This window comes from Peromyscus maniculatus, chromosome 6 (genome assembly GCF_049852395.1).
Source record: "Peromyscus maniculatus bairdii isolate BWxNUB_F1_BW_parent chromosome 6, HU_Pman_BW_mat_3.1, whole genome shotgun sequence".
In the NCBI taxonomy this organism is placed as follows: Eukaryota; Metazoa; Chordata; class Mammalia; order Rodentia; family Cricetidae; genus Peromyscus; species Peromyscus maniculatus.
In genome coordinates, this window is record NC_134857.1 from 129,802,813 (window position 1) to 129,874,901 (window position 72,089).

The window sequence follows — 72,089 nt, forward strand, 5'->3', positions numbered from 1 at the left end:
AAGACCTTGTTGATTCCATTTAGTGGAATTCGTTTTTCATCTTATATCACCCTAGCAGTGCCTTCTAATAACCTTGATGATATTTTGATGTGTGCCCAATTATGTTTTCAAGATGAAAAGCAATGCTTTGTAATGTCAAGTTTCCAGTGGGCAAAAATGTCTCTGGTCTTTCTTGATTTAATGTTATAACTCACACTCTCCCTTTTTTCTCCCCAGAGATAATTTGCTTAAACTTAGTAAAAGTTAATTATTTCTTCATTCTCACTAACATAGTGTGAAAATAAAGGGAATTTTTATCTTGCGAATTCATTATCCTTAAAATCTTTGTTAGTGCCCATCTGGGTTTCAGTGATATTCATTAAATATCATATATTCAAACATAAGATTATTTTATATATAGATGAATTGAAATTCAACCTTTTTAAGATTTATATATATGCTCAATTCATCCAATATAACAATCATTAGTATCTTATTTTTTTTTTGAAAATTGGAAATATTGTGACAAAAATAAGGTTACAGGGATTTATGTGAGTGTTAGATGACCTCTCTGTTGAATTAGTTATTTGCCCTGTATACCTCATTTAGTTTTCATTATTTTATCTGACATATATATGTATATATATATACATATATACATATATATATATATATATCATAAAAGAAAGATGGTTGATAAAATAAATCAGAGAGGAAATCTGGCCAAAGATATTTTTGTAGCAATTAAGGATCATGAGCTACACAACAGGGACAAAAATTATCGTCTTCATAGAATGAGTTTTGACATTCAGAGAAGAAAATGGATAATTTGAGACTAAGTCAAAATCCATAGCTTAGTATGGAGATAATTGCATGGTTTCCAGTTTTCTTTGGCTGTTTTGTTTAAAATGAAGTTGGTAATAGCCAGGGAATTTGGTTTTCTGTCAAATATTGAATTACTTTATTGCATTATAGCAAGAACCATGGATGTTATGAATGGCTCCCTTACTTTCCACCTGTAAGATGAAAAGCACTTCCTGGGTATGTGCTACATAGTTGCCCATCCTCAACTGGACAGTCATAGCTAGAACTCATGGGACTCAGATTATGTTTTTTCTCAAGATGGTACATTTTGCTAAAGTTTATAAAATAAAACACCATACAATCTCTGTTTTTCTTCACATGAGAATCTGTGTATCACTTAGGAATAAGTTGGTTTCTTTTAAAGACTATTACTTAAAAATCATCCTGACATTCCAAATGATATGCCAGATTGAATTCTGCCAAGAAATGTTTATCAAGACAGGTTAAGTTCTGAAAACACATTGTGGTCTAGAGTGTTTTTACAGTCTACTAGATTTAGTGTTATTCACAAATTATTTTTAAATTTTATTATTGGTTAGAAGACAGTGTGTTTGGAAAGGAGACTGATATCTACTTGGCTTTCAGAAGACTTCCATAAAAGAAAGTTGCAAGCTCACAGTCAATATGTAACTAATTCAGAAAGTATCAAACCTCTTCCTATTTTTGCCCTTTCCACAAAGGAGAATATCAGTTATACTCAATTACCTTGTTTGTCAGTCTAACTCAGTGTAAGTTTTCCCTATAAACTAATGAGGAAGAATGCCCTTCTAGGACAGGCTTTTAAAGGAAGTTTTAATCAGCAGCCTCCTAATTGAGGGAGGTCTTATAGAAGAAAGATTCCTAGACTAAAGATTGTGAAAGGAAGAAAAAAATAATTGAAAACCCATTCTCTTACTTCATCATAAACATGTGGGAATTTTGCTAACCAACTTCACAGGATTTTTAGAAAAAATTTTTTATAACAAAGGGAATGAGAGTTAAACCTGCTCAGTTCATTATATTAGTCATTCCTCTTTTGACCCAATGCTACTAAGGCTCTGAACATTTATGTGCTAATATTTTTCTGGTTCCTAGAAAAATGACATCAGAGAACTTCACAGGAATCATTTCCATCTACCTCATAGCGGTGTTGTGAAAATATCCATTAACATTTATGGAGTTCCTTGAATTTCTCAAATGAAAGACATTACATAAGAACAAAATAAATACTTTTAAAAGCAACATTTGAATAATTTAGCTATAAATGAATCAAACACATCTGCACTGGATTTATGCAAACACAGCCTGGAACCAAACATTGAAGTTCTTGCATAATACTGCTTTAGGTTTTATGAACTGGAAATACTTTAAACAAGGTTGATATATTTCATCTTTACCAGTCTTTGATAGTACAAGTAAATATTACTTATGGATATTCAAAAGATTTATTAAAGAATTATTCATATTTCTAATAATGATCTCACAAATTCTCAGGAGAAACTCATGTTGTTAACAAGATTTACTTCAAATCAAAATAAATTATTGGTTTCATTAAAGACTAATTGCATATAACATTTTTTATTTTCTATTCATTCAAATAACATCTAATTACAGATAATTTTAGACTTTATTATACCTATTAGAATGCAACAAATATTTATTGAAAAATGTCTTTGGAGTATAAAATACTGAAATAAGAAATTAGAAATTGGCTCCAACATCAGTGAAGTTGACCTCTAGTCTTGGAACCTCAAACATAACATTTTATGGGCCACAGAAGGCTGAGGACACAGACAAAACAGTCATTCAAGTGTTGTCACAGAAGCATCCATTAATGAACCTTATATGGAGACCAAATTGATGCTACCAGGTCATTAGACATTTTCCGTTAAAATGACTTTCTTTATAAACAGAACATATTTTGCCAGTCAGAAAAAGTCCAATGCTCTGTATTCTCTGTTATTTCCTTTATCACCACTGAAAAATATGTGCTTACAATTGAGAAACGCAACCAATGGAAAATTAAGATTCCTGTTCTAAATTCAAAGCCAAGCTGGATTCCAGTTAATGTTTGCTAGTTTCACTGCGTCTTTGTTGTGGAGTATTATTGCTCAGGTGGTTAGATTGTCAAATGTGGTCGCTTGTCTTTGAAAGTATTTCTCACATGTAGTCCTATATAACGAACCATACCTAGAGCTAGAGACAAAGGTGGCAAAAGAAAATCATCAAGAACCAGCCATATCCTAAGTCCTAAGCTTCACCTCATTAAATTGCAAAGACTGCACAAGGCAACATCACTGCCTGGGGATTTGAGGGCCTTGCTGATGATGAGGCAGTCATCACGAGACAAGTGTTCAAGCTCTGCTGCTCCAAGTCCTCTCCTAGCCACGCTGACTACTTTTCCATCAGAATGATCCCTCTGATGGCTTTTCATGGTAATGAGCTCAGATACAAAGAGCCTCTGGAAGCTATTACTTTGGTAGTAGCTGAAGAACTCTGGGTGTTAGATGTCATGCATTCACTTTGTAGCATGAAGAACCCACTTCCACATGTTCACTGATTGAACTGTTGAAAACTAGGAGCAATTTAACTTCAACCTCAACAGGGAGAGAGACATTTGTATGTGGTTTTCTCAGATTTTAGGTTTTTGGATTTTATCATCTTTGCAATAGGTTTGCTTATTTTTTTCATTCAATGCTAGAAACAATAGATAGTGATGATAAAGGTAATTAATAAAAATACAAATTATGTATAATGAAATTGACACAGAAAAGCAATAAGAATGTGTGGGTCCTTAGGACAGGAAAAAAAAAACAGCTAAAATCTGGTGTTTCTAACATAGTCTAAATGGATATTTACTCTAGTCTGCCTTCAAGATGGAAAGGAAAATCAAGAGGGAAACTTCAGCACAGCCAGGCTCTTCTTACTAGATAGAGGTTTTAGAGTAAATGGTGAATAAATGCATGTAACATTGGACTGGCTAGTGTTCTAAAATCAATTCTTTGTTTTATTTCTGTGGAGACTTCCATATAGAAGCTGAGTTAATATTATCCTCCAAATATATCAACAAAGAACCTCACTTAAAGCTAAGTAAATATTAGAAGGCAGATTTCAAGGTATTTCTGCATTTCTGATAATCACTACAAGGCCATGTAGTCTGAGGTCACATTGCCTCTATCTCTGCCTTTTTTCTTTTTCAAATGTCCAAATAACTTCAGGCTTTACACTGTCTAATATAATCAGACTACATTCCTAATATCTGGTTTGAACTCTGTAGTTCAGAACAAATGACTGTTCCAGAAGGAAAATAAAATCATTCAAGAGTTACCTTATAAATAACAATTATTCTTAAAGCATAAAATTTTGTACTTTTCTCACACTGAAGACAATGTTTCCTCATAGAAGCACAGGAAAGGTTTTCTGAAGAGTCTCAATTTTGCTATTTTAAGGTTCTACTTCTTTATGAAATGTGAGGTTTTGTGAACTTGCTTTGGATGTAACTTCTTGCAAAGGCTAAGGAGAAATTCTAAATGCTTTTGTGTGTGTGTGATATATTCTTGTTCCCATCAGTGACCTCTTCATTGAGAAGAGAGAGAGGAAGGAAGAAAGAAAGTGAGATTTTTCTCTGATGACAAGTCAGTTTAAGAGAAACCTCTGATCAATGAGCATGCTCTGCAAAGGCAAGAGGTTTCTGGTTTCTTTTATAGAAAAAAAATAATGCTAACATATTGTTGATGGCTTGTAGTCTTTTGAAAGTGTGGGTACATGTTCTCAATAAGACATCAGAAAGTTCAGCTTGATTTTGCATAAGGACTTCATTTGTGGATTACAAAAATATCCTCAGTTAAGTTAATAGCTGGGAAAGAGGAAGTGAAATTCAAATGGAATGTTTTACTTGAAAAAATTCATTTAAAAAGACATGTTAACAAACACTGTCTTACTAGACAAGAGTTGATTTTCTTAAATGGCCAAGCATTTAAGAACATATATGACATTATTAATATCTTTATTGGATCAACAGAGGTACTGATGTTGAAATTATGGTGAGTTAAATTTTATAATGCTAGAGCCTCTCCTGACTTAAGAAGTCACACTGTGAAAGATATGTCATTTTCAAGTATAATATGTTTGCAAGTTATAAAATGCTAATGGTAAGTATAAGTCATTTTTCACTAAAAATTTCTAGTTACCCGTCAGAGTCGATATAACACTAGGTGTGCAAACACATCAACTAATGTTCTGTCTCTTTCAGTGACATGTTTGTGAAGCAGAAATTGTTGACTCTGATGAATTTGGCTATGTTAATGATTTCCAGCATCTCTTATGTAGCATGAAATGAGCTCATTCTGCCCTTTGGTCACAGTGTTTTACAAGCAGCTAACTGAATAACAGTAATAATTATCTTTAATATAGTTCTCATCAAAGTATCTTAAAGCACTTTTGCAAAGAATTAAACTGTACAGATTTCCGTAATGCATCGGCTCTGCTGTTACTTACAGGGGTGAAGTGAAGCTATAAGAGCGTAAGTGATTCTCCCCAGATATATGCAAAAACCAGTCAAAGATTCATGAGTTCATTGTAGGAATCCTGGCTCCGACTTCATTGATCCAAAGCTGGACCTCTTATTTATTAGAGAGACATATTTGCGTTTCAGAACTAACCAGAGGCATGTATTTCTTATAGCTCTACCCCAGCTTCATAATGAATAATAAAAAAGAATTGCCAGGGAATGAGGAAGTTGAACTGATAGATGTGTAATGTGGTTGGCCATTTTTTTCCTCAAATATGCTTGGCAGAAATGATCTCTTTTGCATCCATGTCTCTTTTTCTTGTCTTATTTTTAATCTTCTTTGTTTATAGAGATATTTGCCCACTAATGAATGAAAGAGCAAGCATTCTTTTTCCTATCCAAAAATTTAAAATTAGATTTTAATTAATTTTTTTTTTTTTAGTAAATGGACAATGTTGAATAATTCTACAGCAAAAAAAGGAAAACTCTGGACTTTTCTTCTGTTTGTTCTTGTCTCATGTAGAAATTGAATAGGTTTGCCATTTAAGAAAGAAATAGAAAGTAAAGCCTTCACAGAAATACATGTCTCCTTAGTAGGAGGCATAGACACAGACACAAATACATATACACTCACAGAGAGAAAGAGAGAGAGAGAGACAGACAGATAGACAGACAGACAAAGACAGACACAGAAAGAAAAAAGAAAGAAAGAAAGAAAGAAAGAAAGAAAGGAAGGAAGGAAGGAAGGAAGGAAGGAAGGAAGGAAGGAAGGAAGACACAGAGAAACAGAGACAAGCTGAGACAGAGAAACAGAATATTATTTTTGATTGTTTTCATGGAAATTATTCTTTTCAATTTTGTTATTAATGCAAATATTTTATCTGAATAGTATTGTTTACTTATGAGAATAATAATCATCCTTTTAAATAATCTGCTTTATTAAGTCTAGAAGACTTTAAAGATCTATAACATTTATTTTCTTGGAGCAGTCTGGATATGAAGTCTAAATAATACCTCATGCTGTGCTAAACATCTGTTGGGTAAGTGCTGAAAACTCAGTGGGACTGATGGCCCTTTTAAATTTTTTGACGTTTTTGTTTGGAGACAACAGCAAAGAAGATACTACATTGACTAAGATGAATTTTCTCTCTCCTTTCCTTCCTCCATTGCTCCCTTTCTTTCTTTCCATCATTTAATGGTGAGCTCAAGGTTCAGGGGGTCCTTATTCCAGGGGCACAAGGTAGAAAGTGATAAAACAGGACACGGATTTGCCCTTCTGTGTTTCATGTGTGCAATGAGCAAATGTATCTAGACATGGTGAGTACAACACACTTAGTTGACACCAAATGCTGTTTCAGAAGAGAATTAGATGAGGTCACTGGATACCAGCCAAAACACAAGTAGTGAGTCCTAACTGTGGATCAGTTGTGTTGGTTGCTTAATATTTTTGAATGATTCAGGTAGCTTAAAGGTTTGTTTGATAAACTAAATCACAAGAAGTTAGATAAAATCCTTCCACCATAAGAGAAATGATGATATTCATAAGGGTCAGAAGGATTTGCTGTAAGAACATTCTTTCATGGTGCTTCCAATTAAATCACCCATTCATGTTATATTTATAACATTAGAATTAAAGCCTTGAATTTAACAGAGAATGCACACACTTTGATATGCTTTTTAAAAAGGATGCCATCTTATCTTACCTTAATCTTCATGCAGTGTGTGGAACAGGCATCTGTTTCTATTTTAGGTTTTTATTATGACAGTGCAATTTCTTTTAGAAAACAGGACAGGTTTCAGATAAAAATTCCATTCTTTTTTTTTTTTAAAAAAAGAAAATTATTGAGTTTCAAACAAAATTGAGATTGCTTTAAGTATCCCACTTTTATAGTACCAAACAATATTCCGATTGATTGGGAAAGGGTTTAATCATGGCAACAACATGAATCAGTGTAATGCTTCTCCTCCTCCTCATTCATCTTGGAATGAGATAATGAAGTAAGACTAGTATAGGAGAGATGTCACTCTTCACTGAAGAATTCATCTGTGAATAGCTGCAGATTGCACAGTCTACAGCAACATTGAAGTATTATTTATGGTTAGAATGAGGTTAAACTTTTGGCAGTATTACACATTTTATAGAAATAAATCAAAAGTATTCATCTTTAAAGGTAATGGAACTCATTGAAATATTATTAACTAAGATATTCTAATTTATTTTTTAAACCCAGATGAATGTTTTCTTTTAGCTCAATGATTTCTCAAGCTACCTCTCTCACCTTATATCTGCTGAGAGGGTGTTCATATGCAGATGTTACCCTATATTCTCTTTTAAACTATAAAGGATTGCCAAGTAACATAAAAATAAATTTACAATTCAGTACATATTCCCAGTTTTAAATGCATTTCTTGCTGTATCACATTTTCATGTGAAGTGTTTAGTCTCCTTTGTAATAAATCATTATATGTAACATGGCAACAGCTATGGCATTTGAGAGCACAAAGTTGAGCTAAACAGGAACCGTATAGAATTAGATGCCCAAAATCCAGCTCATAGAGATTAGAAACAAATGCAGAGACTTTCACAAAGTTTCATTAAATTGCAGCACACACAGAAAAAACTCCATAAATGCCCCCTTTCATTCTTCCACCTCCCTAGAGTCCTGTTCCTCACAGTATGGTAGCTGCCTTGGGTAAATCTGTCTTTTCCTTTCCCTGATTGAAACAGAAAACTAAAACCAAGCAAAAATATGTTCAAGGCCTCTTATACTGGTGTATTATTTACTGAAGAAAGGAAACAGACCGAAGTATCAGCAAGCAGCAAATAGATGTTCTTTGGCTGCTTAGGATCAGAGTCTTCACATTTTAGATATCATTTGTTTGCGAGAAAAATAAACTAACTGAATTAGATTGAGAAGAAAAGTCTCTGTTTTTTTAAAGGACAAAAAATTATTTATCTATACATGCTAATTACATTAGCTGTTAATACTCAAAGTCTGTACTGCATACTGATGACTAAAATAGCCAATAAGTATGATGGACATGAGAATGATGGAATGGTTTTGGAGTGGCAGCTAATTTAAAATGACTGCAAGTTTGTTTTATAAGCATAGAAACAATGAATGTCTGTGGCAAATAAATGCAATGCAATTTCAACTAAATCAGTAATTCTTAAAAATATTGTAAAATAGAAGCAGACCCATGGGTAATCTTTTTCCATATTGCTCTGAGACCTCCTGGTAGGTTCCTGGGAGAGTGGGAAACAGCAACTAACGCCAAGCTCTCTGGAGTAGGAGTTTCCCTGGAGATCCTATGATGGTCTGCTTTGATAACATTCTTGCTCTTTGCTCTCTGTCAGTTGTTCAGATCCCAACTTCCATGAGGTGAAACAAAGGGGATGTGGACCTGCTCACCCTCTTATATGTGTGGTACTCGGCTGGTTTGGGGGACTTATTGTCAGTTTGTAAATGATGGAAAAATAAGATCAGCTAGAGGAACTGAATTATCAGTTTTGACTGGTTTTGATGGTCAGCCCTGGTCAAGTACCTGAAATCCAACTCAGGGTTCTGGTAAATTTAAGCCCTGTGCTCTGGATCCTGGCAGTCATGCTGAGTTCTCAGAGAAATACATTCAAGATGTGCATAGATACGCAATGCTATTTATTGTAAGAAGCTGGCAGACATGATGACAGAGGCTACTGGGAGAAGAGGAAATGAAAATCTCAGGAAAGTAAAGGTGAAGTTCCAGGGAAGTTCTGAGAACCCCTGGGACTGGGATTAGGGGAAGGTGCAGATCCAGCCTCAGGCCTGGCAGGCTGAGCCACAGAAAGTCCTGGGGTGTTGGCTTCAATCAAAGACATGAAGTTGGGAGGAAGCATCATGTGATGATACTGAAGGTGTTTGTGGGGAATTTTGGAGTAGATACAAACATTTTTGTATCTTGTTTTGTTGTATACTTGTATGAAATTCTCACAGATAAGAAAAAGATATTTTTAAAATAAAAGATTTAAACAGAATATCACCACTAAATCCCCTAAAAGAAATACTGAGGGTGGTGGTTGAACACGTGTTTGGGCATCCTGTAGTCCAGTCTTGGTGGCACAGGATGGTGACTTCTGTGCAATTTTTCAAGGTTGAATATGGACCACGCTCCTGGTCACTCTCTTTGCTTGGCCAGTCTTATTCCTTTTTCGTGTAACTTTTCAGAACCTTTAGCCTCTCTGTTCTTGGAAGAATGGTTTTCTTAGTTTGTTTGAAGAAAGGAGCATCCTAGCTTTGTCTTTCCTGACTGCCATTCCTTTCTTGCAGGGTTTTCCTGCTTTGTTTTCTTCATCAGACCCCTGGATCTTAGAAGTGAGTCATTGGTCTGTCTCAAGCCTGTTTCTTGCTCTGCCCTTGATATTTCTCCATGTCTTGAATAATATTTATAACACTGGCTTTGTATGCCATCATAGCCATAGTGTGTAGTCTGTCTCTGCATGATAAAAGGTTTTTATGAGGGATTAAATAAATTAATGTACATAAACATTTTAAACTACAACACTGAGTAAATATTTTATACTGCCTGTTTGTCAATTCATTTCTCAGAATGAATCCCTGTGGGCTTTCTGTTGGTGGCATTAGTTTGGGTTTCCCTTCTATTCTTATTCTTCTTTGGGTTCTTGTTGTCTTTGGTGTGTGTGTGTGTGTGTGTGTGTGTGTGTGTGTGTGTGTGTGTGTGTGTGTGTGTGTGTCTGTCTGTCTGTCTGTCTGTGTGAGTACCTATGTATGTACTATATAATTAATCATAGAAAAAAATCATCCTAATGTGTAGCCTGACACTAATATTCTACACAAACTTCTTTCATTTCAGGAAACCAATTCTGTATTGTCTATTCCTTTGAGAATAATACTGTATAGACTAAAATTTACAACAGAAAGACAAGTAAGTTCTTGATCCAGGAGCAGAGTTACAGCTCTTCAGGTATGATTTATTTGTATTTAGAATGTATTTAAGATTCAGCATATAAGTATGTGAATATTACTCCATTTTTAAGCAATTAGAACAAATGAAGATGAATGTTTTTCATGGAGGAAAAACCCAAAATTGGAGAGTCAACTTGCAGCAATATATTGAGCTTCACTTTTTGGCTACTTTTAAAAAGTACAAATACGAAGTAGTAATTACTATGAACATGCAAACCAAATTCGTTCTCATGTCATTTATAATATTCTTTTGCAGCCATAGAGATTAACTCCAGCTCATTTTAAAGCTTAGCCTAAGTTCAACTGTAATTAACGTCCAAAGAGGTATTAGAAATTCTGCAATTAGGAGAATGTTTCTCTTTCCTATTCTCAAGTAAAAATATATTTAGTTTTAATGAAGGGACATTAAAGCCTCTTAGTCAAAAATAAATTTTGTTTCAAACAACTCTGACTCTATAGTTATGTAAATATTAAAAGGGTTAGAATCTGTTAGGAGCTTCTTAAATTTTTTTGAGCTTCTTAAATTTAAAATAATTATCCCCTGCAGCTTGAAAATTGTTTAACTCTACATATTCAGTGTTCTTTAACTTATCACAAGTTCTAGTAGCTTTCAAAAGTAAAAATACAGAATAGACATGTTACACACAGGCAAGCAAAAACTCTAGTCTTCCATATATATATAGATAGATAGATATAGATATAGGAAGACAAATGGATGTATAGTTCTAGAAATGTCATAACTATCACGTCCATAATCTTAAGGTAGGTACCCAATGACAGGAAGTAATTTAAGTTAACTATATCAACACACATTTATTAATCAGCTAATGTGTATAAGGCATTCATTTTCATTCCTATGGCTTATGACATTGTTTTGAAGATAGCCAGAGAATACTACTATTCCCAGACCATTGACAAGCAATTATTTAAGGCAGGAAGCCTTTATTCTGGCTCAGGTTCAAGGCACTATTTATGAAGTTGGGGATGGTCTGGTACAGAAATGGCTGTTCATAGCAGTGGGATTGTAAAGATGCTTGTTCACATCTACAGTGGACCAAGGAGCTGGGCTCTGAACCAGAAGCCTGAACCTTCAGAGAGCTATTTTCTCCAGTTAGGCCTCACCCCTCAAAATTCCTGCAGTCTCCTGAAATAATGCCATGGGTTGACAACTATGCAGAGGACATTTTACATAGACACCATAACTCTAATTGTCTTCAATCATTGTACTAGATTCCAAGGTTGCTGCTCTGAGACTATTTGTGACTTAAGTGAAGAATAGGTGGATAATATACCATGCATTAAAAAGGCTAAGTGACGTAAGTGAGGTGAGATACTAGTAATGTGTGAATGAGTGGTAATGAGGTTTCCACGCTTCAGAAGGCCATGTGGTAGGGTTCTTGTCTTAGGCTTTGGGATGCCCCTGATACTGTTACTTTTGGGATAGCTCTGCTTAAAGAAAAAGTTCTAAGGCCACCATGCATGCAAAGGAGACCTGGCTAGAGGCATGGGTGTGGTTGGGAGAACTGAGAGCAGAGTCTCAGGCAGGTAAGCAAGCAGTGAATGTGGAGGAGGACAGTGGGGAGACCAGACTCTATGGGCATGGGGCCACAGCAAGAAGTTGGATTATATATATTGTTTATTTATTGTTAGAACTTATTCCTTACAGAAAAAAGGAAAGTACAGTCCAATAAATTCTGGTGTTTGGAAGATGGCAAGGGCTGAGCAGTCAGAGGCAGGAAAATGGAAGGATACTTGAGGTGCCATAAAGGGGACCAGGCAGAGTGGTGCATGTGACTATGTTTGTTATTATAAGAGATCATGCTTAGGATTGATTTTCAGGGGGGCTTTGCTGATATGTGAGATCAGAATGACTAGCAGAGAAAAAGCAATCACAAAAATGCTTGGCTTTGTTTATCCAGGGAGACACTAAACTGAAGGTGCTACTCTTTGCTCAGAGAATGTTTGGAAATAAAAGTACATTCTATATACATATCTATCTACAATGCTTGTACATCAAGTGGCATCTGTTTGAGATATGTGTCGATATATCAGTTTACCCACTGAGTTGAGAGGTAAAGGAAGAAGACAGCTTAGTCAACACATAGAACATCTATCAAGCTGTGAGAATGTATAGCATCACTCACTAGAAATGTGGTACCAGACAGGAGAAAAGGGGGAAAAATGAAACACAGGAATTCAAGTGATTTTGGAAAGGAAGAACATTTAAAGAAATCCATGAAAAGGAGACCAGAAACAAGAGTCAAGTCAGAGAGTAAGAATTAAATCTAGAGAACTTTTCCAAATGGAACTGAGCAGTACATTTTGTCAAGAGATGAGTGACAGTGAGTTGGGTTTATTTACTGGTAATTGGCTTAAGAGCCATTCCGTGGACTGGCTTAATGGTAAATTCATTTTCTGCAGGCACCCTTCTTTCCTAGACTCTTTGAAACTAAAATACTTGGCAGAAGACAGCAATCTCCCAGATGCATCTATACTTCAGTGCATGGCATTTGAAAAGTTGCTTTTTCTTAACAAGTTAAGCATTGAATGCCCACTGTACACTAAACACCCCTCCCCCACGTGCCTGTGATTTGCTGAGTCCAAAGTCCAATGATACATCCTGGGCCATTAAGTAGCTAACAGCCTAATTACTCCTCATTAAGTTGTGGGTTTGACTTACTTTGGGTTTGTGAATTTGTGCATGACCATTCCTGTTACCTATTTTAGGGGGAAAAATACCTTCAGTTCTAAACAGATAAAAATGAGTTCCTTGACACAGTTACTTTAGAATTAAAATTTTAAAGAGCCCATCGGAAACTTACCCTCACATTCAGCTTTGCTGTGAAGAGCATGAAGAACAAAAGCACGTGCGGTCTGTGGAAGTTGGCAGGAATCCTCGTCTGGCACTTTCCAAATTGTTTTAGCATCGTTTGGCAAGAATCTATCACAAATTATGGATGATGATAATTTCGCAGTGTGTAGAAGCAGATGGAGAAGATGAATTGACAGAAAGAATGTTTCTCCCTAGAAAACTGATTGGTAATAATAATTATTTTTAGAAAAGGCAAAAAAAGTCAAGGATGACCTACTGACTACTTTATAGGTATACATATATTAATGGAAAATCTTATTCTAATAGAATAAACTTTTCATCTATGTAAAACTGAAGAAAATACTACCAACAGACTACTCTCCAGTTATAGATGGTGTACAATTAAGGAAGATTCTGAGTTCTGTACAGGAATAATTGTTTATTAAAAAGTCATTTTCCAAGAAAAATAATTAATTCAATTGACAATTTACTGAAGAAAGAGGACATAATGATTGTAGCTTATTTTTTTTTCCTTAGAGGTAAAATTTCCAGCACTTCTATAACAAATGAGAAATGAGGTCAATTTTCAGTCTTCCTTTTCTTCTTCTTCTTCTTCTTCTTCTTCTTCTTCTTCTTCTTCTTCTTCTTCTTCTTCTTCTTCTCCTTCCTTCTTTTTTGAAACCCAATGAATAATCATTTGGAGAAATCATGACAACTGTGTCAAGTGGTAATGTGTCAGAGGAAATAAGTTAAAAAAATTACCAAGATTTATTTTATATTAATTGATAACGTTATCTGGTGGTTTATTACAATGTGATTCTAGGTTTGCAAAGATGGTTGAGGATTTTAGTGTTTCCCTAGCAACTGGAAGATGTCAATCCCTAGAACACATGTAAAGCTGAGTGGGAGTCATGGCCTTCCTGTAACTCCAGCCTTAGGAGGTGAAGAAGGGATCCTTGGAGCTGGTTAACAAGAGTTGGTCTCTTTTGGTTGGGAGATCCTGCCTAAAAGAATACGAGGTAAGAATGGTAGAGGAAAAGGAAGATTCTCTATATCACCAAAGGCCTCCACATGCAGCTACACACATGTGAGCATACATGTATGCATGCAGCTATGCTTGAAAGCATGCATAATGCATACACTCCATACACATAGACACTGGAAAAGAATAAAAATATGATTCTAAGTCATGAGCTCTACATTCAGAATATCTGGGTTTAAATTCTGAAACACTTAATCTATGCTGACAAGAAGACCTGGTGTATATACCTTTTCTCTATGACTTTCGTAGTAGGACACCCAAGGACCCAAGCTTCTCTCTACCTCCACATCTTTCATTGTGTACCATTTGCTTGTGTCTAGTACCTCTTATGTAGATTAGAGAAATTAAGCAGTTCTTAAAAGTAGCATCTCTATAAATATTAAGTCTGATGACTATGATCGTCTAGGCAATTTTTACAGGCTTCTCCTGGTCCCAGGCGTTAGGATGCCCTATTTGCTCTGTCCTTTTCGCATCTCCCTCTGGTCTCAATGTACTTTTCCTGGGCATTGTTTTCTACAAATGCTGATCTCTTCATTGTCCTTGAACATACAGCTCACACGCTGGTCTCCAGAATCTGAATTTGCTGTTCATCTTGCTGAAGCATTCCTCCCTCAGGTCTTCCTCCAGGTAAAGTTCCTTGCCTAGACTCCACGTTGAAACCCCCTCTATCATACTTCCTCCGTTTACACTTTTCCCCCTACAGGAAGTACTGTCATCTACATCTTGTATCTATTTATGTTGTTTCCTTTGCTATAACTGATCAGAATGTGAAGTCTATGAGGATGGCTTCACCTAACAACAACTTTTGTTCTGTGAACCAGAAAACTACAGCTTTATTGTGTATTAGCATTGTGATTGGGATTATGGTCTGGTTGTTAATGCAGACACTCAGCTAAGTTATTATGTTGCCTTAGAGAAAACGTGTAACTGGAAGCCTCAAAATCACTAATGTCTCCACTGTACATGGCACTTTGATGGTTGAGTAGAACATCAATGTGTAGCTGTGTGGCAGATAAAAATAATTAAGGTTCATATAATTTACAACTGAATGAAGAAACAATGATTATATACATACATACACACATATATATACATAGATAGATAAATTGATGGTAGATATAGATAGATGATAGATAGATAGATAGATAGATAGATAGATAGATAGATAGATAGATAGATAGATAGATACATAATAGACAAATAGAAATAGAGACAGACAGACAGGCAGAGACAATAGCATGGGACAAGGGAAGATTATTTCATTTTTTCCTGCCTTGTTCTTAGGGAAAGGAAGCTCTGTGAATTAATTTCCTAGGAATTTTTCTGAGAATCAGAATATTACCCAATAACTTATTTGTACCTAGACTCATTCGTGTCAGTTAGTTATTTTGTTTTGTGTTGTTTTTAGTCTTGAAACATATACTTCAGAGAACAAATGGACATTTTATCAGTGTTATCTCCTGAGAAAAGATTACCAGGGCAACATGTAGAGCCATAGTTAATTTGGTGGCCATTGCAATGAGGTAGACAGAGACATATGTCCTGGGAGCTGTGGGTGTTTGAGGAAAGAGGCATTAGCAGGGTAATTTGGGGGTAATATTAGTAAGGCACTAGAAGGTTAATTTGGGACGTTAATTTTAGGGGAGCATTGAACGAGTGGTCTGGATTCAATGTTGTCAGAGAGCATTGATCAATTCTAATGTCTCCCTACCCTTTTCCTGGGGATGGATGTGGAGTTCAACTGTTGTCTATAAAAGTAGCAGCAGCTGCTTACATCAGATGAACTTACGGCTGCTTGGTATTATTGGGGAGTATGCTTTACAAGATGGTCTGGTTATTGCTTATGCTAAATCGTGAACACTGAGTGTCCTTGTTACTATCTCATATTACAATGATCTTAGAATAACTTCTGAGGCCCTTAATCTGTGAGCTTGTTTATGACAGCAGGAGAATACCATACTGTTTCTCTGAAGACTGAGTAGGCCCACCGCAGCATCCTCATGGACTAACTTCCAGAGTAAGGCTCACTGGAAAATATCATGGGCAGCATGTTCCTTTCTCAGGCTCTGTACTCTGATATGTGCACACTTATTGGAACTTGGCTTTTGTAGTATCAGCACTGTCATTTTCTTTAGCGAGTGATAAGCCATTTAATAAATTTAGTCAAATTTTGATGAATCATTCTTAACATAGATAACTCTTTGGGTAATAAGTGCCTCCATAATTTTATATCTAAACCCATTCTAATCAATTTTTGATATCATTTGGTACAGTTTAATATTTAACAAATAGATATTCTTGTAAATTCCACTTCTTTCCCTTAATGTTGTTATTTGTGAAGTTAAACCACAGTATGGCATATATCTGTGGTTTATGTGCCCAGAGTTGTTTGGTATTCCATTTTATGGATTTTTGTACTACCGACTCTTTCTATTGCGTATGGTTTTTGAGAAACTTTTTTTTATTAAAGGCTATTCCAGCTGGGCAGTGGTGGCACAAACCTTTAATCCCAGCACTCAGGAAGCAGAGGTAGGCAAATCTCTGTGAGTTTGAGTTCAGCCTGCACTACAGAGTGAGTTCCAGGAAAAGTGCAAAGCTACACAGAGAAACCCTGTCTTGAAAAATCAAAACCAAAACCAAAACAAAGCAAAAAATGAATATAGGTATTATTCTGAAAAAAAAACTTGCAAAAAACACTTTCAATATTGTTCATTTAAATCTTATTACATCAGTTTGTTGTCAGGATAAATGGTTCTCATGTCTGTCTATAATCTATGAATCACCTCCATACCATTTTCTATTATGTATATGTGTATATGTGTATATGTGTTTTCTGTATCTCTATCATCTGTCTAGCTAATGATTCATCTCTTTCTGTCATCTATCATCTAACAATCATCAATATATCTATCTTTCACCTATCTATCATCTATCTATCTATCTATCTATCTATCTATCTATCTATCTATCTATCTATCATCTATTTATCTATCATCTATCTTCATCATCATCATCATCACCATTATCATTGTCATCATCACCTATCTACCTTCTATCTATCTATCTCTCACCCATGCAGTTTAGTCTTGATTGTCACCTTTCTAGGATTTAGGGTCATCTAACAGTACCTCTCTGGGTGTGTCTATAATGACATTTCCAGAAAAGGTTAGTTAAGGAGTGTTATCTAATTCTGAATATGGGCAGAACTGTTTTGTGTGCTTGGATTCTGAAAGGAATACAAAGAGAAGGGAAAGCTTTATACTTCCTGCCTGCAGACACAGGGACCAGTTGCACCCACTCCTGCCATAGTGAGTGCCCCTCCACTGCCCTACCTGCCATCCTATGATGGACTGGACCCTCGGAAAATGATTGCAAATATAAGCTTGTGTTAGTTCTCCTCTGTCAGCTCTTCTGCCATACAGATGAGGAAAATTGAGTGACTATGCCCTCTTTCAATACATATAAAATATACAATATATAACACATACATATTACATCCCATACCATCTTGTAACTCTGAATATTCACCAAGCCAAATCCCTTGTCTTATAAGGCAGACATTAAATTATCCTCTAAGACATACAGAAATTGTATCAGGAGCTCATTTTTTTTTTTAAATCAGAGTCAAGCTTTTTTCTCTATGACACTTGTCTCCTCTTTGGGTTAAGTTGAAAATCCCCTGTGGATTTGTCTTTTTTTCCTATAGCAATTTATATAAATTCACCATTTATCATTTGGGAAACTCATGAAGAACAGTGAATAAAATTGTCAAGTTCCTTTTATTCTACCACATTTTTGCTAGCTTTAAAAGGGCTTCCTTGATCATAAAATGATCCAACAAAGGTTAGACATAGGTTATTTTCTATTTTATACCACAGGATGAGAGTTTCAAAAACGATGAACTCTTTTGTTGATAACCCCTAGGCAGCCTATACTTTTTTCTGTTATTTTGCAAATTATTGAATTCTTGCTCAAATTGCCACCTAAATCAAGAATTTTAAAACCTCGCCACACTTTGATTAAAATCCTGGGAGTTTGAAAAACTGAGTGTCTCCATGTATCTCTTATCTTGTGTGGAATACATCTGTGCTTTAATAAAGAATCAGGTGGACGTCCTGGATTTGAAAAATGTCACTCCATGCCTATTTCAGTGTTTATTCGTCAGAATTTGAGGAGATGACTGAAAATGGATTCAGATAGAGTAAGACACATAATCTTTAAAATTCAAAGTTATATTTCAAAATGATTGGCTAATGGAAATTTCAGTCAGAAATCCAAAATAAGAAAAATTCTGATTCATTCACCACAGTAACTTAAAATGTTTTGCATCATTTTTGCTTTGAATAAATGAAGTTTTCAAGAGCCTAAAAGAGGCTCACGAATTTAATTAGAGATTTCATGTGTTCTCCACAAGTCTTGTTTCCTTTCATCACACAAACAGCCCATCCACATGTGTGACACAACTTGCAAAATGAAACACTCAATTATAGAACTATTTGCTGGGTGCCAATTTAGTCAATGTTTTACATTGGTGAAGCCATCCTTACTTAACACCTCATAAAAAGAAAATCTAGCCTCTTAGGAAAGACCATGTTTATTATACACTTGGGTCTGTGCTTAAAGTCTACTGTATGAAGCGGGTTCCACACTACAGATTGGAAGGATGCTGTGTAGCTCCTTAAGAATGCACACTGTGTACACCTTGAAAATACAGATGCAAATCACAAGACAATATCGCCCATATTTGCAGAAAATGCCCAGAAAAAAAAACAACACATCATAATTGTCAATGAGATTAATGGCCAAAGATTTTGTCATACAACAAATCTGCTATTGGGCATTCTATTCTCAATCTCTCTCTCTCTCTCTCTCTCTCTCTCTCTCTCTCTCTCTCTCTCTCTCTCTCTCTCTCTCTCTCTCTCTCTCCTTTCTCCTCTCTGTCTCCCTTCTCTCTCCAACACCACACACACACACACACACACACACACACACACACACACACAAACACACACACTAGGTTGCTAGGTTGCAGCAACATCATCAACCTTAATGATAAAAACCTTCCATAGGCATAATTTTTAAGCCTCAGGAACAAATACCTCTTTGGCACCGAGAGAATATTCCACATACATCATCAATCTGTTTCAAATAACAATTTACAAGCTTTCCTTTTGGTGGACTCGAGCCATTTGTGAGCATACCTAAGGAGCCCACACTGGGATGCTCTTCCACATTGTACTCTAAACATCCAACAGTGTAGCTGAGTGTACTCCTACCAGTTTGGAAGCACGTGCTTGACAAAGACATCACTTACAAGCTGCAGATGCTACATTGTTATGGCATCTTCCCAAACAGCTGCTTAGTGATGCCCAGCTTAGGAAGCAGTAGACAGGAATGGGTATTTCTGTGTGGATCCTGAAGCCAATTCATTCGGTTTCTTCTGCAAATTATTGATGGAATACCGAAGAACCAGGTCATGATGACCTCAGAGCAAACAATAAAGGAGAGGTCCTTGAGAGAAAAAGAAAAAGAATGTGAAGTAATTTGTATGGGAATGTATTTCTGTTAACAAGATCTGTATTTTGCAAATCTCAGTCATATAGGAAATGACATCGTTTTGGATGTTTCCCTCACAGCCTAGAAAGGAGTCTGAGTGCTGCAGCTGAATTCATTTAGTATATGCCTAAACTCACTCTGGCTCCCTGCTCTGAAAACAGATGCACATCCATTATTAATTGTTGACTATTGCAGTCGTCATCGGGGTAGAAAAGCTAGACCCCTACCAGGAAAACAGGCAAACACTGTGATTACTGCGAAACACAGGCAGATAGTTAATATGTCTATATCCAGTAAGATTGTGGTTACTGATTGTGCATCAGTGTTTGTGAAGGGAGCTTTGCAATGCAAATGTTTACTACAGCCAATTGATGCAAACCAGAAGAATCATAAAGTTGAGTCCTTGATAGTGGAGTCAAAATTGTTATTCTCCCTTCCAGAACTTAGCAAATTATGTGCATATATAGGGAGAAGAGAGGAAAGACGGAAATACTGACATGTAACTTCAGTTCGAACTATAAATCTCAGGATTTTTATAGTTGTATATATTACAGAAAATGATGGGACTCAAATCCAATCACTCAGGAAGTCTGATCATGAGCAAACAGATAACAGAAAACACACTTATTAGAATGATTCAACTTCTGTTCATTATGAGGTAAAAGGGTCCATATTTTCATTTTCCTTTTTCCAGGTTTTCATGTGCTCTGTAGTGTAGGCTGGGAAGTTTGAGTTTTTCAATTTCCATTTTAATTTTTTTGAGATTGTATTTACATAATTTCTCCCTTTGCTTTCCTCTCTCAAACACTCCCATATACCTTTCCTTAGTCTTTTTCAAATTCATGACCTCTATTTTTCATCATTACATTCATGTATGTATGTATGTGTGTGTGTGTGCGCGCGCGCATATTGTGTTTTCCTAAATATAACTTCTTAGTCTGTATGTTATTTGTACATATTTTTTTCAGGGATGATCATTTTGTGACAGGCAGCTGATAAGGAGCTTTGCTGTGATACCATGTCTCCTAGTAATGCCTGAGATATACCAATCAAGTCTAGCCAACATGACTACCTAACCATGAGCTAAAAAAGGTTAACACCAATAGACATTCAAAGTGGATGAGGGAGGCCTCAACCCTGCACAGAATTAAAGGCAACTGAAGAATGTTGAGGGTGGGAGAAACAGTGTCCCCAGGAAAGAGCCCACCGTTAGTGATGTAACACGCAATGGTCATATTTGAGTTTTGAGTCTCAATTTAATGAATCAGAATTAACTAAAGGTTTGAAAGGTACATGTTTTTCTGTATACAAGTGGGATTAGAAATTGAAAAATTGTTGGAAGATAATATTGAAATAGGTTTTCACTGTCTTAGAAATGTCCAAATACTTTGAAAGAATAATTGTACTTTTCTAACCGATCTCAAGGACAGTATTTGAAATTCAAATAGATAGTTCTAAGGATACTTTCATTGTCAAATAATCAAACATCAGAGATAAGTATCAATGACAGTAACAGTTGAATAAATGATGGCATGGTTATGCTGTCATAACAGGAAGAAGTGAAGTCATATATGTTGTTTACACATTTATACAATATATAAAGGGTGGTTCATGTTATGATGTTAAACCAGGTAAAATTGAACCACAGTCTTTATAGAACTTATTTTTTTATAAAAAAAAAAGTTATACTTGGAAAAAGATAGAAGAAAACATTAAAATGTTAATGATTTTTCTTACCAATAAATCTAATTTGTTAATTTATGTTTTAATTCTGTACATTTTTAATTAATTTCTAAAGCCTCATTTAGAATTAGTGGATCTAAAATGGAAAAGCACTACATTTATCAGACAAGTCATTTGGGGTGGGGCTGAGGGATCTCCGTGTGTCAAAGTCACGTTGAGCTGATGTTACTGGAACTCATCTTGGTCATTAGAGAGAGGTACTGTGTCACTCCTGTGCAAAGCCACCTCATGTGCACGCTCTATGTTAAGTGTGCAAGTCCCTTTGATTTCTGTATTTAAATTCAGGACTCCATGATGGAAGATTAGCCCAAATCACTTGGCTGTCATTGGAATGTTATTGGACATTTCCTGTCCCAACCACCTGTTCCTCAATACCCAGCAGCCACTTCCCAAATTACCACACAGAGACTTATATTAATTATACATGTTCAGCTAATAGCTCAGGCTTCTTACTAGCTAACTCTTACACTTAAATTAACCCATAATTCTCTTTATGCTTTGCCATGTGTCTCATGGTTTGTTATCTTATTTTTTTATATGTCCTGCTTGCTGGGCTGGTGTCTCTCCTGACTCAGCCCTCCTTAGAATCATTCTCAATTTGGTTTTCCCACCTAACTTCCTGCCCAGATACTGACCTTTTAGCTTTTTATTAATCAATGAGAGTAATACATATTCATAGTGTAGAAAAGGATTGTTCCACAGCATTGGAATAATGGCTATACAGCTAAACTATATCAGTCACAGCAATACCTATAATGGTTGGGTAAGTTGGGCTTATTTATTGTCTCAACATAGTTTGACCTTAGCTGCCTTACTGTGACATGAAGCACATGGCAGTTTCTTTACTTAACATGAAACGACAGGTGGTGAGCAATGAAAACTGTGAGATATTACTGTTCTTGTGATGTATCCTTATTTATTTATTTATTTATTTTGGAAATGCCTTTTTAAAAGATTGAAAACCCCAGCCACACTAGTGGAAACCTATGAACTGTGGACTAATAGCTGTGGAGCCCCCACAGGACTAGATTAGGCCCTCTGTTTACGGGAGACAGTTGTTTAGCTTGAACTGTTTGGGGGGCCCCCAGGCAAGGGGATCAGGATACGTCCTGGTGCATGGATGGACATTTTGGAGCCCAATGCCTAGGGTGTGACACCTTGCACAGCCTTGGTGCAGGGGGAGGGGCTTGGACCTGCCTCACCTGAGTGTGCCAGGCTTTGCTAACTCCCCATGGGAGACCTTGATTTGGAAAATGTGGGGATCCAGGGTGGGTTTGGAGGAAGACGGGGGAGGGGGAAAGAGTGGAGGGGGGGATCTGTGGTTGTTATATAAACTGAATAGAAAATGTCTTAATTAAAAAAATGAAAAAAAATTAAAAATTTAAAAAATAAAAAAAAATTTTAAAAAAGATTTAAAATGTTAAAAGATTTGCTTCTATGATTCTTAACCTGGCTGTTTGTCCACTAATGCTGGAAATTCTGCATTGCTATGTTTTACATTAACACCAAAAATAGTAACAATGTATCAGAAATACATGTGTGTATCTGTGCTCAATACTTTAACTTAGGAAGTCTTTTCATGCTTGCATACTTTTATAAAGAGTTCTTTTAGCGTGTACTTTATCCTATTTTGCCCAAGAAATATCGACTCACTCTTGAAATCTAAACTCAGTGATGCCTTAGTGAAGTACCTTGCTGAGCCCCATCCAGATGTGTTCCAATTACTGTGATCTAATTATTCTTCACAAACTGTAGATGTAGAAATAATGACTCCTACAAGATATGTGTTCCTGATTCTTAGAAAGGGGTCTAGTTAAAATAAATAATAATTAAATTTGATATTAGTTTCCAATATGTTTTATTTATAACTGCATTTATAGTTCTACTCTAGCAGTGACTGAAATATGAGGATTGCTGTTATCTGTGTCTCCCACCTAACATATCTGTAATAAAGTATTTATACCTTGGCTTACTATGATTCTGTAATTTTAACATAACTCTATTTTCCCTTCCATAACTGAGCTTACATTCAAAAGCCAAATCATAACTTTTATCATTCCTAGTATTTTAACACTAAATTTAAAGTACTATATTGACATTAAGCTATATTTTCTCTTATCAATTTTTATTAACTAATATGCTCATGTATAAATCTTAAATTACTTGCATGATTTATGAACAACTACACAGTCATTAAAAAGAATGTAGTAAACCTAGTTATGATACCTACAAAGATTTCCTGCTATATTTTAGAAAGAAAAATAATAATGGAAATAATCTGTGTGTGTTATATGTAGCTAGAGTTTTCCTGCCTTACCCACAGTCAGGACAAATCTTTGTCACCTGCCAGTCCCACAGCCGCTCAGACCCAACCAAGTAAACACAGAGACTTATATTGCTTACAAACTGTATGGCCGTGGCAGGCTTCTTGCTAACTGTTCTTAAAGCTTAAATTAATCCATTTCCATAAATCTATACCTTGCCTCGTGGCTGGTGGCTTACCGGCATCTTCACATGCTGCTGGTCATGGCGGCAGCTGGCAGTGTCTCTCCTCCTCAGCCTTCTGCTTCCCAGAATTCTCCTCTCTCCTTGTCCCACCTACTTCCTGCCTGACCACTGGCCAATCAGTGTTTTATTTATTGACCAATCAGGGCAATTTGCCATACAGAACATCCCACAGCAGTTATAGACATCTGCTTTTACCTAGGCAAGTTCTCAAGAATGTTCACCCTCATTACACAAAAATAAATTTTCAATAATGTCTTACCTTTCATTTAGAACATCAGAGTTTGGATTTTACAAGACAATAAAGCAATACAAATTCCCAAGTTCCTTAGAGGATCCAGGAAACATTTCCCCCTACGCCTAGCCTTTTTTTTTTTTTTTTTTTTCTTTAAACCTTCAGCAGAATTTGTGCGGGAAAAGTGACAGAAGAGGAGCTGGAAAACTAGCCCAGGTGTCAACAAACCCCCAGAGGCTGACCACAGACTGATTCAGTCCCTGGAAGCATGGAGTACACTCAAAGTGTGCTGTCCTTCACACTCCTCTTCATGGGCCTCCACCCAACTGAGAAACATCAGCGACAGATGGGTACCAACACCTGCGGGTACCAACACCTGCTCACTTTCCATCATTCCTTCTTTGAATGGAACAAACATGTCACCTCTGCAGTCTGGAGGAATTCCTCTGTCCTGACCCACAGTTATGACACCCCACCACATCAACTCTCAGTTGTTGTGAGTGAGCACCAAACACTTCTGCTGCTGGTCCCAGGTGAATGTACTCTGCTATTCAGGGGCAGGTAGAAGCTAGACTGGTCTCTATGGAAGGAGTAGTGAGACGACTTGGGGACAGGACTTTGTGTTTCAAAAGAATTGTGGTTATTAATTGTATGTAATACCTTGACTGAGTTAAATGATCCTCAAATGGCTGGTAACATATTATTCCTCTGTGTTTTTATGAGACATTTCTGAAAGGGCATTATGAGGAGGATTTTGGTGATATTTCTGAATTGTGTCTCTTCTAGACCCAGGCACTGACAATGTAATAAAATGGGGAGGTGGGAACTTGAGGAGACAAGACCCTGATAGCTCCTCCCTCATGGAAAGGATGAAGTGTTATTGTGAAAGGGCTTCATAGAAGGACGTCATCCTCTTTAGCCTTCCCTCTGCCATGTGGGAACAACATGTCTACATGTCTCCTTTGGAGAAGGGATCATCAAGCACCATCTTGGAAACAGAGAATAGCTCTCACTAGACAACCTGATGGAGTCTCATATTTACTTCCCCAGAATTTGGCACTGTTACAGATGAATTCATATTCTTCACAAAGCAGTAGCTCTCAGGTATTCTAAAGAAGCCACATAAAGCAGGCTAGAACCATTGGATGTAAACACAGTGAAAAAGCAAGAAGACTTAATTTGAGCAATTCCATCACCCAAATGACTTATTTATAAATTGTTTATTACTTTTTATTATTGAATGTGCTTTCAATTCATAACCTAATTTACATACATACAGATAGAGAATTTCATGCTGATTTATTCTGAAACAGGAGTGAATTATTCTATTTTCAAGTAGGAGAAAAGTTAAAGGAAACCTCTACCCCTGGACAGGTGTGATCCCTGATTCCAGACAGGTTTAACTGAAGATGGAAGACTCACTCTAAATGTAGGTGGTAATATTACCACTGGCCATGGTCCATATTTTATATAAAAAGAAAGATAAGACTGTGAACTGAAGATTAGCCTTCATCACTCTGCTTCTTGATGGCAGATACAGTATGGCCACTAGCCTCAGACTTCTGTTACCATGCCTATCTACTAATTCTGACTCAAAATAAACACTGCCTCTCTTAAGTCACTTTTCCTCAGGTACATGTTCACAGGGATAAAAATAAATAAATAACTTATTCAGGTCAGAAACACATTCTTGGCCAAGAGAATGGCGTGCACAAAAGCACATGAGCATAGAAATTTCTACATGCTAAATAACTCAAAGGAAAATGTGTTTTGTGTCCTTTCAATTTACTCTTTTAGGGAAAGTCTGTCCTAGCACATAACAGAAGTAGAGGCAAGTATTTAAGACCTGGGAATACTAAAGAATTGCATTTGCTGGTGTTAGCCAGGAGCTGGCTGTAGGGTCTTCCTGGAAAAAAAATCAGAGTGATTAGGAAGGCCATTCTAGCATTAATGAGGCAAACAGGTAGGACGAGAATGGGAAAGGATCCTCACGTGGGTAGCTGCCAGACAATATGGCCTGGTTAAATAGTGGAAGCGATTTCAAATACACAGGGTAATAACATGGTAGACTACAGGTATAATTCAAAGCATGCCATATCAAGGTGCCAATCATCCTATCACAGCTTTTACGGGTTGGTCTGTCCCTACTGTAGGTAAACCTTTACTTTCATTGCTTATGTTCTGTATTGAAACAAGCAAGCAACTGAGTTGGGGGGATGACACTGCATAAAATCAATCGCTGTACGAGCATGAAGACCTGAATCAGGATCATCATTGCCCAAATAAAAGCCTGACCTGGTGGGTCTCACCTGTAACCCCAGTCCTGGTGATCAGAGCCAGGCTAACCAGCCAGCCTAGCCAAACCATTGAGTGAGAAATTTCCTCAAAACAAAAATAAGTGAAAAGTATTGAGGAAGATGCTGGAATTCATCTCTGACCTCATGCACACCAGCACACACACACACACACACACACACACACACACACACACACACACACAGCACATGCAGGCATGTATGCATGAACATACACATAATAAAATTTAAAAAATTCAAGCCACTATGTGTGAACATAGACTATTTTGCTTTGATTCCTTAATACCACTCCTGAATGCATTCAGATCATTGCAGTGTTTAATTTATCCTCAGAAATTAAAGCAATTTTTCTTGTGTCTTGGAGGAATAATTCTAGATCTTATTAATATAGCAAGTCCAGGCCTAGCCAGTTTTTTAGTTTAATAGATTACCCAGGTTCAAATTTTGATAAGTACAGTATTTTCAGGTAATAAAGTAGCACAAACATCTAATTTTTTTTTTACCAAACATAAGCCCCATGATTAATATATTATACTACAACTCTACAACATGTATTTTTAGGAATTGCTGTTGTAACTACAAAGCTGTCTGATTCTTCAAAAGTGCCAGCTGCAGGCATTTGATGCTATTTGAACCTGAAGATGGAATTCTGGGTTGTTTAGTAAATATCAAGTTTAAAATAGTTCCAATATTGTTGAGTGTCTCAGAAATTCCATAATAATGCTCTACTCATTGATTTAAGATAGACTACTAAATTATAAAATATTTGTTGTTCAGAAGCTGGTGTGTGTTTAACCTTTAATAATTTCAGAAAACCAAGTCCTGTCCACTTTCCTTTCCCTTTCTTCAACTAACTAATTAGGTCTTTTACTTGATGAGTGAATGGGGATTTCAAGTTTTCTTTCACATCTTATCCACCTCCACACCAATATTAAAATGGTTGCCTACAGTTCTCATTTTCTTTTCATTCATATTTTTTTTTTTAAAAAAAAGTATTTCTGGGCATCCTGGGTCCTTACCATGTAAATAACCAGGTTCCAGTCAAGCACCTGAGTCCATGTTGGTCTCCAATGTCCATGCTTCCTCAGGAGCTATGTCAATCTGGATGGCTTGTGTTCCTACCCGGGCCATGGTGACATCTGAGCCTGGGCTGTGGTGAGGGGCCATGTATGAGTCAGTGGCCCTACCACAGCCAGGGTGGGTCTGAGTCAATGCTTGTGGCTCTTGATACCATCAAAGGTCATGCTGATGCCGGAGGTCTGGGCTACCATCTGGGGCCATGTTGATGTGTAAGAGCCACTCTGCTGCAGGGGCATGCTGATTTGGGTGGGCTATATTACTACAAGGGGCCATGGTGACATCTGATCCCAGGCTGCTGCATGGCATCACGTCTGGTTCCATGGTCCTACTACAGTCAGGGTCTGTGATGCCTGTGGCCCTTGGTGCCACCAGAGGCCACAGGGATGCCTGGGATCTAGACTGCATCTTGTGCCCATGTTGCGGTCTGAGGGACATACTGCCACCGGGGCCATGGTGTTGTCTGGGCCGGAGCTGCTGCTGAGGGTCTTGTCTGGGTCTCTGGCCCTATAGCAGCCAAGGTTTGTATTGAGGTCTGTAGTTCCTGATACCATTGAAGGCAATGCCAACGCTGGGGGTCTGGGCTGCCACCTGTGGCCATGCTGGTATCTGAAGCCTCTCTACTCTCGGGGTCAGTCCAATCTGAGTGGGCTACACAGCCACATGGGTCCAGGTCCAGGTTATTGCCATAGGCCATGGTCTGAATCTGTAGCCCAGTAACAATCAGGATCTGGGCTGGTGTCCATAACTCATGTTGCCACAGAAGGTCATAGAAATCTTGTGTGTTGAAATCCAAGGGCCGTGCCGAGCCAGCCCTGTCCCTAACTTGTCTTATGATAGCTAGTCCTGCCCCTCAGTGTATACTATATCAGGACAGCTGGTGTGGCTACCACCATGGGAGAACTGACACAATCCCCCATGGGAGAGATTGCCCCACTCCATACCACAGGAGTGGGAGAGCTGGACCCAGTGGCATGGGCCTAGGAGATCTGGCTGCGCCCCTTATCTGAGGGAGTGGTCCTAATGGCCTGGGAATACCAGTTCAACTACCACTCAAACCCACATCCTGGGCTTTAGGTTGGCCCATCTTAACTGTTACCCCATCTTTGAACTGCCAGGATGCTCAAAGGGACTGGTTCAGTAGACTGATAACCACAGAATCTCCAGGACACAACAGGATATCTGAGAGGAGTTTTGATGAGTGCCCAACCCACTGATGATGGTGTACTAGAAACTAGAGGCCTTGAACCAGACCGATGATGACTCACTTCAGTGAACATTTTGCAGTGGGGCTGATGGGACAAAACGGTGTACTGTGTGACTCACTGCAGATCCTGCTGCCACTAGGATGAATAAAGAGGTGTTGGAAAGATGCAGGAGAGAGGTGGAATTTTTTTTTGGTTTTTTTTTTTTTTTTTTTTTTTTTTTTACTTAATTTGAGGGACATGCTGCAGGGGTGAAGGGTGGAATCAGAGGAACTGGGAAGTGAGCAGGATTGGGGTGCATGACGTGAAATTTCCAAATAATCAGCAAAGAATTATGTTTAAAAAAAGTGTTTCTCCATTTCCTGAGAAATCAGACATAGTAACTTCAAGGGCAATTTACAGACTTGTAAACAATGTATGATAAGAATGTTCCTACGGACTGCAGACGCACCGGATCCCACAATGCTGTCCTGTAGGAGTACAGTAAAGAGCAAAGTCAATGTTTTAGTGTGAGAAACACATCCAGTCAAACCTGAGCTTGCCAACCAAGAACTTTTTGCTTGTCTGGAAATAATTAATTTGAGGGATATAAAACCATGTTTGCATTTAGATGACCATGGAAAACAAAAACAGAAAAGTATTAGTCAATGTTTATAGCAAAGCATAAACAGATCTTATTACTTTTCTGATTGCCGTTGACAAAAAAATGGCTAAAGGGATTTCATGTTTCCAGAGGCTGTGCAGTCCATTAATGGAGAGAAGGCATGAAGCAGGGATATGAGGTGCTGCTCACATGGGATCTGCAGCCAGGAAGCAGAGAGATGAATGTTGCTGTTCAGGTCACATATTCCTTTCCACTCCCATTCCCTAGCCCATGGAATGGTCCCACCCACATTTAGGGTCAGGTTTTATCCTTCAGTTAATTGTCTTCTAAATACTTTCACAGTCACAGTCGTGGGTAAATCAAATCATATTGCAGTAAAGACTAACCATCACAAATCTGTTATGAATACACCACAAATTTTAAGAACCAAAGGACGACAAATATGTAGTAGAGAATACCCAAATGAATGGCTCCTACCAAAATGAAAAAGAAGACTTCTCATATTAAACTCAGCTTTATTAAGTTTCATTATGTATGAAACATCAGCTGTGGGCATTGTATTGGCATTTTAAGAGGCTTATCATATTAGAAATATAACCAGTCTAGCATTTAACTTTTTATATTATGATATACTAGTACAAAACTTGGAGAGAGCAGGATGCCTGCCTAGGCTTAGTCACTGGCTAAAGAAATAACATCAAGTGGTGGTCATGAGCAAACATAAACAGGGAAGGTGTCCAGGAAGGTCTGGGGTGTGATTCGACTTGTTTGGTAGGCATTTGCCATTGATGGAGGAGGTGTGCACTCAGACTGTTTGCATCAAGTTGGTAACACAGAAAAGGGCCTTCTGAGACCAGATCAAAGTCCCAATCACAGCAGGCTTCAAAGGGCAGCACCCACCTTCTGGAATTCTGTTCAACAAACCTAACTGTGTACCAGATTGGATTTTATGTGACTGAAGTAATTATAAAATTTCTCTTTATCTCAACCTACAGTAAAGAAATTAGCTGACTTTGGACAAGTGTTGTCTTTATAAATTATATTCTATTTATGTTTTTTAGAATATCATGCAATACTATAGAGTATAGTAAGCTATTAATTTGATTATATTTTGTAGTATCCTTTCTTTTTGTTGTTTATTTCCACTTGTATTTTATATGATGAAATTAAGTATTCTTTAAAAGGACAATAAATTCATGATACAACCACAGAATAAAATAAAGCACAGAAGAAAGTTGTGTAAAATCTTTTAAGTATTAACTTCATAATGTGGTTAATAAAAATCTGTATCATCCATTAGGAACTACTAATCAAAAGAAATTAGAAGAAAAATAGAAAGCAAACCTATGAGTAATATTATTATTGTGTTTTGTCCTATGTATTTTAAAGTAAAAAAAACTGAGGCCAGAGTGTAGGATGAATCCTGGTACATTACAGTGCTAACTGAAATCACAGAGTACTAACATCACAGCAACTAACAAGATTTCTGTAACATGAAATGCATGGATTGTTATACGATAAAATGAAGCCAGATAAAAGCTAGAAAGTCACAGGGAGCAAATAAGAGTTTTCAAACAAACAAACAAACAACAACAACAAAAAGAATATTAAGAGTATTTAAAAGTTATGTCAGAGGAATGTCCCTTCTGATTGAAGCTGTGAAATTAATTTGAAGTCTGAGAAATGTTACAGCAAGCAAGAAGGGCAGGAGACAACACTACATCATAACAGAGCAAGTTCCAGAGCACTTGCTGGGCATTATGCACCAAGCAAGAAAAACTGGAAAAAGCATATTAATGCATAATTTCAAGACATATTAATGCCAAAAGTCAATCAAATGCGTACTGACTTTGAGATGAATAGAAATGCAGTGGATGGACAATCTGCTCACCTAGAAATAGAATGGACTGAAAACATAAATACTGTTGGAGAGAGAAAGAGGGAGAGAGAGAGAGGGAGAGAGAGGGAGAGAGAGAAAGAGAGAGAGAGAGGGAGGGAGGGAGGGAGGGAGGGAGAGAGAGAGAGAGAGAGAGAGAGAGAGAGAGAGAGAGAGAGAGAGAGAGAGATTGATTCCCCACCAGTACCTGCCTGGTGGAGATTTCTCCCAGGGTCCCAAAAGAGATGCTACCAGAGGCGAAGAATTAATCTGAGAGATGGATATCAAATCAATCTAAGTACACCTAGCTCTTTAGTCCATTCATTTTATTCTTCTAAGTCAAATTCTCCTCAAGCTGTGGAGGTACCAGTATATATGCACTTACAAGCTTTAATAACTGGAAATGCAATGTGAGGCTTTCCGGGTCATAAAGGGAGGTGATAAGATCCACACAAAGAGCAGTGATTGTCAGGTCCATTTACAACCCAAAAGGGGAGTAATTAAAGGAGGTGGGGTCAACTAAGGGCTAAAACTGGTTAAGAGATTTAAAAAGGGAATTTATGGGCTCAAGCTATATTCTTAGAAATGGTTAGGTAAAATGTTAGGAGTCTATAAGTCTTGAGTACAATAAAATTCCCTTTTATCTTTTGGCACTGTATCTGTCTCAGCTTATCTTAGCTGCTCCTTTTTCTGGCTGGGCAGGGGAAGTGTACTCAGTAGCTAGGTAGCCTATGTCACAGCTTGATGCACCAGGTATATAAAAGCCCTTTTGTTCTGAGTTAATTGTTAAAGGGGGTATCTTTTAGAACTAGGCATACCACTTGGGCTACTGGAGAAAGGAGGGTTTAAGCTTAATTTTCACAAGAAACATAGCTTTGTACCTAATATCTACCTGGCTTTGGTGGTTGTCTCAGTATGGATATTTACCTTACTTCAGGAAACTAGCAGGTGGTCTGAATTCTTATCTATCTTCAGGCTGTCCTTGGATGTTTGAGAAGTATCTCAGATAAAATGCTTTCGTTCAGTGATATCCTGGCCAGATACTTGCTAATGGAGACAATTACAGAAAGGCAGACTTCTGAGTCTAATGCTAAAAAAGGAACAAAGGCCTAATAAAAAGGGGTCTTGACTGTGTGACTATTGTCAATACATTTGGGGGATGTTATCCAAAAACCCCAACAGTATAGGAGAAATTGGGCCCAATGAATGATCAACCACATTTTTAGAAGTTCTTGGGAAGAGAATCAAGTGGGAAAGCTACAACAGCACACAAGAAATGCACTGTAGGGCACAGCTGATACATTCAAAAGCCAGTATCACCAAGACTGCTTGAGGTTTGGCTTTATCCACTGGAAGAATTCTTGACTCTTTCAGGTAATAGCTTTTACCATTGTCAGCTGAATTCCTCCTTCATATTTCTGTGGCTCACAGCTGAGAGAGGAGAGGATGGAGAGAGACAGATACACACAGAAACAAAAAGACAGATAGATAGACAGACAGATATAGACATTTGGTGCATCCAGGGAGATTTGTCAAGTAGTATAGGCCAGCCCAACTCCCCACTGACTGATGCTAGGCCACATTTGACATACTAAACAAAGGGGGTTGGAGTTGCTTTCTTTCATGCCCAAAGCTTTCTGTCTGTGAGTTTAACACCCCCTAAACCATGTCAACTATTCCACACCATATGCATCACTTCTCAAAACTTACCTTCTTTTATGTGTCCTTTGGCTCTACCAGTAAGACAGAGTCACATCTGCTATTCCTGGTGTGACTGTGGAATAATCTTGTACACTGTAAAAATATGTTGCTCTAACTGTTAATAAAAAGCTAATTGGCTGGTAGCCAGGCAGGAAGTATAGGCAGGACAACCAAACTAAGGACTGAGAAGAAGGGTGGAGTCAGAGGAGTCGCTGGAAGACACAGAGGGATAAAGACATACTGGAGGACAGGAAAAGCCATGAGCCTTGTGGCAATACATAGATGAATAGAAATGGGTTAATTTTAGCTGTAAGAGCTAGTTAATAATAAGCCTGAGCTATAGGTAATTTAAAATTAATAAGAAGTTTTCGTGTGGTCATTTGGGAACTGCCTGGCAGGAAGGAAAATTCTGCCTACACCTGGTGGGCAGTTCTTCCCTTTCAGTAATTTGTACAAAAAAAAATGAAGTTCTCTTTCACTTATTGGTAACTCACACCCCATTTTACAGCTCTCTATTGTATCCTCTGATCCCTTCTAAACATCAGTACTCAGTAACTTCAGGACTCACTATGTAAGTTCAACATTTTAGTGCTGATGATCTCTATAATAGTATATTTATTTGTAGATGATTTTGTTATTTTTCTGTACCTGCTTAATAAGGATAAAGAAGATGGTGTTTTGTCTTTTAATTATTTATCATCTCTCCATTATTTGCACGTACTGTACCAGCACTCTGGAAAAGATAATTGGCAATGGGGAGGTGTGCCTGAAGAAAAAAAAATGTGAAGAATTGTCTCAGGCCAGGGATATGGCTTGGTACTGTCAACTTTTCCAGGTGAAGTCTGATTTAAAAAATGTTGGGTTATAGCATCATTCATTTTCTTCTTTAATTTACTATGTAATTTTCTTTTCTCTTTACTATTTACTTTTTATTCTATATATTTGTAAAAATCATTTAATTTTAATTAAATTCTAAGGTCTTGTTTATATCATTTATCTTATTTATTTTGATTATATTTTCACAATGAAGATTAACTGAGAAATTATTCTGTTTTGCTCATTTGACAAACACAATCTTGCTATAGTTTTTAAAAACCGTCCATCCAGCTGTGTTAAAATTGTGTTACAAGTTATTCTCTTAATGTACAGTAGACAACAGCAAATCAGTCTCATGAGTGCCATGAGTTTCATGTAAAATTGTTTGTGTCTCTGTAGAGGAAGGGAAGGCCAAAGGGAGGACAAGGTCACACTCTCTTAGGGCTGAAGTTTATTCACTCTCTACTTTCAAGACACGTGTCTCAGATTCATCTGTTCCCTGCAAGGAAATGTGAACACTAACTTTAAATTGGTAAGACTACTAATCCCTTAATAAAATTACACTTTTACTATGGGAGTCTATACAAGTCAGTGCTTCATCCTATGGATAATAGTACATTCCCCTTGGAGAAGTCTGACAATTCATAAATGTTTATGTTTTTTAGTGTGTGTGGGATGGGGGCAGCAACTGATATTAAATATGTGCCTCTAGCACTTTCCATATTATTCTCTGAAAAAGAGACTTTCTCTGAATCTGGCCCTCTATGGTTTGTTGATACTTGCCAGACAGCCAAACCCCAGGATCTTTCTGTTTTCTCCTCCACAGTACCGGGATCAAAAGCTCTCACTGGCTTTTTCTTGGGTTCTAGGCAAGCCTTTTGTTTACCAAACTATATCCCTGGCCTGAGACAATTCTTCACTTCTTTTTTTGTTCAGGCACACCTCTCCATTGCAGATGATGTTTTCCAGAGTGCTGGTACAGAATGCTAATGCACAGCAGAGAGTTTTTTCCCATGCTGTGAAAGGGAGGCTAGTGTTCTCACTGTGCGTTATAAGAGGTCAGTATTAACTTTCTCCTATAATGAAATCTACTGTACTGTGAATGTGAGTTTTTTCCCTTTTCTAATATCCCATCTGGGGCTCAGAGAACCATCACCACCACCCCAAACAACAAAATGGTATTAGTTTCATCATTATCATTGCTCTGAGCAATAAAAGGTCTATTATCTCAGCCTCAAGAATCTGTGTTTAAGGCCAACGTCTTTGAAACTGTGTTAGAGTAACCTAGTAACTTGCAGGGAGAATAAAACACCAGATCATTTGCCATCCTTAATAGACCATGCTTGCTTTGAGATCAACTCTTTTGATATTTGAAAAGTACCAAATTAGGTAATCATTTGATTGCATTCCAATAACTTTGTTTCTGTCCATGATTATCCCAGGTTTGATTAACTGTAAATAGCAGGGGACATGGGATAGACAGTGCAAGCCAATAGTAGTCAGTTGCTGTAGGAGAGCAAGTTTGATCAAGAACTACAAGATAAGTTATGTAAGATGAACTAAAGTCTCAGATGGGTGGCACTAGCAAATAAAAGGACATGGTAACCCACACAATTTTACTCATGAACAAGAAAGTATGTGATAGTCTTCATGACCAACATGACTGACTGTATTTGTAATCACCTAGTAGGCATAACCTTGAGCTTGTCTGGGAGGTTATTTCCAGAGAGGTTTTAACTGAAGGAAAACCCACCTTTTATATGGGTGACACCAACTGGGCTGTAGTCTTGAACAGAATGAAAAGGTGACGTTGAGAGAGTGAATTATACACAGCAGCACTAATTTCTCCCTGCTTCCCAACCGTGGACACAATGCAGCCAAACATCCATGTACCCTCTGTGCCATGATACACTGCATCTCCTCAAACCTGGAGACAAAACAAAGTCTTCTGTGATAGTTGCTTTTGCTCCTGAAACACACAAACAAACAAACAAACAAACAAAACCATTACAGCATGACTTAAGAGGCACAAGTACTAACAGCTTACACTGCAACTGTCCAGAATAGCTGGTGTTCAGGACTGAGACAATAGAGAGCTTCTACGTGAATGAGGACAATGATAACTGGCTGGGCATGCCACATGTTAGCAGCAGAAGGTGGGGGTCCTTGGGGACACTACATGGCTCCAGGACTTAGGCCATGAGGGTTTTTTTGAGTGGTTCTTAATCAATTAAGCTTTTGCCAATCTCTCAGTAGATCATCTTCAAAGGTCACAAAATTCTCACAGTTGCAGAATGCAGCTATTTATTCTCTAATTTTCATAGATCTGTGACCTAATAAGGATACCTGCAATTAATTATTACATATACTTGGTGTTTGGCACTGTGTTAAACACTATCACTACACTACTTAACATGAGAACTACTGTACAAGGCAAGTACTAGCATTCACTTCATCAAGTGGCTGGAGACAATGAGATCTAGAAAGACCAGTTTGACTCTAAGAAAAAAAGAGGTTTCTCAAAGACCTTACACATAACCCTCACACCTATTGGCTTCTTTGTGTTCATCTTCCAACCTGAACTGAAGAGCTATGATTATCAAGGATGTGGCTTTTTCAAGAGCTTCATTTATCTCAATTTCAAGTTTCTCTTCAATTAACACTCATAGAGTAGTTCTGCTTTTTGTTATCAAAATGATTAAATCCAAAACACCAGAGTGAGGTTTTTGCATTAGTTCCCTTGTTTTGTTCTGTTTCATTGGTTCTGTGTATTCTTAAAGACAGAAAATGCTTAATACTTTTCATATTTCATTTGTTGTGTTATAGCCACCTAGTATTTTGAAAATGACAAAAATTCTCCTCTTGTGCTTTTTAATATTCTTAGTTTTATGGTATATTCTAGCAATACATTTATATGCTTAGATCTCTGACTTTATGGAGTAAGAACAAATGTTCTCAATTAATTTGATTTTTTTCTATTCTCATGTCTGGAAAAATAATTTTTTGGAGCTCTCTGCTTCCCAGAATTCAGCAAAAGCTCATTAAGATTTTGGTCTCTTGAATAAAAGAATTAATAACAAGTTGAAATTAGATAGGCTCCAATGATCTATATTTTAAAGTTAGGGCATGTGTCAGGGGTGCAACTAGACTCTACTAAATCCACAGAATCCCTGAGCTTATCTATTTACATCTTCTGCTTCTGTGGAAAAGAACAGGGCTCACCTGTCAATGGAGTTTGCTCAAAATACACCTTCCCGAAAGTTAGGAAAATCTAGCTGCACCATGAAGCAAATCAAGGTGGGCAGATGCAGGGCCAGTACCTCTGTCCTGAGAGGAGGCATCCACGGTGCTCATGTTCCTGTATTGTCAGCCTTGTTTGCTTTCCTGGGAAAGGAAATAGCTTTCCTTTTGTCATATCGTATTGTCAATTGCAAAAGAAAAACATCACTACCTCTACAAATACTTAGTATACTGTAACTTATACCATCATTCATTTATATTCCCTTTGAAAATGTTTACAATGGATTCCTCTGAGTATTTTTGGTTTATTTCTAGTTGCTGATGAATATTCCAAATGACACATTTGGAGTCCTTCCATTAATTTTGGGTCATTGTTAATAATGAAGTACAGGAAAATTATGGAAAGAAATGCAATGCAATGGGAAACATTTTAGTCAAATAACAAATGTTAGGCATTAATATCCTTTGTTGTCAGGGCATTAGATTTCATGGTAAAATAAACCATGGTTTTCATTATTACATTTCCATTATTACTATTGAATGTCTAAGCTCTCCTTAGAATGATTACTTTGTGAACTGCTTCATCAATACCTGAATTCTATGGAGCACTGTGGAATGCTTAAAAATATGAGGTTCTAATAATAGCAGATAATTATTAAGTCATCACATTCAAATCCTGTTGTCATGACATCTTAATGAAATTATGCTGCTTTTGGAAAAGGGTCTATAGAAAATAAGCCTCCAAAGATTTTCGTGTGTAAAGAATGCCAACATTTGATTTACATTTATTAACTTTATGAGGCATAATAATCTCTAATGGTACAAGACATTGAAAATATGCAATATTGCTATGGAGTTAAAGCTGCTTCTAGTTGTGACAGCAGCTGACTTAACGAGCCGGTTCCAGTAATAATTGAGTTTCTGTGCTTTTCTTTTAATTTTGCTACCTGACGCTACCTGAGAGCAGTCGACTTTATTTCAGAATCCCATTAGGTAGCATTATAAGATCCTATTTCCTGGGGTTTTAAAATCTAATTGTCAGTCAATGCACTATGGCAAGCCTGACTTGCCTTTGATTCTCAGGGCTCTTCGTGGTGGGAAAAAAAACAGAAGAAGTATGCTCCATCATCCTGTCAAGGAGGTTTCTTAACAAATTACCTTTCCTCTCAAAAGAAAACACACAGAGGCGTTTTTGTTGCTTTAACAATTCTTATAGTTCATATCTTCCTTTCTGCGCTATTACAGGAACCAGAAACTGAACACCAGTGCTTAGCCCAGAAAGGCTGACAACTGATGTCCTTAAGATTTATGAAGAAATGTAAGTATGTAATGGCTGTATCGGGCTCAGCTATGCTGCTCAGGAAACTTAGATCTGCTTACGAGCCTTTGTTTTGTCTCAGACAAAAATCACCTACACAGATTTAATTTGACCAGAGAGAACGTCGGACTTGGAATTTGAAAATCGACGCGCTCATTTTCCTTTAGATATATAGTGATGAAATGTGCCCTCCACATCTTTTAAAAATAAATAATTAAAAAAAAACAACTAAGGTTTCTATTTTCTACTTCTGGCACATGGTGGTTTTTATAAAAATAATTTTCAAATCACACATTGTTTTTCAGCACAGCCCAATTAATAGTGGGTTTCCATTAAATCTCTCTCTTGCTATGACTCCAGAGTGAATAGCCCAAAGGCAGAGGAAGATTAAGTCACGTATTATATTAGCTGGATATTTTTGTAAACCCAGGATAGACATATTTAGATTACAAGGATTTAAACTCTAAGGAATTCTTACAAAGACAAAAATTTATCTGTAGCCCAGTTCAATTCATATGTTCCTTCCTGCCTCTTCATTCTGGGTAGGGATACCCCTCTCTGGCTTTAAATAAAAGTCCTTTAAAGGTCACGGAGAGAAGGGGCAGCTGTTTGAACACTGTGACATCCAGGTGGTTTATATCATGTTTCCTGATGGACCAAGGAGAAAGCAATGAAGATATGTCTGTCTTTTTCCAAGATCTTAAAGATTCTGTTCATTTGTTCTTACTTTGAACAGGGAGAATTGCTTCACAAGGGGTTTTGAACTGATCTGTCAAAACACACTAAAGAACATCAGTATGGAGCTCACCTGTCTGTTTCTGCCTCTTCTGCATGTTTTCATCCGTCTGTGACTCCTCTAGATCTCATTAAGTGCATTAGGCTATGTGGCTGCAAGCTCAGCTCTTCTCTTCTTGCCTAGTCTGTGGCAGGTCATCTGGATTTGCAGTTGCACTACCCTGGTAACAGCAACACCTGCATCTTGCTCAAGAGCTCATTTGGGTGCCCGGGGCTGAGACCCTCTTCCATATCTCATTTCGCATTGGTTCACACAGGAGTCTACATCCCCAAAAGGGATAAGCATAGTGAATTTTTCCTCATAAAGGTAAACATACAAGTATAATTATAAAAACAGAGTTATATATTCATTAAAAAGATCCAAGAAACTCCAAATGAAATAAGACAAATCAAAACAAACAAAAACAACAAGATGCTAGATTTTCCTAAAATAAACTTAAAATGACAACAATTCTAGAGATAAAGAAAAAGGATAATTACATAGAAAAGTGTTCACATCAATAGGCACATGATGGCTAAAGACTGTGCCAGGTGCTGGGTGTGAAATTTTAAATGGCTTGATTCCTTACCTGTTCATAGTCCCCACCTGAACATAATCTTCATTTTAGTTTTCTTTTTTTAAAGACATGATCCTTACACCACAAGAGATTTTCACATTCCTCTAGGTAGTCCACAGTTGGAGTGATTTTATAAACCCTGGTCTTCATGACTCCAAAGTTGAAGCTCACTACATTCCATATGCAGTGGAGTTCTTGGACCAGAAAGTCACAGTCTTGGGTTTTGCTCTTTTGGCTCCTTCTAACTATAATACATCCTCGCTTTCAGCACTTTTCACTGACTTGTTTGACTGCAAAGACATTGATAAATGCCCAAGCACACCATTTTATTTTGTAGACTGTGCTGAATTCTCTTTACTTTGGGCTGATGCTTTGAAATATAAATAAGTATAAATAAAATTGAAATATGCCATGGGTTTGTGAAACACAAACAAAGATTTAGAACACCAGCATAACACATTATAAGAAAGAGCAGACATGGATATCAGACCAGACAGTAGCTTTTAAAAGCTCAGTGCAGAGTTTCAGAGGCCACTGTCCTTTGGTTATTAGGGCTAAATGTGAGGACTCGGGAGACATGTTTTCATTCATGTTCTTTGACTTCTCTTCATAGACTGAGCTTCACTGCAGTTGTAGATAGTTGACACCTACTTTATCTAAGGAGAAAATTTGTCAGCCACAGATTTCTATTAAGAAATTGAATGAAAATTATGTTGCCTAAACGTTGCCCCCAACAGATTAGTGGAGATTTTTAAATAGCATTACAATGTAAGAGTCATAAAAGAGAATTTGCAGGCAAATTGTAGGATGTTCATCTTGTCTGTGAAATACTTTTCTTTACCTTTGAAACTGTATCAGCCCAGTGGAAGGTGCTAAATGAATTAAAATAGGACCTTAAAATTTTGCACTGTTGTTAGAGTAGTAAAATTTATCCATGGGACGCAGAGACCAAACAGCTGACATCAACAGCCAAACACAAGATAGTGTTTATTTATCAGAGTGATTTTAAAGAAAGAAAATGTCTAGAAAGGTTTTGTGGAGAAAAAACAAAAAATTAAACAAAGACATTCACCAAGGATTAGAATCTGGATAAACAGGAAAGTCAACACACGGTATATTTGACTACGCTCGACCGCTTTTCCAATCTTAGCATGTGATTAATAACTCCACTAGACCCCAAAAGGCCAGTAGAAGCCTGGATTATGTTCTGTTGCTGGAAACATGAACATAAATTATAACAGATTAAGAGTTTTCCTTGTGTTTTCAAGACTCTACATTTTTTTAAGGGAGGGGGAATTTTAAAACAAAATCTCCTGTTATCGTCTAGGCTGGTCATTGACTCACTCTGTAGCCTAGAGTGGCCTTGAATTCATGGCCATCTTCCAGCTACACTTGGTTAGTGCTGAGATTATAAGCATGAAACACTATATCTTACTCTCCTTAATTTAGTGAATTCCTCCCACAAAAACTATCAAATAGACACAAACACACACTTCATAGACATTAACCTGAAATCAGTTTTCCAACAAGGCTGTGTCCTCAAAGGCACACATATGTGGTCTGACAGTGGTCAGATTGAAATAAATGAGCCTTGATCCAACAGCTCTGCTTTGGGCTGCATGTCAGATACACTTGGATCCAAGACATAGTTCAGTTCAGGTCTCCACAGTTTGTTTATTCTAGTATCTGGACAAAGATTTCATATCTATTTCAGGAGTGTTTGCAAGTATAACACCCTAGAACATAAAGAAAGAAACAACCAGGTATCTGCATCTAAGGTTTGTACTTAGCTTCTAGGCTCCACAGCATAAGAAGGGAATACATGTTCCACCCATAGATGGGCATCCATAGCTGCTGTATGACACAAACTATTGCAAGAATTATCTACTATGAGATGTTATAGGCAGATTGCTTGGAGTTTCCACATTACTACTAAAAAGTTGCTGTGATTTAAGCATAATTAATTATTCCAGCTACATGGCGATTATATATAACTAAAGACAGCTATCAAGTTGAAGATACATATTAAAATGACTTTTAGATTCAAGGGAGAAATAAAACTTATATATACTATCCCTATTATATTAGAGTCCATGACAAGGTACGAGGGAAATATTTCTGTTCTAATAAACAAATTTACCTGTTATACAAAATTCTGCTTTGAATATTTGTTCTTTGTGAGTTATGATCCTCCAGAACCAAACACTAAAAACAAAGACATAATCATTTGCCTGGAGAAGTCCCCCTGTTTACATCTCCAAGGAACACCTGAGTGACTGCAAGAAAGAATGCAAGCTGAAAGGAGCTGTGTTAGTATCTTCCCCAAATCCACACATGGGCTATTAGAACAGGATGTCAGAGACACGACAACAGTGGATACTAGTGCTGTGGACACTGTGACATAAAGCGAGCTGGTAGGCAATCTACAATAGTCTTTCTTTACTTCCTCCTTTTCTGGCAGATAGTTCCTTAAAAAAAAAAAACTGACTGCTTTATAAACAAATACAACATAGGAAGTTACTTTCCAAATATATTTTATGCCACTTAATGATTTTCACAAGTGTCCTGGCTACTAAAGGCAGCAATGGAATTTTATACTATACTCTTACATAAGGGTCAAAATAAACTAAAATACCTGTTGTTAGAGTTCGGTGTGCTTAAAAAAATCACCCAAAGCAAATGGATAAAGGAAACTCAAGGTATACATCCCAAATATTCTGGTGGAGTCAGATGGATGAGCCTCAGGAAAACGCACTAGGGATCAATTTGTTTCCATTCTCCCAGTCATTCAGAGATTAAAAATAATTGTGTCTACATTTATTTATTTCAATTTATCAGTGTCAGTACTGTGACAATGAACCTCGTTTGTATAATCTTCCGTATTATTGTCTCACTTAATGATAAAGGGTTACATATTTATAAACAGATGATCCACTTACAGTAAAATGAAAACTTGAGAAAGACAAACTGAAATTTCCGAGTAGACAGCCTCCGTAAGTGAACAGTTCCTGAGTAAACAGAAATACATGAGACACACACACACACACACACACACACACACACACACACACACACACACCTAATTAAAATACATAGGCACAAGCTAATAAATTGTAACAAAACTGCGTTTTTTTAATTTGTGTGTGTTGTGTGTGTGTGTTTTCTCTCTCTCTATCTATCTTCTTGTCTCTGCCTATCTTTCTGTCTCTCTCTCTTTCTTATGTGTGTGCAAGTGTGTGAGTACAGTGTGTGGCACACTGGAGACATTAGAGAAGACTTAAGATGTTGGTTTTTCACCTTCTGCTTTAAGCTATGATCTCCTCATTGCTCACTGGGTGAGCTATTGAGCTATCTCAGTCATGACACTGGGTGAGTTATCTCCACTGGGGTCTTCCAGGACTCTCCTGTCTCTGACTTCCTGGTATTAGATGTGTGTGTGTGTGTGTGTGTGTGTGTTTCTGCTTTACATGACTTTTAGGGATTTGAACTCAGGTCTTCACACTTGCATGCCAAATGTTTTATTAACTGAGCTGTTTCCTAAGACTCAAAATACATTTTAAATAGAAAATGTTTAAAAGTTGAACAATATTTAATGAAAGACAGGGTATCTATTGAGCCAAAGAAATTGTATGACTGTTAAAAATAAAAAAGTAAACACAAGATCAAACTTAATTTACCCTGAGATTTAAGAAGAAAGGTAGACAAATGATATAAGCCAAATTAAAACTAAGGATTAGAAATACAAAAGGGGAGAGGAAGTTCTTAGGAAAAGACAAAACAAGATAGAGAAACCTTAAAATACAGTGAAATAGGTAATTAAATAAAATACCCTTTTAGAACACCCAGAACTATTTATTTAGCAATTGAATGATATAATGGTAACAGAGGTCAAGATAAGAAAACAGTGATATAAAAGTGTGAGTTTAAAAGATAAATGGATTAGAAGGTGTAAAATTACAAGAGGAAGTTATTAATAAATAATTGAGGAGAAACTTTTAGGAAGGAGAAACAGGCACCTCAGACCGGTATAGAAGCTCAGGTCAAGGCTTGACATTTTAAAGAGTCTCTTTGAGGATGAAGATTAGGAAGTTAAACTAGGCTCTGTCTTTGCTTCTTGGGAAACTGAATACCAGGTAGGGGCATGAGCTATGAAAAGATATTATGTCTAGTAATAGCTGCTTTCACCAGAAGGTGCGTAGGGCATGTCTCTGAGAATGTGAATTCAAAGGTCAGCTATGACTCTCCAAAGTGTACCTTCCACTGCTGTGGAATAATCCTCTTGTACACTGTAAAGATTTGTCACTCAAACTGGTTTAATAAAACACTGATTGGCCAGTAGCCAGGTAGGAAGTATAGGTGGGGTGACAAAATTAAAGATGATGGGAAGAAGGACAGACTCAAAAGATATGCCAGTGAGCCACCAAGAAAGGAGAGAACATGTAAAGAATGAGGTAACAAGCCATGAGCCATGTGTCAAAGCATAAATAGAAATATGGGTTAAATTAAATGGAAGAGTTAGCTAGCAACAAGCCTGAGCTCTTGGCCAAATATTTATAGGTAATATTAAACCTCTGAGTGATTATTTTGGAATTGGCAGGTAGGAGAGAAACATCCATTTGCATTCCACTCATAGTTAAAGGGAAAAAATGTCCCCACAGAAAAGGTTAGCTGAATGTGTCCAGGCACGGGAGGACAGCTAGGCAGCAGCATAGAGTGGAAAAGAAGTAGAGTGGTAACAGCGCAAGGTACATGAAGGTTGGCTTGGAAACATGTTCCTTGATTGGGAAGAGTGTGTACTTTTACTCTGGATGTGATAACATATTCAATGATTTCAAACAGGGGCTTGCTAGACCTGGCACACATGATCTCAGCAAGCTCTGTCTCACTGCTCTGTAGAAATTAACCAGACACATTAAAAATAGAAGTAGATTCATTCAGTTCAAGAACTGAGCAGCTTGGGAAAAAAGATCCAGTAGTGGGTGGCCATAGATACCTGTGATCCCACTACTTGGGAGGCTGAGGCAAAAGGCTTCAGGAGTGCCATGAACTGATCCAGATATGTCTCAAATTCCAAAGTCATCAGAACTCGCTCCTTGCTGATATAGAAAATGAGGAAATTCTCAAATTATTTTCTTTAACCACCAAGGTAGATGATTGTCATACTTAGCTATGGAGAACTGGGGAGGGAGAACAGACTGGGGAACATCATGATACACAGGACCCCTTCCTTGGTGATGATATGACTGGTGTTTACCCATGTGGTTATAAATAAGGCACCCAGAAGAGAGGGAAATGGCAACTCAAGTTAGAGGTTTAGGGACTTAGTGATTTGCTCTCTGGCCTGGAGCTGTGTTTACTTCTTCAGGCCTTGAGTGCCATGTTGGTCTTCTATTACTTCTCGTCCCATACATGTCTTACCGTAATCTTTATGTAGAAGAAACCTCCATGTCTACATCAGAATGATTACCAAGTCAGCCACCCCTTCTAATCTGCTGCCTGTTCGACTGCTCTGTATGCCTCAGGGAACAGGGAACTCAGCTTTTATGGTTGGGGAAAATTCTTTGCACCTCGCCTACTCTGCCAAACCTTTTTGCTTTCCCCTTGAATGTAGTCTTCCCATTCCATGAAACCGGAAATTCTTGGCACTAGTTTCCTCTCTGAAATATAAATCCAACACAGCCATGCTGTTCATGTAGATCTCATCCATTTCTCCATCATTGGGCAATCCTTGTGTCTTTCTTGGGGTCCTGTTTCCTAGGTAGCCTCCTTGGAGTTGTGAGTAGCAGTCTAGTCATCTTTGTTTTACATCTAGTATCCTCCTATGAGTGAGTACATACCATGTTTGTCTTTCTGAGTCTGGGTTACCTCACTCAGGATGATTTTTTTTTCTAGTTCCATTCATTTGCCTGCAAACCTCATGGTGTCATTGTTTTTCTCTGCTGAGTAGTACTCCATTGTGTATATGTACCACATTTTATTTATCCATTCTTTAGTTGAAGGGCATCTAGGTTGTTTCCAGGTTCTGGCTATTACAAACAATGCTGATATGAACATAGCTGAGCAAGTGCTTTTGTGGTATGATTGAGCATTCCTTGGGTATATGCCCAAGAGTGGTATAGCTGAGTCTTGGGGGAGATTGAGTCCCAATTTTCTAAAAAAGCGCCACCAACAGTGGAGAAGAGTTCCCCTAGCTCTACATCTTCTCCAGCATAAGGTGTCTTCAGTGTTTTTTATCTTAGCCATTCTGACAGGCATAAAGTGATATCTCAGAGTCATTTTGATTTTCATTTCCCTAATAATTAAGGATGTTGAGCAATTCCTTAAATGTCTTTCAGCCATTTGAGTTTCCTCTGTTGAGAATTCTCTGTTTAGTTCTATAGCCCATTTCTTAATTAGGCTGTTGGGCATTTTGATGTCTAATTTCTTAAGTTCTTTATATAGTCTGGATATCAGTCCTCTGTCAGATGTGGGGTTGTTGAAGACCTTTTCATATTCTGTAGGCTGTCACTTTGCCTTGTTGACTGTATCCTTTGCTCTACAAAAGCTTCTCGGGCAAGAGTCAAGGGAAAGAGAGCTTACCGGAGCAGGAGATCCCAGCTGGATCAAGAACAGAGAGGGAGAACAAGGAATAAAAGACCATGATAAATGAAGACCACATGAGAATATGAAGAAGAAAAGTGCTAGAGAGACCCACAGAAATCCACAAAGATACCCCCACAATAGACTACTAGCAATGGTCGAGAGACAGCCCAAACTGACCTACTCTGGTGATAGGATGGCCAAACACCCTAATTGTCGTGCTAGAAATTCCATCCAATGACTGAGGGAACCAGATGCAGAGATTCACGGTCAGGCCCTAGGTGGAACTCCAGGAGTCCAATTGGTAAGAAAGAGGAGGGTTTGTATGAGCGAGAATTGTTGAGACCAAGGTTGGATAAAGCACAGGGACAAATAGCCAAACGAATGGAAACACATGAACTATGAACCAATAGCTGAGGAGCCCCCAACTGGACCAGACCCTCTGGATAAGTGAGACATTTGATTAGCTTGATCTGTTTGGGAGGCATCCAGGCACTGGGACCGGGTCCTGTACTCAGTGCATGAGTTGAAACCTGGGGCTTATACAGGGACACTTGGCTCAGACTGGGAGGAGGCGACTGGACCTACCTGGACTGAACCTACCAGGTTGAACTCAATCCTCAGGGGAGTCTTTGTCCTGGAGGAGATGGGAATTGGGTGTGGGTTGGGAGGAAGGCAGGGTGGGGGGTGGAGCAGGGGGGCAGGAGGAGGGAGAAAAAGGGAATCTGTGGCTGATATGTAAAATTAAATTAAATTATAAAATACACACACACACACACACACAAAATCCAACACAGCCTCTCCATTTCTCAAAACAGGCTAAGGATTTTTCTGTGATTGTGATATTGAAATGAGCCTTCAGTGTGTTGCTCTGGATTTTTAATATTGCTATTAACTAAAACAGTGATTACTGTCCATTTATTTGGAAATAAGGGAAATAAAACATATTTTTGAAATTCTACCTTGGGTGACACAATAATGTGTTTATAGATATCTTGATTTGATATTGTTTTGAATATTTTACCACAGTCAAGGAAAATTAATAACAGAATAATTAGAACTTTAGACTCGGCAGCCACCTGGAAGACAAGCATATGTGGGAAGAAGTCTCAGACATCAGGAGTCACAGCGTTTATCTTGAAGGTAATTGGGCCTGCTCAGCTCCCATCTATTGTTGCTTCTACTGAGCTCTTTGACTCCATCAAGGGGTACTTATTTTCCTCTTCACAGTCAGGTCAACTTCAAAATTCTGAGAGAGATAACCTGAGAACTAAGCTACTGGGACAGAGAGCAGAATATTTGTTCTTGAAGATTCATGTCATTTTCAGCATTATAAACAAAGAGACAAGAGAAAGTTATTGCCAGTAGGAAAGACACAGTAAAGAAGTGGAATAGATGCTGCCTAATAAAATCATTCTTTTGGAAATCAGTGTCTTATTAATGAATTAAATCAATGCCTTTAACCATATCATGTCACAATGCAACTATACACATGTATTGGGTTTTTAACTCAGAGAATGAAGAGCTTGAGTTCTAGTATGTGCACTAGACATTTTGCATTGTTTCAATGAGTCAATGAAATACTAATATTGAAGTATTCAAATAATGCTTGACGGCTAGTGAAACAGACAATTGTCATCAATAATATTCTAACAAACATTACACACAATATTTATTTATGTAATCTAAATAAGGGAAGACAAATGGACACAGTTTATTTTGGATAACAATCATTTTATTTATTATTATTATTATTATTATTATTATTATTATTAATATGTGTGTGGGCTTTTGCATGTAAATGTAGTGCTCACTGAGGCCAGAAGATGGAACCTGGTCATCTGAAGCTGGAGTTACAGGCAATTGAGAGATGTCCAATGTGGTCACTGGGAATTGAATTTGAATCATTGGGGAGAGCAGTACTGTACAGGCTCTTAACCATTTAGTCATCCTCCAGCCTTATTCACAAAATTACACACACATGCACACACACACATACACATACACTAAGCCATTAATACCTTTCAATAAGTATGTCTTATCACATATAGCCATTTACATTATTACATTTTATTTGAGTATTAATACACTTATTTGAGATTCTACAGAACAACATATATCGTAAAACTTGAAAAATTGATTCAAAGTACAATAGTTCCTTTCGCTGTTAATCCTTCTAGCTTGTGTGTGCATTTAATGCAATCAGGACTATAATGCACTGGGTCACAATCTGCCAGGATAAGCAATGTACAGAAAGAAATAAGTGACCGTTTTATTAGTCATCAACAGTTTCTGCTACTGTCAGACCGCAAGTATTAAATTGTGCTCTCATTAAATCCCCCTTTTTGATATTAAAATATCTCTAACCTCATCACAGCTTGTTGAACAGTCCATTCCTTTAAGCTATTAATCTCATTTTACAGCCTCCCTGGCCAAGTCATTCACTTTAAAAGGACTTCCCTTTTGCCATCATGTAAAGACCAAATAGCTCTTTCTAAACCTCAAAAGGGAAGGAAGTGATCTATTCTTTATTACACTTTATTATGTCCTTTAAAAAATCTTATCATGTATTAGCAGTAATATTCATGACACTGGAGTACACTTACAATAGTCAGCTCTCATGGTTATCAAAAAGCTTCATTTTAGCATTTAATCAACTCTAAAAGCAATTCATTGCTTTGGATATTCCCCATGCAATGAACATTATCCACAAGCACTTTCCTTTTTACCTAGAGCAAGATGGCATAGGGGATGGAACAAGGTTCCAGGAGGGACTTAGCAGACTTTTAAAAGGGCATTTTAATTTCCATAATAGCTTCTCTAAGGAGCCAGCTGAGTGGTCCTTTAATCTACCAAGTTGGAGAAAACCTTAAAAGCACTGTGTTGGTCTCTGTATTTCAGGCCTCTTTCAGGAAATGAGCAGGTGTCTTGACATGGCCTCAAGCAAGACTGAATTATGTACTTGTGGTAGAAGGTTGTTTTATGATAGTATTGATTCACAGAAAGCTCTGCCCAAGCAAAAGCCTCTTCTTTACATGTCTGTGATACCTACCACTCTTGCTAATGGGAACACTCCGTAGAAGCATGCGCCCTGAATCTAAGTGAAGAGATTTAAACTTCTGAAAGTGAATGGACCTCTAAATGTCTACTTCCATCACAACTATCCCACAGGGCATTGTTTCTGAGAGCCTCGTGAGCAGATGAGCTCTTACTTTACCTCTCATTACTGTGTTGATTTTGACCTCATGAAAGAACAGTCTCAGTCCAAGCTGCAGATCATCCTACCTCTTTTTCATTGTAAAGTTGGTGATACTAAGGAACAAAGATCATCTCTCTGGTAACCTTAAATCCAAACATATGTCTTAGTTTATCACACATGACAGTATGGTGTATTTACTAGTTCATTACATTGCATGTATAATGATTTTATTTATTATGATATCTACACCCCTAATGCTTCATCAGCACTTTTACATTATTTTCTGTACTTATGAAACATTTTGTGGGTGTTTTACAAACTCACAGCACAAAATTAGTATGGGAAATGTCTCTATCAATCCACTCCTGTTATTACTGCTATGTCTGAGCTTTAATCTGCTTTCCTGATACTATTTGGAACCATATGAAATCTTGTTAGGTTTTACATAGAACAAGACATGCACACACACACACACACACACACACACACACACACACACTCAAAAACACACACTATTTTAGTATATTTGTCTTTAGATTTTTTATGATCCTTTGGGAAAGAGATGAGTTTCTGTTTCATTGTATTATAACCTTTCACTATGCAAGCCTTACATATTTACTTCAACAGTATATAATGTATATATATCTTTTAAAATCTTATGATGAATTATATCACTTAATATAACTTTTTCGTGAAGTGCTTTGTGATTTTAAACTGATTTTGATTTCAATGATCTATGTTCATATCTTACAGGAAGAATTTAATCTGATGACCTTAAAGAAAATGAGATATGCATAGTATGTAAAAAGTAAAAAAAAATGAAGAAAGAAATTAAATAACATTTTCAGTGTAATGATGCCTAAGCATATTCTTCTATACTCATAGATTGGTGCCTATCCCAATTGTCATCAAAGAGGCTTCATCTAGCAACTGATGAAAACAGATGCAGAGACCTATAGCCAAACATTAGGCTGAACTCAGGGAATCCTGCTGAAGAGAAGGGGGAAGAATTGTAGGAGCCGGAGGAGCCAAGGATATCACAGGAAAACTCACAGAATCAACTAACTTGGTTTCATAGGGGCTCACAGAGACTGAACCACAACCAAGGGAGCCTGCATGGGCATATCCTAGGCCCTCTACATATGTGACAGTTGTATAGCTTGGTCTTCTTGTGGGACTCCTAACAGTGAGAGCAGGATCTGCCTCTGATTCTTTTGCTGGCTTCTGGGACCCTCTTCCTCATGTTGGATTGCCTTTCCCAGCCTTAATACAAGGGGAGGTGTTCAGTCTTACTGCAACTTGATATGCCATGTTTGGTTGATATCCATGGGAGGTCTGCCCTTTTCTGAATGAAAATGGAGGCAGAGAGGAGAGAAATGGGGCAGAAGGGAGATGGAGGAGAGGGATTTGGAGAAGAAGAAGGAAGGGAAACTGCAGTCAGGAACTAAATTAAATAAACTAATTAAAATTTAAAAAAGAATATATACATATATGATAAAGGAAATTGAAGCATGGAAGAAATTCATCTGAAAAAAAAATAAAAAAAAAATAGAGGAAATCATTTCTCAGCATAGAACTGAGATCTGTTTCAAGTTTCACACCCGAAAAGGAGGTGTTAACACCAAGACGCCAGGTGAGTGGTGGTGGTGGTAGGAGGGAAAAACTCCAGTGAGTGAACAGCCACGCTTGCTAAAGATGAGACAGCTGGGAAGATCCTGAACCTGAGGGATGATCAGTTGATTTATATCAATGGTGAGAAATTCTCTCTAAAATGACTGAGCAGATCTCCTGCAGAACTGAGCAATCCAGGTCACACGTGAACCGACAACGAAGCCTAAGTTCAGAGGGTTCTGGAGGGAGGCCTTGGAGGAGCATGACTAAAGTTAGGCTAGAGATTTTTAATTAATATATACCTGGCTACCTGCTGGCTGCAATGCATTAAAATGTGCACGACTTTACAGATTTTATTTTATTCTGTGCCCAAACTACTCAGATTGGTAATTATTGTCATTCTCAAGTTAGAACTGAAAAAAGTGAGTCTCAGATGAATCAGTTGCCCAAAGTCTCATCACTACAATGCAGAATGAAAGGTGTTGCACAAATCCTAAATGGGCTTATAATAATAAATCCGGAGCCACATATTGGGGTAAATGCTGAAAGATCAGAGGAAACAAAGGAACAAGGCACTAGAGAGATTTCTCACCACTCTCAAATCCTCAGGCAGAAACGGAGGCGATATCTAGTCTCCACGAATCCTCAGACTGAAAACCTCTGAGTCCTCAACAGAAAGGCCTCAACCAAAAAACCTGTAACAGAAAGGGTTCCAGCCTGAAAAAGCCTCCTCACGCCTTATATACCTTTCTCCAACCAGCCATATCACTTCCTTCCTAGTGCTTGGATTAAAGGCATGTGTGCTTTCCAAATACTTGTAGCAAAAGCAGGAGATCTCAAGTGCTGGGATTAAAGGTGTGTGCTACCACTGCCTGGCTGTTCCTCTTCTAGACTGAATCAATCTCATGTAGTCCAGGGTGGGTTTGAACTCACAGATCTCTGTCTCCTGAGTGCTAGGATTAAAGGTGTGTACCACCACTGCCTGGCCTCTGCGTTTAATCTAGTGGCTTATTCTGTTCTCTGATCTTCAGGCAAATTTTATTAGGGTACACAGTACATCACCACAGAAAGGTCCAAACCAGTCCCTGCTTCCACTCTTAGGAGACTCTAGAATTGCATTATTGCCACTTGTCAGTGACCTAGCAGGCTTCAGAAGAGTCTTTCTAGTATAACGTGACAACAGTGAACAGCTAGAATTAAAGCATGCATCCACTGGGATTATAACACTCACAAGATGCAAACAGTATGGAATCTATAGATTGACTTGGCTCAAATAATTGCTCTACACTAAATGTGGCTGCCATTAAGTGAATAAAGAAGTGAATAATCTCTAGCACCATGGAATGAAAATTCAGAGATAAAATGAGTAACATTTACACAAAATGAGATGCACTATTTTTAAATTATCTGTCTAAGTTCAGAGAAATGGATGTTGGGGGACATTTGATAGCACTGTGACACTCCTAGACCGTATTAATAAAGTCAACTTTGAATCCAGGGGCATAGCCAGCTACGAGCTGACTGGAATTAGCCACAGAGAAGCCAGGAATAAGAATGTGAAGACAGATAGGAATGAGAAGTGAGGGACTCAGATTTCACATGCTTTCTTCGATGTGGGACGTGTGGAGAGATGAGACGCTGGCTGGGTCATCTTGTCACTCCTCCTCTGATGCTTTGATCTAGAAGGTTTTCATCCTGTTATCTGACTCTCTAGTTTTTATTGATAATAGAACAATTTAGCAAAACACAACAAATGAACTTTTTTATTTTCCCCTTTATTAACTATACTGTAAAGATGTGTAGAATCTAACTCTACAGAGAAATACTACAAAAATTATTTCATACTTGTTTAACTTTTCAAGTTTTCAGAATTTTGCTATAGACCAATGCCACAGACACCCTCCTTGAATAACCATTTACTCTTCAGGGTGAGAGGCTGGCAAGCAAAACAAGGAGTTGTATGTGATGGTCGACATGCAAGTATTAATCTCATTTAAATTTCTGAATGAGTGCATGGGTGGATTTCCCAATAGTAAAGTTGCACCCCAAATTGATCAAGTTCAGCACCATCAACAGATGTCCCTAAAACCATTAGCAACTAATGGATTGCATAAAGGAAGCTAATAGCTCATTTGTCTACTCTAAAGCCCATAACTCAACCTTTAAAAACCCCACTTTCTTCTCATTACAAAATTAAGTCCACTGTCCTTTAATTTTTAAATGATGTGTATTTCAAATCAATTAAGGCCAAAAGACCAATTATCTGTTGAATTTGTGACAGCCAACGTGTTTTGAATAGCTGCTGGAAAGAACTAGCTTGAGTAGAACAGGCTGTAGAATGATGAATCAGGCAAAGGAACCAAATTCAGATGCATGTAATGTTAATGTATGCACGTTTGCTCCCAAAGGACTATTAAAGGAGATGTGTGTGTCTCCTTCCTACAGTTCCCAGGGGTTTTTAATAATGAAAGCTGATATTTAAAGGTGTTTACCTTTTCTCCATCTCTTAGAGGGGCTTAAAATTTTCTCTGTTGTATCTTATTGTCACATAGCCCCACTCTCTTAATGTTACAGTATCTATGCTTATCATCTGTGAAATGTTCTGTAATTAAACATACTGCTCATTTATGCTAGTTATTCTTAGACCAAAACCACTAGATTCTTTTGAGTTTTTTGCTTGTCCTCTAGAATGGTCCCTGTGACCCTAATTGCAGTCAGATAAATGCACACAGTTATGTGAAATTTCAGTATGCTTATTGCAATGTTTCAGAAGGTTCCAGTCTTGGGATTTTAATGTATTTTTACTTGTCACACTGTCACTGCAAAGAAAGCTATATTTAGTGAGTTAGGAATAATGGCTTTACTGTTGCTTTTGGTAAACAGTTACATGAATGCAAATCGGAGGAAAGGAAGCAAGTTTGGAAATGTGAGATACTTCAACTATATGATATATTCTTAAAATTGTTATTCTGCAATAAGCAGTCTCTTACTTTTATGTGATCTGACTTCATCTAACATATTTTATTGGAAAAAATAACAAGCTTTTTACTTAGAATTTAATTGCTTAACTCTTAGCATATGAATAAGGAATATTTCAAATTTGATTTAATACTACCCGATTGTTAAACTTAATTAAAATGAGCTAATTTTGAAGGAGACTAAATTAAAGGGGAGATATGTAAGTGGAAGCCTGTTGAGTAAAAAGCCTTATTCCCTATTTTTTTAATTAAAATATAATTTACACACAGGAAAATAATCTTTAATGTAAAATTATGCAAGTTTTGGCAAAGGCACACAATTCTCTGGCTATTAACAAGAATAATAGAGCATTACCATCAAGCCAAAACCTCGCCAAGTTACTTGGTAGTCAGTCATCCACATTCATTCACTAGACCATTTTCCTGAATCTTCTGGTGAGTATTATAAATGTAATTATTTAGAATGTAAGAATACAAGCATGCACACACACACACACACACACACACACACACACACACACACACACACACCACATGGCCCTGCTCAAAGTCAGATGGGAATTTGTGAAGATTCTGTAAAATCTTCACAAAAGTTTAAGAATAGAAATCTCATAAATGAGTTATGCAATCATGATCAAAATAGAGCTGCATTATTATTTTACCTTTTAGCTTTCTTTAATCAATATTTGATAGCTTTTTCAGATTAGCCTGACATTTTGATAAATGAATATATACTGTGTATATAACTATATGATAGCTATAGAAGAAATAAATTATATATTTTGTAGCCATTGTAAATGGCATTATTAATTTTAATTCTTAATTGATTCTTTTTATAATAAATGTAGCTTTTTTACCTTATCCCTTGCATGCTATAACTTCACTAAATTCACAATTAAATATACTACTTTTTTGTTTATGTTGTTTCTATATATTTCTTGGGATTTTCTGCATCAATAGTATTCCTTTTCAACTTGTGTACAACCTGTGACTTACTATCTCCTTCACAAACACAGTATAACATCTGACAATGCATGGAAGTGTACAATGTTTTATAATGAGCTTAACTTGTGTTTCTGGTCTCAGCAAAATTAAGGTGTTGTCCTTGGATCACCTTCATTTTCTTATGGATATGCGTTTCTTTTTCTTATTTAATCAATGTTAGCGATGAGTGAATGTTAATTTCTTTTGTTCTATTGTTCACACTGAAATGATTTAAGTGATTTTTCATATTTTATTATATTGTTATCTTAAAAAATAACACTCCTGGAGTAAGCTCTTTTTCAGTCATGATGTTCTGATCATTTGATTTCTGGGGTACTCACTTTGTTAGGATTTTGTTGAGTTCCCCCATGATCATTATGGATATGAGAATTTATTCATTTTTAGTGAATTTTTCTTTAGAATATTTTCCTCTTTCTCCTACGTGTATACTTTGATGCATAAAATAAATTAAGAAGTACTAATTCTTTAAAATTTGAAATTACTTATATAAAATATATCCTATTTTTGTCATAAAATATTTCATAAAATTAACTTGTAAAGATGCATGGACCTGAAGTTGTCATTTTTGCAGAACTTTTAATTACAAATTGAATTTTCTTAATAGATTGAGAAATATTCAAAAGTGAAAGTGGTTTGTGCCTTTCAGGGAGCTTGTTGATGTCATGTAAAACTGTCAGTTTTATGGTCACAAATTATAAAATGCTGCCATCCTTTTCATTTGCAGTCTCTGACATGATGTGCCCACGTTATCTTCACTTATACTCTGGAGATTGGAATGTGTTTCTACTTTCCTCCTTTCCCCATACCTTTTGACTATTTGTCTGTAAATAATTGTTCAACCATTTTTAACCTGCACAATAAACAATTTTTATCTCCTAATATTCTTATATTTATATACTAATAATTCTCATTATTTAATTATTTGCATTTTTATTTCTTGAGGTTTAATCTCTCATTTTTCTAGTTCATTGCTTTAGAAAATTTATTTGCAACCTGCCTTCAGAGTCATGTAAACTAATAAAGTCTGGCCTCTATCGTATTAGTGGCAGTCAAAATTCAGGTATTTTATTAATTTTAACTTCATAAAAATGTATCTGGTTTAATTTGTTCTAAATACACCATGCATTATTTTCAAATGTGTTTAATAATTTCTGAGAAGGTCACCATTTATCAGATATATTTCTTTCACTGAAAAATGGTTTAATTTTATTATGCTCTAAGAAGTTTAAGTTCTATTAAATTTACATTTTTTTTAATAATTTCAACCTTATCTCATGTGTTTCATCTTTAAGGGTGTACTTTTGCATGTATAAATGAGAAAATGTGTGTGCTGTGTGGTTTGATGGAGTCACTTATAAATCCTAACTAGGAAAATTGTCTTTTTTTGGCCCACTTAATGTTTAATGGTTTTCATCTACTCGTTTATCATTTCACAGGGAAATCTTGGTAAATGTTCCAGTTCCTCTGTGGCATTTACCTCATGTAATTGAGCCTCTGTTGTTAGGTGCATGTATGTTGTGGTTCATCACCCAGGCTCCATGAACTAACCCCCTTCTCACTCGATTTCCCTAGTGATCACTTTGAATGGATTCTCAAGATTGCATTGCCTTATATCTATATAGCTGCTCCATCTTCAATGTGGTGTTTATATGGATAATTTTCTCTTCCCTTAGCCTGTCAAAATGTTTCCATTTTCTGTAGTTAACATTAGTCATATTTTCACATAGTATGAATTCTGATCTTGCTATATTTTGTTACAGAGTGGAGCAGCTTGCATTTAAAAGAAATGTCCACTTGGAACTCTTACTTTTACTTTTCTGATGTGAACAGATAAAAATGTACATTTTGCTATGCTCTGAGTTTCTCATGTTTCTACTTCATTCTCCCTCTATTTCTGATTGTTTTATGGCACTGTTTATCTGTTATAAGTTTAACTTATCTTCACCTTTTTGTTCCTTAGATGCACAACTTCAAATATTTTTCTTGTTACAAAAAAAAAAAAAAGAAGAAGTCTGGGTCTCACTATATCGCCTAGACTAGGCTTTCTTCAATGTGATTTTCTTGATCTGCCTCTTGAGTGCTGAGATCATTGGTATATATGAATGTGCCCAGCTCCACAGCATATATCTTGAACCATGGTTAATGTGAAACTTCACTACTTACATACAGAAATGAAGACCAGTTCTTCAGGTGTTTGCCTAGCAGCCTCGAAATTATGTTTTCATTTTCAGCACTGCACAAACTGTGTGTGGTTTCAGATACCTGTAATTCCAGAACTCAGTGTTTATCAGAAGGAAAATCATAAGTTCCATAAGGAGGTCATAATTAGATACATGGTGAGTTCAAGGCTAGCATAGGTTAGAGACTTTGTCTCAAAAGAATAAACAAAAGGAAAAAAATGATTCTGAAAAAAAAGAAATTGATGATAATGTTTTCATCAGTTTCACCCAGTAACAAATCAGACAGGCTATAATAATGACTGGCTCACAAGATACGCCCTCAGATGCACTAGTGGCATAAATGTTAGAGGAGTGGCCAACTACAATTTTACTGAATAAGATAGAACCAATACTTGATATCGTTAATGAGGCAAAGAATCAGACTTGGATAGATCATGGGACCTTAGGGAAACATACTATTATTCTACTAAAAGATCATAATAAGAAAATTATTCTTAAGAACATATCAGAGCACATTAGAACACTAGTCAGTTCTCATTAGAGAAGCTTCTTACAGTGGATGGTAATTAGCACACAGAACCACATCTGGACACTGCATAGAGAGTGGGAGGCTTCAGGGTCCTCTACCCTGAATGGGATTGTAACTGGAGTTTTCTTTCCAGGTCCCGCCAAGCCCCGGCAGTCCAACAGCCCACTTATAAGATAAACACATAGATACTTATATTATTTACAGACTGTATGGCCATGGCAGGCTTCTTGCTAACTGTTCTTATATCTTAAATTAACCCATTTCTATAAATTCATACCTTGCCATGTGGCTCATGGCTTACCGGCATCTTCACTTGCTGCTTGTCATGGTGGCAATTGGCAGTGTCTCCCTGACTCAGCCTTCCTGTTCCCAGAATTCTCCTCTCTCCTTGTCCCACCTATACTTCCTGCCTGGCCATTGGCCAATCAGTGTTTTGTTTATTAACATATTTTCCATACAGAATGATATCCAGAGCATGGGATGTCTTTGTTTTTCCCCTCCACACCACATCTGGACACTGCATAGAGAGCGGGAGGCTTCAGGGTCCTCTATGCTGAATGGGATGTCTTTGTTATTCCCTTCACTCAAAGATCAGGCACCTATGGGGAAAAGTTGGCAGAAAGACTGCAAGGATCAGAGGTGGTGGATGATTTTAAACAGACAACATTTTTTTCAGGCAAAAACAGGGAGGTGAAACATATGCATGCACAGAGACTATGACAGCACACACAGGACCTAAAACAAGTCCAAGCTAAACAAAACTCCAAGCATGGGAGAGGAAAATATGCACAAAATCTCACCCCTAGCCAAGAAGATATTCACAAATCATAGCTTCTGAGGTGGGGGAAAATCAGTTATATTCAATAGAGTGACAGAGGGTGTATTAAGACACTCCGTTGGGGGCTCCATGCTCAGGAGCAGATGACAAACACACACTGGACTCTATGGCTTTTAGTGGCTTTTTTCTTCTCTTTATTACTTAAGAGAGAGAAAGAACATGAAGTTGGTTAGGGAAGAAGAGAAAAAGGATCAGAGAGGAGTTGGGGGATGAGAAAGAATATAACATAAATTATGAATATACTGAATGAAAATCTCAGAAATAAATTTTAAACAGAAACAAAAGAAACAAATAGCATCACCTTCTTCTCGAAGTTGACTTTACTTTGAAGGTTGAATGGGGATAACAGGAAATTGACCTGGGCTTGATTTGTGGATTCTATGGCTTCTTTCATTGTCCCTTGTGTTTAGATTGATGAATATTTTGGAAAGAAGGGTCGATATTTACCAATATTTTTTTCTCACTTTTAACTTTTAGGTATGATCCAAACTCTGCCTGCCAGCAACATGTTGCCAGTGATAGCTGGGACTGCACCTTAACCAAATCCCAGAAGTATTTAAAACATTGTGATACAATGTGTGATTTGTAACTTATTACTTCATGAGTGTGAACTTTGCAGATGACAATGTCCTGTCCTGCTGACCTGTTGCACCTTTTAGAGAAGGACTTTTGTCTCTTCATCTTTCTTTGGAATTATTATTTGCATTCAGTGTTATTCCTAGGCTGGTGCTAAGCTCTGATATTCTGGTTCAACCCAGGACTCAGGCAGGTACTTTGCCTCTGGTTTCCAAGGATGGAGACTATCCAAACCTCATTCATATATTGGGTAACTTCCAGGGTCTTCACTTAGTGATTGTGTTTTCCTGTCCTTAGTATGAAGCATAGGACCTTTTCTGGTCCTCTTCTTTTAGATATAATGAGTTTTTATCTATAGCCCCCAAATGATATCTTTTGTTGTCCTGCTCTTAGGAACTTTGTGCTTTTGTTCTATGGATGACACTATGGAAATGGATTGTGCTGGTAACTTTGGGTTTTTCTACAATGGCCTTTGGTCCCTTCAGGCTTGAGTCAGTGAGGCTTTCCATGAAAACATATGTTGTAGTCATTTTCTATGTGAATATGTCTCAGTTTAGGTTTCTATTGCTAAGAAGAAACATGATGACCAAAAGGCAAGCTGGGGAGGAAAGAGTTTGTTTAGCTTATACTTTCACATTGCTGTTCATTATCAAAGGAAGTCAGGACAGGAACTCAAGTAGAGAAGGAACCTGAAGGCAGGAGCTGTTGTAGAGGCCACAGAGAAGTGCTGCTTACTGTCTTGCTTCTTATGGCTTGCTCACCCTGCTTTCTTGTAGAACTCAAAATCACCAGCCCAGAGATAGCAGCACCCATAGTGGGCTGGGCCCTCCTCCAATGATCACTAATTAAGAAAATGCATTACAGTTGGATCTTATAGAGGCATTTTCTCAATTGAGGTTCCTTCCTCTCTGATGACTCTAGCTTGTGTCAAGCAAATGTAAAACCATCCAGTATAGAACAGAAGGGGCAGCTTCTAGATGCTCTTTCAATTGGGCAAGGATTCCTCCTTTGATATATGTGTTCCTGTTTTATGCTCCATCATGAGCTACCACACCCAGACTTTAGAAGTTCATTTAAAACTGTTGAAGACTTCTAATTTGCCAAATGAGTTTTAACATCTCCTGTAGAGAAGTGAGTGAAAACTTTGGATCATTAGACTGTGTTGTACATTTAGTTGACTGATTTGCTTACCCATAGTTTTGTATGTGAATGTTGCATTAGATTTAGATTTTCCCTAGCCTTCTACTCACAAAAGAAAGACAATAGTTGTAATTCATTGAGTTTCATAATTTAAGTTATATCTGAGTTAGAGATGCACATGTAACAAGACAACATGACAAGGAGAGGGATTACATTCACTCATATGCACGTGTGTAAGCACAGGAAAGTACTGTGAAAGGTATAAAGTACTTACTAGACTTATGAAATCAGAAATAACAAGGTGTATTTATTATTAAATGGCTGCAACCCAATAACTCCTTAGCATCTGACCTAATGATGTCCCTGGTTTAACAGGACAAGAATTTCCTTACAAATATGAAAACATGTAAGATCTGAGTTGCTCATTGTAGATATCTGTAATTTTGTGAGATAAGAGATATTGAAATGTTTAACTGCAAGCCACTTTGAATTCCTAATCTAAACATTTTTAATGCAGCATATGCTGACATATTTAGATAACTCCTGAGTTTCAAAGACTATAGAATTTTTCCTCCTCCATGTTTTTAAAGATTTAGTAGCTGTTATGAGAAATTTGGCATAAAAGTCCCATTGGGAAACATGCGTGGTATTCTCCAAAATGGGTCTTTGCTTTAAATATCCAAGATTTCATAAGCTTTGAAAAATTAGACAATTTTTTGCATGAAATAAAGGTTATGTGTTCTGATTGTGCCAGCAAAACTGGCGACAGGATTGATTTGGGGCACACATGTTGAGTTGGCTTTCTTGCCATGGGTGGTTCTAATAAAGAAATATTTAAATATGAACCTTCTGGCTTTTATTCCAAAGATGGAAATATCAGAAATTAAATAGCTGTCTTGCTTCAATTGTGTTATATAATACATAGAGTATAATGGGTCACAGCTTGGATTGGAATTTTGTTTATTAATGAAATCAAACTTCATTATTCATAGACAAAAATAGGTATAAGTATGAGTGTTAGATATGGTATTCAATGAAAATTATGGGCACTGTAATGAATTCAATGCAGTTTCATCTCATATAAAAAACAAAACAAAAAAACGTTTTACTGAATTTTAAGCAGCACCTTGGAAGTATCTCACACAATGGGTACACAGATTGATATATTTTCATAGCTAAGGCTCCCATTTTAAAAAGTTCTTAGATAAAATAAAAAATAAAACTAACAATTCTTTATATCATCGAGTTTTATAGGCACATCCTTAAATTTTCAAGTATTTCCATTTGTGAGAGCCACATCCTACCCTGACTTCTAACCTTTTTTTTTTTTTAAATTTTATATGTATTAAGCCTCCCTGTATGTGCTCTTTGCTTTCTGAATTTTTGTTAGATGTATTCACTATTTCCTAGGTTATTAGATAATATTTATTTTCATTTTTGCATGCAGCATTCTTTTCTGTCAGTATAGTATGCTTTCTCTGATAACGTCCATGGAGGGACTACCACTTGTTGTGGTGGTGAGCACTAGAATGAAGACTATCTTAGGTAGACAAGTGCATATTTTGTTAGGCACATGCTTAGGAGGAAATTGTTAAGATGCAGTATGCCTTTGCATTGGTAACCTTTTCCACACAGACTTAGAATTCAGGTTTAGTAGTTGGTGTACCCATTTGTACGTATTTCATAAAAATTTCAGGAAGTCCATGTCCTTGTTAATCCATTGTCCACTGTGTTCATGTTAACAATACTGGTGTATTTTTATGGTGCTTATTTTCATCTTAATTTACATTGTCCTGTTATAGCATGTACTCAAAAATATGTAAATTTTAATTCTTAATTTAAATTTCTTCTTTGTGAAATGTCTGTCCAAAGGGTCAGCCTTCTGTACTGCACAGATTGGGTTATACTGGTTGATTATTAAGGAAATCCATGCATTCTGGACACTAGAAATTGTCACCTGTAGGCAGTGAACACTCTCCAGTCTAGGAAATTCTCTCTGTCTATTTAAAGGTGATTTTTGGTAAACCAAACTTCTTGAGTTTAAGAACCTCTAATTAAGCTTCTTTCCTATGATCAACATTTTTTGTCTCATTGAGTTAATTTTAACTGCTCACTTTTATCTATCTTCCTAAAAGCTACATAGATTTAGCTTCCAGTATTTGATCTATCATGGATATTCAATTGATTTAAATAAAACATTAAGCAGGAATACAAACATTTTCTTGAGCAAGGGAGTAGATAGCATCAATGAAAGGAGTTAGTACCATAATTTGAAAGCAGTACAATGTCACCTTTATCTTAAATCAGTGAGGATTTGTCTGTATATCTGTTCCATTGTCAACCTAGTCTGTGCTGGATCAATATGCCACTGTCTATCTTCCTATATTTTATAGATGTTAATGTATGGAGTAAATATATCAGCCATATACCTTTTTTAAGTTTCCTCTGGCCATTTTTTTAAACAAGCTTTCACTCTATTATGGAATTTGTAGTCTTCCTTACCTTCTACATATAAACACACATACACACACAAACAGAGGTTGGTATTTTGTCAGAAGTACACTGCATCTATGGATTCATATAGGGAAAACTGATATGGACTTCTTTAATTTAAAAATATCTGTGATTTTTCAGTTCTTTTCTAGATTTTAGTTTAAAGCTACTGCAAACCTCTGTTAAATTCATTTTTACATTTAATTTATTTGGTATGACTGTAATTAGTATATTGATCAGATTCAATTTTACCTATATTGTTAATACACATAAATAGATGTTTGTGGTTTAGATAAGCAAGCCTCCTTACTAAAGTATTTTATCAACTGTGAATTAATGTAGACTTCTGAATTTTTGTCTTCAGACACAGCCAAAAATCTTTTCAATGTTTTCAAACCCTCTCTCATTTCTTTCTATATTTCATTTTACCTTATTAAATTTCAAACAAGTACAGGTGAATAAAATGAAATCAATCGTAGCCTGTGTACAGACTTTATTCCCAATATTGATAACTGGGAACAAATATACTATAACTAAGATGATTGATTGCATTTATGCTATTCTGTAATCCTTCTATTAATATTTTCTTTAATTGGGGTACATTTAACTATTTTGTAAATGTACTAGATCAATGGTCTACTTGGAAATGAAAGAAAAAACAGGATGAAAGAAAAGGAAGATAGACATCACCAAGTCGTTACTGATTCTAGCTGAATAAAGACAAAGTCCTTATTTTTTTTTACCCAAATAACTGGAAAGTTGGCACTAATTTTGATGCAAAAGTCAAAGAGTGGGCCAGATTTGGTGGAAAGATTTGAATCTATAAAATATTGAACAGCATGTGTCATGAATAGAGTTGGGTAAGTTAGACATTTAGAAAACAAATCTGCATCGGTAATATTTCATTGGAAGCCACTCATACATGTATATTATTTAAATCTATTAAACAAAATTAAATAACTGAAGGAATTAATCAAGATGGAAACAGGAGAAAGGAAACACATTGATCTTGGAAAAATTCAACAAGAGGAGAGTAAGAAGAAATTCAAGTATAGTGAGGGAGAGCATGGGCCATTGGAATTTCTAAGCTGGGTTGACTCACTCAGTGTATTTTCTAGATCCATGTATTTACCTGAAAATGTCATTATTTTACTTTTTGGTTCTTGTTGTTGTTTTGTTTGTTTTGCCATGGAATGTAACTCCACTGTACATATGTATCACATTTTCACTAGCTTCAAAACTTTAGATCTAAGTCCATAACCTTGAGAAACGGCAGAAACTGAAAAAGCAAAGGGGAGCATGGGTTGGAGGAAGACACCATGAGTGATGATATGTGTGAGAAACATGAGTATTCTCTGGTGAAAGTTTAGTTTTCTCAAGGAGATCGAGGATTATTAACCAAAAGTGGAAAGAAAAGGATGTGTGTGGAGAGTGAGAGAACTGTAAAATATTCGAGTGCTATACACCCCCTTTCCACCAATGGGAAGTGACCACAGAGCCATGGACATGAGGTCTGACCCTTTGGTTCCTGTGTTTAGTTCTGCTAGGCTTAAGACTGACAGACAAAGGTTTACTAGTAAGTAATTTTTTTCTGCTATGAATCTCTGAAAAAGTTTCTAGTAATTGCTCATTTTTCTTTTCACTTCAAAACTAAGCATGATATTCAATTACCATGTCCTCAGAGCCCTTGGGTGCTTCACGGTCCCTTGTTGGTTTGCTTAAGCCAAAACTCTGTCCACATGAAGCTCCTCAAAATTGCTTCCATTAGATTGTGCCATCTGTTTTCTGAGTAGAAGGGTAATTGGTACCAGATGTAGCCTCAAGAAAGAAACTTAAAATCAAGATTGTGTTTTTTAACTGTTTATATATTTTAGAAGCACATGTATAATCTAATTTGTAGGGTGAGAGATGATAATGAGCAAGTATTGGCATCTCAGTTTCAGTGAGCAGTGAGCCTAAGTAAAGAAGAACTGATGGAAGGTGAGGCTTTGGAGTCAGCTGTCTATGGCATGTAGTAGCTATGGTAACAGTTGCTATTACATTGTTTGCAGCATAATATTACTTCTCCATAGATCCAAGTGAGTAGACAGAAAAATTGAAATGCTGTTTGTTTCTGATCCTATTTGCAATGTTCAGATGGAAGTTTTAGAAGGTGATTTTATACAGGTTCCTTGTTCCTTGAAATCATAGAATGTAGCCAAAGGCCTGACTGTAGCAACAATCAAACTCCTAAAGTAATTAAAAATACAATTCTACCAGAAATTTAGACTAAGAACAGGACCTTGTTGGGAAAGAGGAGAGGATTGAGGCGGAGGGAGACATAGAAGAGAAGAAGCAGAGTAAATTGATAAAACTGAAACTGTCAATGAATGTGTCTTCTTTCTATATAAGCTTGACCAACTGCCTTTTATTTAAGTTTTACTTGTCATCTGGACTCATCCTTACCCAACCTGAATATTCTGTAGTTCTACTGAAAGAGTAGCATGTCAGCAACATATAAAAGGAGAGGTGTAGATACCAACCAGGAAGAAAACAGTCTTTCTACTTAAGAAGTTGTAGGATCTTATTGGTCTGTTTGAAGAAAAGGCAGAAGGTTATTAAAGACAGAGGTCCAAATGGTACAGTCCAAGAAGTATAACACAACAGACGAGAATTGGTTGGATTTGTTGAAATAAATGCATCTCTTAACATACAGGATTTCTGTCATTTTAAACTACAAGTGAGCATTAATAACACGTGTGGATGTTTAATTGAAGGCAGACTTACAGTGGGTGAAAGCAAGTTGCTGGAATCTGAAAAAAAAAAAAACTGAATTGGAAGGGTGCCTAAAGGCTGAAAAGATGTTTCTAACTTCAGTTCTAGGAAAAGCTGGAGCATCCACATTTCTCTATATCTTCTCAGACAATATTTCCTTGCTGTATTTTCATAAGCTAGAGTTGATAGGATTCTGTCAGAAATTGTGTTCCCCAGTCCCCATAGGAGTGGAATCCAGAGACCATAGAATAAATGTGTACTTGTTTGTTATATAGAGAAGAGGCAGTCACCATAACACACTTCAGAGAGTGGTCCCAAACAGACAACCATCCCAGTATAACTAAGTGATCCTTGCATATCTGGAGATAAACATATAGGATGGTTCCCCAAATGTGGCTTGGGATGCATGAGTGGAAAGAAACTGAGGCTAAGAAGCCGCAAACTCAGTCTGGCTTGCCATTCTTGACTCACTGCCTCTCCCTCAAGTTCTAGATAGGAGCCATTCCACAGAATTCAAGGGTGCTCATGGAAAAGATCAACTCTCTTCTCTTCGAGGAATTATTACTCAGTATAGCCCCCAAGACAGCCACCCCTAGATCTTCTTACTGAGAAATCTGAAGTAATTTATATGGTGACTGTCCATGAGATAGAATAAAGCACAACCCCTAGATTTTGTAAATTCTGTGTATAAAATTATCCTAATCTTAAATAGCCTACAGATTTGGGCTTGTAGAGATTAGGACAGAAGATATGCTCACCCTATACTAAACTCGTGATAATTTTTTTTTTCAGTCTCAAAGTGAACAATGAAAATAGAAGTGTTTAATAAACAACAAAATATCTGCACTGTCTCCTTATCTAGAGAAATGTGTGCTATTAAGATGGGCATTGCCTACAAGAGAATACTAGAACCAAACCTATCTACCTGTCTTAGTTGAGGTTTCTGTTGCTGTGAAGGAAAATGATGATCATAGCAACTCTTATAAAGGAAAGGATTTAATTGGAGCTGGCTCGCAGTTCAGAGGTATAGTCCATTGTCATCATGGTAGGAAGCATGGCAGGCATGGCCCTGGATAGGTAGCTGAGAGTTCCACATCCAGATCCTTAGACAGCAGGAAGAAAGAGCGACACTGGGCCTTACTTGAACATTTGAGTCCTCAAAGTGAACCCCTCCACCCGGTGACACACTTCTTCCAACAACAGGAATGTACATGTGGGCATACACAGATAGAGAAATAGAGGGGTTAAAAATAATTTAAAAATTGCCTGTGATTTTGTGTATAGTGGTGTAAGACGGTAATGCCAACCCTCAAGAGGCAGAAGGAGGAGGATCAGTTATTCAGCTGTAGGGAGTTCTAGACCAGCATGATGACCTGGAGACCCTGTTTCAGAAAGCAAAACAAAACACCAAACCAAACAAACAAAACAAAAGATAGACAATGCCCCTTGTAAGACATGGAGAATTTCTTATAATCTTTAACACGTGCACAAATTCAGGGCCAGGGGAGGTTCCTGAGTGCTTACAGTCAGAACCCAACAGTCAATATTAACCAAGGAACAAAGACAGAGCTAGATCAATCTCCTCACTCTACACAGCAACCTCCACAAGAAATACTATGGACTGAATTGTGTCCTCTTCTTCAACTTTGCAGGTTGATGCTTTAAGCCCATGGTGACTTTCCTTGGAGATTTTCCTTCAGTAATTAAAGTTAAGTGAGTCCACAAGAGAGGGACCCTTTATGACTAGTAGCTTCATAAGAATAAAAAGAAGATTTTTCTCTCTCCACCTTTGCACTGAGAAAAACTCTATGTGGACACATAGCAAGAAGGCTGCTTGCTGCCAGCCAGGAACAGAACCCTCACAGGAATCTGTTGTTCTGGGCTCTAATCGTGAATCTTTGTTTCTGTAACTGTGAGAAAATTAATTTGTCTTGCTTGAGACACTCAGTGTATGGTATTATGCAAACAGAAGTTCAAGCAGGCTTAAGTAAGGGGTTTCTACTCCTATCCTATAACCTCATGATACAGCCCTGAAAGGTCGCAGTGTGCATGGTAGAACACATTGGTAAACTGGATGAATTGAGAGCTGAGGGTGCCTCATTACCATTGTGGATTCTTTAGACACCTCGGTAACAGGCAAGGATGAGTCCAGACTGCTGATAGAGTAGTCAAGTCCAATGTTATAGTGAAAATGGGTTGTTCCTGTACAATGTAAGATGTGAGTCAGATATACTTGAAGAGCTAATAAGCTCATTTAGAGGATTTGAGAATTTCGTAGATGTCTAGTTTTGTTTTTGTTGTTGTGATACATAGTATGACAAAGACTGAGTAGGAAAGGTATTGCTTCAACTTACATGTGAGAGTCTATCATTAAGACACCAGGGGAGGAACTTAAGCAGGAGCAGAGGAAGAAATCATGAGGAAAGTTGCCCACTGCCTTGATGCCATGGTTGTTTTTTGGCTACTTTTCTTATACAGTCTAGGTCCAACTACCTAGAGTTGTCCCACCCACAGTACCAGCCCTCCGACATCAATTATCAGTTGAGGAAAAGCCCCATAGACATACCCACAGGCCAACATGATGGAGAATATTCTTCAAATGAGATTCCCTCTTCCAAAATGTATCAAGTTGACAACAAAGTTTAGTCATAATAGAAGAGATGGTGAAAATAAACAAGACAGAGCTGAAGGATGAAGAGACTGTCCCTTGTATTTATCCTTCCTCTTTCCCTGCAGTTTCTTGATGCAGCTATCTACACTAGTACTCTTCTGGAAGGCTGAGTGATCTACACTAGGTCACCAGGATCCCTCACTCCTGAAGGAGCCTGACCCATGTGAATGTTCGGCAGGCTTCCTGAGTGATGGAGACTGAGGGCAGGAATTTGTTATGAGTTCCACAATCACCTGTTTCCACGTTTGAAAGCTCACAGCACCTAACAACTTTGCTAAGAGAATTGCCCTACAACTTCATGTGACAGCACAATTTGTCTGAAAAATTCTTCCTTTTATTTCTTGGAAAATGTTTATCTTTCTAAACTTTCAGAGGCTACGTTTCTTGGAAGTCTTCCTGAGCCTCTAAACAACATTGTCCTAAATATACTTTGCTGGAATCACCAGCCCATGAGGCTCCTGTTCCACAACACTGATTATACATATATATATATATATATATATATATATATATATATATATATATATATATATATTCATTCTAATCTATGAATATACTACTTGACATTTTGAAGATTCCTAGAAATATTTGTTAAATCAAAGAAAAAGATACAGCCTAACATTAGGAGACATTGGCAGGTATGCAGTGGAGTGGCTTGCTTGATAGAGGACTTCTTTGTATGTTGGGATGGTGTTGTTTGGTACCAATTTACTGTAAAATAAAAGAAGTTGAAAGCAAATTAGTGATTTTTGAGAATTAATGCAAAGGCTTTGGTACATGGGCATCTTTGGTTATCTCATCTGTAACTAAGCAGCATCAAGAGAATGAACCTCAGTATGCAAGAAACAGTATCCTAGAGATGTGAATATATATTCAGCCCACACTCTTCCACTGTGCCTTTTCCTAGGTACTTTGAGCCTGGGGCAAAACCATTTCTCAAGATCTACTTCCCAGTCTAAGTGCCTTCACTAAATGCTGAAGGCTGCTCAGAAATTGAGCAATTAAAGACTAAAGAGAAATCTTTATAAACATTTTAAAGACACTTACTTCTAACCAGACCCTGTTTAAATTAGACTCCTGATCCTATTTGAAGTTATGTGTGTAACTTTAGGAATCATTTTCCCACACATTAGAAAGAAGTACAGTGAGTCATCTTGATTTATAAATGTGTTTTGAGATATATTCTCTTAATTAAATTATCCTATGATGAATTAAAAGCAACTATTTGCAGTAAGTTGCTTTTGTTTCTAGGAAATAGTTTGGTGATAGAGATCCAACTTATAAAAACCTCATCAAATGATAGAACTTACCAAAAGACACAACAAAAAGTACTAAAAATTTGTAGACTCTCTAAGTCTTCCAGGCCCCATTGGTTAGCTCCTAGAGTGACCATCACACATATAGTCCAGGTTAATATTAGTGGGTTATAAAACAAAACAAACAGACATGAATGTAAGAGAGAAGGATGTGGGAAGAGGACAGACATCTGTGGTAGAGGGGAGAATATTCACCCTGTAAATATGCCATTTGTACAAACATGGTTTCTAACCATCTCTGAAGTTTCAGGTCATGTGCATATGCAATGAGTATTTTAAGTGCTTTTTTTGTTTGTTTGTTTTGTGATTGTGCCTGGCATCTCCTTCAACCAATGTACTAAGTTGGCTTTGATCTTAGATTGTTATCAGAAGAAGTTTTCCTACACTAGTGCTTAGAATTAAATATACTTTGGTGAGCAATACAATAAAGGGTGTTCTTTTGCAAAACCTATTAATTTTCTGTTAATTGTATTCCAGTGGATATGATTTACTCATTGCATCCATAGACAAATTAACATGTATATATGAAATTTACTTCAAGACAAACAGGAAGCAGCAACAAGATTTTAGCATACTTTAGGCATATTGTATTCTGTAAAGTTAGTGAGCTATTGTGTCCATCCTATGTGTGAATGCTGTATCCTTGAAGACATTGGTGATGTATAATTTAAAAAAAAAACAGATATATGAGCATGGCAGATACATTTCAATCCTTTTTAAAAATGTAGCTTTGAGTCTACTAGATAATGATAATAAGACATGAATATTTAGCATGTCCTGCAAATAAAATAACTATAGCAAACAAGCTTCCTCATTACAAACATCCTGTAACTATTTTGGATGTTACAAAATTTAGAGAACTGGAAGTAGAGCAAATACAAGATTGTATTCTTAAAGGAAACTGACATTCTGAGAGAGAGGCTTGGGAAACACTGTGGAATACTCAGCTCTTTGATTGTTTCTGTCAAGGTCTCAATGTACAACTCTTGCTAGCTTGGAATTTAATATGCAGACCATGCTGGCCTTGAACTCATAGAAACTCATCTGCCTTTATCTCCCCAGTGCTTGGGTTAAAAACATGAACCACCATGCTTGACTTCACCTCTTCTGTTAAATGCTATGGATTAACCTTCTAAAAATATGTTCACCATAATACTTCCACGATATATGGACATCATTCTGAAATATTCCATATCTCTAGTATTAGAATACTAAATAACCATAGCTTGTTTATCAAAACTGATTAAATAAATCACATATCCTAAGTAACTCTGTTTAAAAGGACAACAAATTGTTTAAGACACTGCCATTGAAAAATCTTTATGATAATATGAAATAGTGGTAAGTATATTTTAATTCTTATGTATTCATACTAAAACTGGGTGACAAAACTGTTTCTGATAATGCAAAAATTCAGTTGGGTTTGGTTTCTTTTACATCAAAAATATCATGCATTGTTATAAATATGATATGACAGAATCATTTATCTTAATAAGTGGTCTGTGAAGAGCTGAAAATATTTCTCCAAAAATGTGTCTGAGATTGTCTGACTTAATGTTTAATACTTCTGCCTAAATTATGAGCAAGTATTCACTTTGTAAAATTTTCAAAATCAAATTTAATTACATTAGAAGACATCCATCATCCTGTGACATTCTATTATGTCTTCATTTGCGTTATTTCCAAAATGCTTATGTAAAAAATACATTGTGTTTCACTCTGGATTAAATTATCTCAGTCATAGCACCATTATTCATTTTACAGAGAAATAAAAACACAAGACATTTCTCCCTTCTAAAATCTAGATCACACATAACATGGCCATGCTTCTGACATTGTTCAGAAAACAGTCCTCAAACTCAGAAACTCAGAGAACTGACACAGAGTTGAATAGGATAAAGAGAGGGACGGAGACATTGTTCAAATTTATATGAACACAACCAGAAAGGGATGGGCAGGCTGTGATTGATGCTCTACAGGCTTTGACACATCCTGAGATTAAAAATTGGTTTTGAAAATGGCAAGTGCCTTCCAACAATCCAAGAGAACTAAAGATATCTTTGCTGAGCATTTTGTTGATCGAGTATGATGTGTCAGACTTGAACTTATGTACACTCAGAGATTCATCAATCTGTCCAAATTTTTAGCTCTCAGGAAAAATGAAAATCATGAAAAAGTTATATTGGGTCCTGCAAAGGTTCTTTTATTGTACTGTAGTTCCTTTTTAGAGTACAATCAATAGGGACAATATATCCATCTACTCTAAGCTTTTAATTTTCCCGTTTTGTTTCTGCATAAAAACTAACATTGCGGGGGGGAATGATGCCTTCAATATTATAGAAGATAAATAACCATCACATGATTAAAACCACAATAACAGACTTTCAAGGTTGGAAATGATTTGGGGATATGTTTAAACAATTTATTAAGTAGAAGTTTCAAAATTGAAATTTCTGGAGGTGTAAACTATTGTTCTGCAGTTGTTTAGAGTTAGTTGGAAGAAGACAGCATTTATCATATCAACAAG

The 72,089-nt window shown here is 37.0% G+C and overlaps 2 long non-coding RNA genes across 3 annotated transcripts; both read right to left on the bottom strand.

Annotated features, from left to right (window-relative positions):
- Positions 1-9,261: 9,261 nt before the first annotated feature.
- LOC143274017 (uncharacterized) lies at positions 9,262-45,852 on the bottom strand. 2 transcript variants are annotated; one of them, XR_013052430.1, is made up of 6 exons: positions 39,150-45,852; positions 37,006-37,167; positions 35,537-35,710; positions 19,465-19,661; positions 13,119-13,328; positions 9,262-9,805 (listed from the first exon to the last, which is right to left on the bottom strand). It is a non-coding gene; the product is annotated as an uncharacterized LOC143274017 (long non-coding RNA). The 2 variants fall into 2 exon arrangements; XR_013052429.1 differs by having other exon boundaries at positions 35,537-35,752.
- A 9-nt stretch (positions 45,853-45,861) lies between these two features.
- On the bottom strand, positions 45,862-57,334 carry LOC143274018 (uncharacterized). The gene is made up of 3 exons (XR_013052431.1): positions 57,229-57,334; positions 51,675-51,777; positions 45,862-48,158 (listed from the first exon to the last, which is right to left on the bottom strand). It is a non-coding gene; the product is annotated as an uncharacterized LOC143274018 (long non-coding RNA).
- Positions 57,335-72,089: the final 14,755 nt, after the last annotated feature.